The sequence below is a fragment of the Mobula birostris genome, chromosome 8, assembly GCF_030028105.1.
Source record: "Mobula birostris isolate sMobBir1 chromosome 8, sMobBir1.hap1, whole genome shotgun sequence".
Classification (NCBI taxonomy): domain Eukaryota; kingdom Metazoa; phylum Chordata; class Chondrichthyes; order Myliobatiformes; family Myliobatidae; genus Mobula; species Mobula birostris.
Window position 1 is genome coordinate 92,797,294 of NC_092377.1, and position 70,545 is coordinate 92,867,838.

The 70,545-nt window shown below is 44.1% G+C and overlaps 1 protein-coding gene across 1 annotated transcript; it reads right to left on the reverse strand.

The window, feature by feature from the left end:
- Positions 1-452: 452 nt before the first annotated feature.
- Positions 453-18,300, reverse strand: vsx1 (visual system homeobox 1 homolog, chx10-like). Its single transcript, XM_072266884.1, has 6 exons — positions 17,910-18,300; positions 14,464-14,545; positions 9,638-9,761; positions 4,781-4,961; positions 2,789-2,983; positions 453-601 (listed from the first exon to the last, which is right to left on the reverse strand). The coding sequence occupies exons 1-6, from the start codon at positions 18,298-18,300 to the stop codon at positions 453-455; spliced, it is 1,122 nt and encodes a 373-aa protein (XP_072122985.1).
- Between the last annotated feature and the right edge of the window lie 52,245 nt (positions 18,301-70,545).

Below are 70,545 nucleotides of genomic sequence, written 5' to 3' on the forward strand. Positions count from 1 at the left end.
TATTCGGATGGGAAACTGCTTCTTTCTCCAGGCCGTAAGACTACTGAACTCTCTGCTACCATCCAGGTCTCATCACGTATGAAGCGCCAGTAGTGTTATACCGTTTATTTTTTACTTGTGTTGTAAATGCATCTTACAGTAAATGTCAATCTTCTGGAGTATGTTCTGTTAATGGTAAATGTGTTTGTGGTAATATTACTTTATGTGGTGGGTTATATGCCTGTGTTGTGCATCTTGACCTGGAGAGCATTGTTTCATTTGGCAGTATACTCGTTGAATGACAATGAACTTGAACTTGTACTTGATAAAGGTCCTCTACCAACCTAGCTGTACTCGAGAACACCACCCCACTTCCCCATCAATAAAGTCCACAACAAGATCCTGGAAGAAGTGGACTGCTTCCCATATATTAGGAGTCACCTCTTGGCAAAGACAGACATGAGTGTTGCAATTCACACCATATTCACATGCACCACCATGTCCTTCACCACACCTGGAAAAGATTCTTTGAAGATCAGGACCTCAAACCTGGCATGAAGCTTGAGGTCTTCCAGACAACGGTGATCCTTGCTGTCCTGAGTGCCTCTGAGACACGGTCTATCTGCAGCGGGTGCCTGTAGCATTTTGAAAGGTACCATCAGCACTTTGCCACAACATAGTTCAAATCCATTGGCAGCAGAAGCAAATCAAGATCAGTGTCCTTTCCCCATCCAACTTCAACAACAACTGCACAGTTAGCTCTGATGGGCAGAAGGCATCATTCATATGCCCAACACCAAACAGAAACTACATCAAGATCTTACCAGATGGACAGAGGCGCATTTCAAAAATGCTCCCCTAGGAAAGGTGCAATATGGTCACTGACTTTTAGGAATTCATAGCCCATAACCATTCAAGGTGGAGAACAAGCATTTGAGTCGCCATTGAGACCCCCCCCCCCCACAAGTATTTTCATCAGGACCATAGGGACCAAGAGAAAATGGCAGAAGTATGCACCAGCCCCAAAACTACACTTTGCCACCTCTAGCAGGACTTGTGGTCCCACACTGGCCTCTTTGGCTATTTCAGAACTGGAGAGGAAGCGGATCACCCTGCATCAATCTAAGAACGTCCTGGTTTGGCAGGAATCCATTAACCTCTGTTATTAAATGTCCAACAGGTCCAACAATGGCAGTTGCCTTAAGAAGAGGGAAATCTCAGGTTTCCACCAGCCTTAGTGTAAAGTAAAGATTTCTGACCCCACCTCTGGAAACCCTGGTACTAATTTTACTGGAGGAAATGGTTTCTCATTCATCTACCTTACCAACTTCTTCAAATATCTGAAGAACATTCAAGTTCAGACATACCACATGATACACCACAGCCAATAGGATTCCATCAGCAAAAGACATTACCCTCTGTATACACCCACTCTCCTTACATCCTGCCCTTTGTTCATGTCTTACTCTATGTTACCTTGTGCAATCATCTGTTGCCTTTGATTTAGTTATATTGTTTTCTACTTCATTCATCAAAAGAATGAGCACTGAGAAGCAATGTGCTTTGTCGACTCCACCAGTACAGTCAACAAAAGGAATTATTGAAGGAAAAATTGGTAAAGCCATCTTCCATCAATAAGTACTTTTCAACTATATTTATATTACCTCACCCATGCAGTGGTGACTGGGTATCTTATATGGGTCTTGGTATCACTTCACAAAAAGTGCTGGAGGAACTCAGCAGATCAGACATCTATCGAGAGGAATAAACAGTTGACATTTCGGGCCAAAGTCCTCGGACATATTCCTCCAGCTCAGACATATTCCTCCAGTCTCCAGCTTAAACATCATCTGTCTATTCCCCTCCGGCGACGGGCGCCACTGTAGTGTGCAGCGGATAATGAAACGCTATTCTAGTTCGGGGCATCGGAGTTTGGAGCTCAGGTCCAGTGGCACCTGTAAGGGGTTTGTACCCTCTCCCTGTCACCACATGGGTTTTCCTGGCAGGTCCAGTTTCCTCCCACAGTCCAAAGATATACCGGTTAGCAGGTTAAATCGATCATTGTAAAGCGTCTTGTGATTAGGCTAGGATTAAATAGATGGGCCTGTCCCACAATGTATCTCTAAATAAATAGCTGCTGTCTGATTTGCTGAGTTCCTCCAGAATTTTGCATGCATTGGTCTGGATTTCCAGTGCCTGCAGAATTTCTTGTGTCCATGTTTGGCCTCACCTGCCATCACGTGAATGGACAGCCTGAATGCATATTCGCATTATCACTGGACAGCTTTGGTTATCGCGTTACCCAATGGGTACAATCTTCCATTTGAGTTTCTCCCATTGGTGTAGGCGCCTCCCAGGATTTATATTCAAGTTTACATCTTCCTAGGCCTTTGATTTCCATAAGGAGAATGTTCATTCCCCCCTCCACCCCCATTCATAGTGGGTAAGGACAGGGAAGGCAGCACAAAGGGAGGAGGAGACAGAATTTTGCTATGATGTTTTTCTATCATCCATGTGTTACATTAAAATGTCCTGCACTTATTAGGTGTAGATGAAAATACCATACATAGACCATTGATTTAGGAAGGGCAGAGGGCAGTCAGTTGTTGATGTGATTACTTTCACCACTGTAAGAATCAGATGGAAGTGGAGTATGCTCATTTCCTCTGAGAGGAAGACTGCTCCCGTGCACTGGGTCCAATTGCTCAGGCAATGCCAGTGTGATGCTTTTAATGTTTTTTCTGTTCTCTGTGTCTGCTATCTATGTCAGATGGCATGCAAGTGCCTTGCTTTGGACTGTCAATCTTGCCTGATGGTTTCTCTGTGCTGGAAAGATCCAAGGCCATGTTGCCTTCCTCGATTACATCAGTGCAGTCAGCTACAGGCTCCCGAACTGTGCCCACTTCCATTTGTGACGACTCTACACTGCTCTCCGCCTTATCCTCTCGCACAGATTCCACACCTTTGCCTCTCATTGTTGGGTCCATAGACTTTTTATGCATTCCTAAATGTTAATTAAAGGCTGGTTAGTGATGGTTTGGTCAGAGGTTTCTCTCTCCGTAGATATAACACTCTACAGAATCATACCTCTCTCACTAGCTATGGATTCACAAAACATAGAGTATAGAGGAGCACATAAAGAGTATAAAGGACCATATAGTCTTACAAAGAGTTAGCTAACTAGTCATAATCTTCCTGTACTTAGACCAAACCCCACCTCCTCAATTACATATCCAATGAAAATATACATTGCTCGAGGAAGTGCAGCATTGAAAACCAAACCATCCTTGCGGGAATCCATAATCTGTTCAAAGGCAGCATCCGATTAAGTGTGCCACGTAGAGGTGCTATCCTGGCACCGGATGTGTGCCGACACTTACGGGCTGCACCCTTTGGCTGTGTTCGATGTTAAAGGAAGTAATGCATTTCTCTGAATTGTACACTGTACATGTGATAATCAAATCTGAATCTGAAACATGAAATCATGTAATCTCAGGGTTTAACAGCTATTTACTTCTTAACTTACTTGTTTTCTGGACAAAAGGACTGGGATCAGATCATCTTAAACGTGTAAATTACAATCTCAAAACAATTTAAGTCCATTCCTACTCAGCCCAAAATTTTAATTAAAATTCATCTTTTATCAGATCATATAGTTACTCTGAAATGGAGGTGGATAGGTGAGGAAGGAGGATCTGAAAACTAAATTTATACTCTAGTCTCAATAAACATCAGCAAGGACTTTCAATTGATAATATTACTGAGATGGTCCACAATGCAGACAACGATTGTTGTCTGAAGACCAAATCTTTTTAGTTTCCATTTTGAAAAGCAACAGAAAGAGTATTTGTCTCAGCCTGTAATATAAAGGAGATACCAGATGTACCGTGGAGAGCATTCTAACTGGTTGCATGATCGTCTGGTATGGAGGGGTCACGACACAGGATCAGGAAAAGCTGCAGAAAGTTGTAAACTCAGCCAGCCCCATCATGGGCACCAGCCTCCCCAGCATCGAGGACATCTTCTAAGGGCAATGCCTCCAAACGGTGCCATCCATCATTAAAGACCCCCATCACCCAGGACATGCCTTCTTCTCATTGCCAGCATCGGAGGGGAGATACAGGAGCCTGAAGACATAAACTCAGTGTTTTAGCACAGCTTCTTGCCCTCTGCCATCAGATTTCTGAATGGACAATGAACACTACCTCACTATATTTACCTCACTATTTTTGCTCTCTTTTTGCACTACGTGTTTAATTTAATTTTTAATAGATGTATTTCTTGTTGTAATTAATAGTGCTTTTGTATTGCGCTGCACTGCTGACTCACAAAACAACAAATTTCATGACATGGGTGGTATTGTAGCGTAGTGGCTTGCACAACACCTTCCTATACCCGTGACCCAAGTTCAATTCCCGCCACAGTCTGTAAGGAGCTTGCACATTCTCCCCGTGACCGTGTGGGTTTCCTTCGGGTGCTCCGGTTTCCTCCCACAGCTCAAAGACGTACTAGTTGGTAGGTTACTTGGTCATTGTAAATCATTCTATAATCAGGCTAGGGTTAAATTGAGGGTCGCTGTGCCTGTCCTCAATAAAAAAGTATAAGTATGTCAGTGATTTGAAATCTGATTTCAATACCAGCAAACCAACTATCTGCTTTAAGTTCTGCCACCTCTCCTGTTCCTGAGAGAGGTTTACGATTTACTTTCAGCCGTAGACTCAATGCCCCAAGATGAACTTTGCAAACCTCTCCATCCCGGCACCCCACCCCTCACACAGCCCAGTAACTTGCAGTTGCTTACCAAGCAGCCAGGGGGCGCAAGACCCCACCAAACCGTTCTTGCCGGAATTGAGTATGGATTCAGGTAGTGGGATGGAATGCCTGACCATGGCCCCATACAGTCCATATTCTGCCATCACACTGCTCCTGCCCCAACACTTCTCCCTCTTCCTCCACTTCGCTCTTCGGTTCTGAAACCACACCTGAGGGGAACACAGTGTCAACCAACGTTATTAAACTTTAAACTCTAAAGTGAAGGAGAAGATGGCGGTGCGACGGCAGCGCACGCGGCCACTCCGGTGATGAATACCTGTTATCTGTCAAGTAGGAGACCGTGCACAATCCTGATTTGATGGAGACGGACGTGAGAGTACAGAGGAACATCTGGAGAAACTTCTGAAATGCCTGCTTCGCTGCCACTGCTACTGTGTGGTAACAGGAATCTCTGGAGCAGAAGGCCCCGAAATCCTCGGCTTTGCTTGTTTCAGCGGCCGGGGCGAGGTCGAAGGTGCTCGGGAGGCTGTATCGGAGGGGCTGGTCGGAGGCTCGAGTTTTCGGACGGATGGACTCAGTGTCGGCTGTGGTCGGCTGCTTCCAAGGCATCGACAAGTTGACGGTGCCTGGAGTTTTATGGCAGGGAGTTTCTCCCTTTTGACGCCTGCTATCGGGGACTCGGGAGTCGATCGACTCGGGGACTTTGAGACTTTTTTTTACCGTGCCCATGGTTTGTTCTTCATCAAATTATGGTATTGCTTTGCACTGCTGTAACTATATGTTATAATTATGTGGTTCTGTCAGTGTTAGTCTTTGGTTTGTCCTGTTTTCTGTGATATCACTCTGGAGAAATATTGTATCATTCCTTAATGCATGTATGCATTTCTAAATGACAATAAAAGAGGACTGACTGTTCTCATAATCTAATCTAATCTAAAACTTTTGCCGTGACCGCAGCCCAGTGGCAGCTGTCGGTGGTGGATGCCTGCGCCTTGCTGTGGCACCCAGCTTGATGATTTCACTTGGCTTCCTGCTAAGCCCTTCCTCACATCACAGTTACAAGTACTGTGCCTTTATTCCACACAACGTTAAGCAACAGCAACGTGTGGTAAAATGGTGCAGCAGGCAGAGCTGCACCATCAGGGTCAGTCCTGACGTCGGGTGCTGTCTGGGTGGTCTACGTGTTCTCCCTGTGACTGGCTGGGTGACCCCTAGGTCCTCTGAGTTTTCCTCCCACATCTTAAAGGCGTACTAGAGAAACATAAGAAACTGCAGATGCCGCACTCTCCATACTGCTATATTCTCTGGTTACTCTAACATGCTGGTAAACTGTTCGGTTGATTGGTTACTCAATAACCTCTCACTCAACATCAGCAAAACCAAAGCTGATTAGCAACTACAGGAGTAGTTCCTTCTTACAGGGATCAGAAGTAGAGAGGGTCGGTAACTTTAAGTTCCTTGCATTGTTATATCAAAGGATCTGTCCTGGGACCAGCACGTAAATCCCATCACAAAGAAGGCATGACAGCATCTCTTCTTTCTTAGAAGTTTGCGTAAATTCAGCAGTCATTTAAAACTTTGACAAACTTCTATAGATGCACAGTGGAGAGTATCCTAACTTGTTGCATCAGGGCCTGGTATGGAAACACCAATGCTCAGGAACAGAAAAGTCTACCCAAAGTGATGGATGCAGCTCAGTCCAATATAGGCAAAACCCTCCCACCACTGAGTATACTTTCATGAAGCACTGCCACAAGAAGGCGGCATCCATCACCAAAGACCCCCACTATCCAGGCTGTGCTCTCTTCTTGCTACCACTCAGGCGGGAGGTACAGAAGCCTTAGGTCCCACATGACCAAGTCTCAGGAACAGTTACAGTACTAGGCTACAACCATCAGGGTTCCTGATCCGGCACGGATAACTTCACTCTCCACAAATATGAACTGATTCTACAAACTATAGCAACACACATCAAAGTTGCTGGTGAACGCAGCAGGCCAGGCAGCATCTCTAGGAAGAGGTACAGTCGACGTTTCAGGCCGAGACCCTTCGTCAGGAATGCTGCCTGGCCTGCTGTGTTCACCAGCAACTTTGATGTGTGTTGCTTGAATTTCCAGCATCTGCAGAATTCCTGTTGTTTGTGCTACAAACTATAGGTTCACTTTTAAAGACCCTTTACAGCTCATATTCTCAGTATTTGTTTTGCACAATGTGTCTTCTTTCGTACATTTGTTGTTTTTTGTCAGTCTTTGTTCATAGTTTTTCATAAATTCTACTGTATTTCTTTACTTCCCTCTGAATGTCTGCAAGAAAATGAATCTCAAGGTAGTATATGGTAACATATACATACCTTAATAATAAATTTGACTTTGACTTTGACTTTGACTTACTCTAGGCTACTCCTCAGCACCAGTGAATGGAAGGAATTTAAGGTGGGAGCTGCAAAAGAGAACAAGTCACAGGGATGTCAGAGGAGAAACGGAACTGACAGAATTGTTCTTAAGAGCCTCACCTTGTCTCGTAGTATTGGCATTGGTTTATTATTCACGTGTATCAAGATTCATTATAGGAAGGATGAGGAAGCATTGGAAAGGGTACAGAGGAGATTTACCAGGATGCTGCCTGGTTTAGAGAGTATGGATAATGATCAGAGATTAAGGGAGCTAGGGCTTTACTCTTTGGAGAGAAGGAGGATGAGAGGAGACATGATAGAGGTGTACAAGATAATAAGAGGAATAGATAGAGTGGATAGCCAGCGCCTCTTCCCCAGGGCACCACTGCTCGATACAAGAGGACATGGCTTTAAGGTAAGGGGTGGGAAGTTCAAGGGGGATATTAGAGGAAGGTTTTTTTACTCAGAGAGCGGTTAGTGCGTGGAATGCACTGCCTGAGTCAGTGGTGGAGGCAGATACACTAGTGAAGTTTAAGAAACCACTAGACAGGTATATGGAGGAATTTAAGGTGGGGGTTATATGGGAGGCAAGATTTGAGGGTCGGCACAACATTGTGGGCTGAAGGGCCTGTACTGTGCTGTACTACTCTATACAGTAAAAAGCTTGTCTTGCATACCATTTATACAGATCAAATCTTTACACCGTGCAGTGTGCCAAATAAGGTAAAACAATAACAATGCAGAGTAAAGTGTAACAGCCACCAAACAGTCAGTGCAGATAAACAATAAGGCGCAAGATAATAACAAGGTGGATTGTGAGGCCAAGAGCCCATCTTATCATACTAGGGAACCATTCAATAATCTTGTAACAGTGGGGTAGAAGCTGTCCTTCAGCCTGGTGGTGCGGGCTTTCAGGCTTTTGGGTCTTATACCCTGTAGGAAGGAGGAGAAGAGGTGATGTCAGGGTGGGTGGGATCTCCCATTATGCTAGTTGCTTTACTGAGGCAGCAAGAAGTAGGCACAAAGTCCATAGAGGAGTGGTTGGTTTCCATTGATGTGCTGAGCTGCGTCCACAACTCTCTGCAATTTCTTGCGCTCACGTGCAGAGGAGTTGCCATACTGAGCCATTTATGCATCCATACAGAATGTTTTCTATGGCGCATCATTAAAAATTGGCAGGAGTCAACGGGGACATGTAGAATTTCTTTAACCTCCCGAGGAAATTGGTGAACTTTCTTGGCCGTAACTTCAATGAGGGTGGACCAGGATGGACTGTTGGTGATGTTCACATCTATGTATTCGCAAATGTGTAAAAAGTGTTCACAGCCAGTGCAGCGTGGTTACTGTTGTCATGTGGGAGTGCAGTGGCAAAGTGTGCACCACAGAGTTACACCAACAGCAGTTATAGAGACCATTCACTGTCAGATAAAGTTTATCCCCTGCTTCTCTTTGAGGCGGTGCCTTTATATTTATATAGGCATCCGTAAGTCTCGTGAGACCATGGATTTGTGCCTTGGAAGGTTTGCAGGGCGCAGGCCTGGGCAAGGTTGTATGGAAGACCGGCAGTTGCCCATGCTGCAAGTCTCCCCTCTCCACACCACCGATGTTGTCCAAGGGAAGGGCACTATGACCCATACAGCTTGGCACTGGTGTCATCGCAGAGCTATGTGTGGTTGTGCCTTGCTCAAGGACACAACACGCTGCCTCAGCCAAGGCTCGAACTAGCGACCTTCAGATCACTAGACGAATGTCTTATCCACTTGGCCATGCACCAACATGGCGGTGCCTTAAGGAGCTTTATAACCACTGCGAGAGCCTCACGCCTGATACCTCATCCTGAATTCTGCACCTACACCCCCCACAACGAATTCATGAAGAGGAAGCCTGGATATTTTTGCACAGGTTTCTGCGTGGTACCTTGAGCCCACAATGTTGAAGTACGAGCTCAGAAGCGGGAGTGGCAACAAATGAGCCTCAGCTAACCCAGCAGACTCAATCTTGTATTCACATGTAACAGCACCGAGAAGGCCATTCAGCCGTCAGGTCCATGCTGCCTTCCGGTTGAGTAAACCCCTCAACTCCATTCCCCCCTCTCCTTATTTCCATGTATTTCTGCCACATTCCCTCACATGTCCATCAACACCACTTTTTAATTCTTTTTGCCACCAATCCATACCAAGTGACCATTTACGTAAGGCAAACAGTTTACATGGGAATCGAGAGCACCCCGAGGAGGTCCATGGTGTCACACAGGGAGTGTGCAAACTCCACACAAATAGTTCCCGAGGTCAGACCTGAACCCAGTTCCCTGGAGCTGTGAAACGGAGGCCTCAACCATTGCACTGCTACTGCTATGCCACCCCTCCTTATCGACAAGCAGAAGAGTTTACATCATTCTAATTCTCACCAATCTCATCTGGTTGATGTCCAATTAGATTGTAACCAAAATGTGAAGACCCTGTACACCCATTTCAGGATAGAGCAGCGGTTTACCTGTATTCGGTCTTCAGCCAGCTCTGTCTTCACAGCTAACATTTCTCTGGCATAGACATCAGGATAATGAGCCTCATTAAAAGATTTCTCTAGTTCCTCCAACTGGTGAGCTGTAAACACAGTCCTGCGCAAATCAGAAAATCAAAAACATCAGTCTTGTGCAATGTTCCCTCTAGAGTGTGTGTGTGTGTGTGTGTGTGTGTGTGTGTGTGTGTGTGTGTGTATGTGTGTGTGTGTGCACACATGTCTTTTGCTACTAGCGCACAAGGGAATTTAAACTGCGCACAAAAGGGTGTCACTCGCTACCTCATTGGCATGTTAAGTATATTTCACAATCATACACAATCACATTTCATTTTCTGGTTTCTGATGCAGACGATTATGTGAAGTTTGCAATGATTTGTCTGCAAATTTTAGAACTGGCTTATTTATTCTGTTATTATTGAAGAAATGATTGATTCACCATGTTGAATACCAAAGAAGCACGAAAGAATTGCTAGTTCATTTAAAGCAGAATGGCTTAATGAAACAGTAGAAACTGCTACACTAAAAGCTCATGAGGTCAGGAATGTGCAGCTACAAGAAACATATATGTACAATACAGAGACCACTGCATTTATTGTCACGATGCAAAAGTTGCTGGAGAATTTGCAAGTGGGAGAAGGTGGAGTGATATTTGGAAACTTGACTTTTTAAAGTGTCATTTAGCAAGCAAATCACATATGGATGGTTTGCAAAACCTCTGGCAAGAAAATTCTTCATTACCCACTACAGGCCTGCTACGTGTATTTTGTGAGAATGCGGATGAACAAGAGCACAAATAATCTAACCCAGAGGAGATCAAAGTTATCGATGGTGTTTTGCTCGATGTCAAAATGAATACCCCTATATATGAAATTCAGTGCACAAATGTTGTTGTCACTGGGAAAAAAATTGCACAGCACAAGAATTTTGGACACGCTAGTCATATCAAATTGGAGGGAACAGTAGTCTTGTGCAGTAAGGGAAGAAGGAAATCTTGCATTTACATCAGGTCCTTCATAATCTTCGAAGATCAAGGGATCAACTTTATTCAACTTTATGGTGTGTTGGTGCAACATGCAAACAAAAACAATGTTCAACAATTATACAGAATAAATAATTATATAACAGTAAAGTTAGAAATATAGACATGGAAAAAAAATGTGCTTAAATGCATAAATGTCAGCATGTACAGTATTTACAATGTAGACTGTATTGTAAAAAAAGTGGTTTGAAGTACAGTGACTGAGGTAATAAATAAAGGGGGTGGGGGTGGGTATCTAGGATGGCTGATCAGGTTAACCTCCTGGGGAATGAAACTATTATTTATTTATTTAGAGATACAGTGAGGATTAGAGCCCTTCCAGCCACACTGACCAGTAACTCCTGATTTAACCCTAACTTAATCATGGGACCCTTTACAATGACCAATTAACCTACTAACCAGCACATCTTTGGACTGCGGGAGGAAACCAGGGCATTTGACAGGGAGGACGTGCAGACTCCTTACCAAAGACACTGGGAGTGAACTCCAGACTCTGATAGCCTGTGTGTAACAGCACGGTGAAGGTCTCAGCCTGAAACATCAACTGTTCATTGATTTCCATAGATACTGCCTGACAGATCATTTTTGTGTATTTTCCAACTTTGCAGACAAAATTGACTTATGGATGTTTGTATTCCCACCTTCTTCAAAAGGGTGTCAATCATACAATTGCCCAGTAAGAGCAGGGTGGGTTGCCTCTATGACAATCGCACAGTTGCACTCACATCTACTGTGACGAAGTCCTCTTCCCATTGCCACCATCAGAGAGGAGATACAGGAGCCTGAGGACACACACTCAATTATTCAGGAACCACTTCATCTCCTCCACCATCAGATTTCTTGAACAAGCAGTCAACCCTACTATGGGCACTGCCCAACTTATTTCGTTCACTTTTTTCATTACTTATTTAATTATTAATTATATTTATTTCTTATTATAATTTATAGTTTTTTATGTATTGCACTGTACTGCTGCCATGAAGCAATGGGTTTCACAACATATGCCAGTGATAATAAACCTGCTTCTGATTCTAAAAATGAAAATATGTTCTTTTCTCTAAAATTATAAAGGGTGTAGAGGGTAAACTGCAGGAAACGTCTCCCCATATCAGAGGTAAATAAAACTAGAGGATGTAGTTTAGGGCAAGGAAAGAGGGGATATGAGAGAGGCCTTCTACACCCAGAGAGTGGAGAGTGCATGAAAACGCACAGCGTGGGAGAGTGGTGAAGCCGGGTCACTGACAGCATTCAGGAAGCATCGAGATTAAGCCAAATAGACTAAGCACAAAAGGCTAAGGACTATGCACTGGCCAGTGGGGTTAGTACAGGAGGGTGCCCATCAGTCAATGTTGGGCTGAATGGCCTGCCTCCGTATTGTAAGATTCATTTGATAATAAAAAACAAACCAAATACTGGAGAACAGCATAAATTACATCGTACTGCTGTTAAACAGCAGCAGATGGGCACACCCTTCACATTCTGCAGTTCTCCTGCTTTTGTCACTGAAAAGTACCATATAAACTTTAAATGTTCATGCTGCTTCATATAAAAAGAGGCTTTGCTGAGACACTTGCTATACATACCACATATTATTTACTGTATATACATACATATACATATACATACACACACACACACACGCACACACGCTCGTGGCCACTTTATTAGGTACACCTGTTCACCTGCTCATAAATGCAAATATTGAATCAGCCAATCGTGTGGCAGCAACTCAATGCAGACATGGTCAGGAGGTTCAGTTGTTGTTCAGACCAAACACCAGAATGGGAAAGAAATGTGATCTAAGTGACTTTGACCGTGGAATGATTCTTGGTGCCAGACAGGGGGGTTTGAGTATCTCAGAAACTAGTGACTTCCCGGGATTTTCACACACACACCAGTCTCTAAAGTTTACAGAAAATGGTGCAAAAACAAAAAAATAAAATCCAGTGAGCAGCAATCCTGTGGGCAAAAATGCCTTGTTAATGAGAGAGGTCAGAGGAGAATAGCCAGACTGGTTCAAGCTGACAGGAAAGCAATAATCACAGTGGTGTGCAGAAGAGCATTTCTGAATGCACAAGGTATTGAACCCTGAAGTGGATAGGCCACAGCAGCAGAAGGCCACGAACACACACTCAGTGCCTACTTTATTGGGTACAGGAGGTACCGAACAAATTGTCCACCAAGAGCATAGTAAAATGCAATAAATATCTACTCTTCATGTTTCACATGTAAAAACTGCTTTGGTATGTATCATAAAAAGTTACTCTCCACAAATACTTCAAAAAGGTATAGCTTCCATTAGCTTGTAAGAGAGGAGACCAGAGATTAAATGTTGTCCTTTGAAACAAGGGGCTTTATTATCTGCTTCCTCCATTTATCTTCTGTTCATCACCAACAGATCTATTCTCTAGAAAGTTTAAAAGGGGTGTTCTGTGCCACCCCGCCCCCTTTAAAAGGGGGGCATCACAGGAGTGTGGTGGTTAGTGGGATGCTATTACAGCACCAGAAACCCAGGATCAATTCCCCCACTATCTGAAAGGAATCGGTACGTTCTCCCTGCGATTGTGTGGGCGCTCCAGTTTCCTTCCACATTCCCAATGCATGCAGGTTGGCGGGTGAATGGGTTACATGGGAGTAATTGGATGGCGCAGGCTCATTGGGCCAGATGGGTCTGTTACTGCTCTGCATCTCTAACTAAAACAAAAATAAACTGAAATAATGAACCTCCACCAGATATAATTGGCCTCTGAGCACAATGTGTCACAGCGTATCAAGGATCTGATCGCTGATGGATTTGGAGTGATCAGTACAGCCAGAGCTGATGAAAGGACTGAGCCACGGCTGCCCTTGCTCACATGGGGCTTGATCAACCGTTGCAAGCAATGGCGGCCATTGCCTCCAAGTGCTGAGCAAACTTCTCTGCAAAGCATCTTCCAGTATATTTTACTTACATCTAGGATCTACCAACCCTGCCTCAGCCCCTCAGCCATTTACACTAAGCAACAGTTGATTTGGACCAGTCACAAGTAACATTGACTATGTTCATTAGAATAGTGGGTTAGAATCAATGGGCAGTATGTAGGGTCATTGATAAGGCTGCTTTTTGTTATACTGAATCTCTTTAATGGCCTTACTTAAAATGAGAAAAGTTTAAAACTGTTCTTTATGCAACAATCAGAATGTGGGAACCTATCGAATATTGAAAGGCCTAGATAGAGTGAATGTGGAGAGGATGCTTCCTATAGTGAGGGATCTAGGACCAGAGGGCACAGCCTCAACACAGAAGGAAATCCCTTTAGAACAGAGATAAGGAGGAATTTCTTTAGCCAGAGGGTGGTGAATCTATGGAATTCATTGCCACAGACGGTTGTGGAGGCCAAGCCACTGGGGATATTTAAAGCAGAGGTTGATAGGCTCTGCATTAGTAAGGATGTGAAGTTTATGAGGGGAAGGCAGGAGAATGGGGTTGAGGTGGTTGATCGATGGAGCAGGTTGGACGGGAAAAGTGGTCGAATTTGCTCCTATGTCCTATGGTCTTTGGAACTGGTAACCGAGCAGTTATCAGAGGCTAGTGAATCAATCCCGGACTCTCCTTCCATCTGCCACCGGAAGTTCAGACATAGGATCACGTGACACATGAAGAAGCCATTCAGACCATCACAACGGTGCCAGCTCTTTGACCCAGGTGAAACATGATTCAACAACATGCCAGTGGAAGCTCCTTTCTACAGTCTCTGCTCAGTCCAGGTTCTCCTCATACCTGTGTCGCCTCTTCTTCCTTTTCACCGGGGGTGCTGCTGAGCTCTTTGGGCCGCTGTGATCACGTGACATCTCCTCATCATCTGAGGTGAGGCAAGGAGAGACCACAGTTACTGATAAATCCACCCAGTCCAAAACACCCAGCAAATTCACTGTTAAATCTTGTAGCATCCTACTTTGTTGCGGTTTGCAGATGGCTGCCAAAGTGACATTAAATTACTGGATCACTAAGTCAAAGCATACTAATTCTAATGCCATAATAGAAAGCTTTTATCTGTAAAGGTAACTACAGATCAGTGAGTACAATACAGTGAGGAACCATCTGATTTATAAATTGCACATTACACATTTAGACAGAGACACAACGTAAAGATTTTTACTCCTCGTGTATATATGAGGGGTGTAAGAAATAAAGTTAATTCAATTCAATTCATTCCCTTCAGGGAAGAAAACCTAGCATTTTCATCCTCTCTAGCGGTAAATATACAGCACGTGACTTCACCACAGTGGTTGTCTCTGGGGTGAAAAATCCTATCATTGACAATTAAAAGTTAGGTAGAAATGCCTTGTGAACATGCTGACAAATTAATAGAAATATTCAAAATATTACATCTTATCTATTAACATCCTTATTTACTCAATATACTTTCAATTGTTGAATTACTTGAGGACCTTGTAGAATAATTTATCTTTTTAGAATAAAACGTCAGATTTATTAGCGGGAGTGTAGCGGCTAGACAGGGATGGCAGATTTCTCTCCCTGACGGATATTGAAAAAGCAGCTGGATTTTTGCATAAATACCGTCATTTTACTTTCATTTCAGGTGTGGGCACGTGGCCAAGTGGTTAAGGCATTCGACTAGCGACCTGAAGGTTGTGAGTTCGAGCCCCAGCCAAGGGAATGTGTTGTGTCCTTGAGCAAGGCACTTAATCACACATTGCTCTGCGACGACACCGGTGCCAAGCTGTATGGGTCCTAATGCCCTTCCCTTGGACAACATAGGTGTCGTGGAGAGGGGAGACTTGCAGCATGGGCAACTGCTGGTCTTCCATACAACCTTGTCCAGGCCTGCGCCCTGGAGAGTGAAGGCTTTCCAGGCACAGATCCACGGTCTCGCAAGACTAACGGATGCCTTTACATTGATTATTACTGACGCAAGACTGGAGATTCCCTATGCAACTTAATTTCCAAAGCTGCCTTGGTAAGGTTCAAACTCAGAATCAGCATAGATCTTTGCATAGGAGTTTGATCACGTAACACTGTAAACCTGTTCCTGTTCCACTGCACAGGGTAATTCATTACCGCACCCTTAACGAGTTGTGGTGCTGATGAAGCGTTTTGAGAGTATTTGGCAGATCATTACGGTTCGCAGAATATCCATTATTATGCTTTGGGGTTAGTTATCTGAGCTACCATTTTTATAGTCACTAATTAGCATATTCCATGTATTCCTTGGTAAGTGGGACAGTGGCAGGTAGCCTAGCGGAGAGGGCGGGGTTGGGGCAGTGGTTAACGTGACACTTGTGTGCCAGGTTCACTTCCCACCGCTGTCTGTAAGGAGTTTGTAAGTTTTCTCCGCGACCACCCGGGCTTCCTCTGTGCAGGTTAGTAAATTCATTGGTCACATGGGCGTAATTTGGCAGTGCAGCTCGTTTAGCCGGAAGGATCTGTTACCTGTATCTCTAAATCAGAAACGGCGCTGCATCTCTAGCTGAAAAATAAAATAACAATCTAATTTCAAAAACCGAACGAACTATTTCCAAGGCTCAATTAGTCCCCGCCCTCTCTGCTACTGAAAACTAACTTGTTTTCGCTCCTTCCCATCTCAGGATTGTTCATTCTGTTTCCCTTCCCGCAGACGCTGCCTGATCTGCTAAGTGATCCCAGCATTTCCTGCCTTGATTCCTGCGCTATTGAGATGACAGGCAAGGCGTAATCCAAGCGAAAGGACATCAGGCACGCACCCCCATGTGCTGAACCGGACACAATCATCAAAAGAAGGAAGGGCGTACAAAGGAAAGCTACCATATTATATGGAGCAATAGATCAGACATCCGCAACAAGCTCACTTGCATTGTAAACAGGGGCCTTGATGAAACACCACGCCTCATCTACAAATTCCCACCTTACTATTACACCTCATATTGGAGTCATAGAAAAATACACCTTGGGCCCATGGCGAAACCATTTAAAACTGCCTGCTCCCATCGACCTGCACCAGGACCACAGCCCTCCACACCCCTGCCTTCCATCTGCCTATCTAAACTTCTCTGAGACGTTGAAATCGAGCTCGCATGTTATTGCTTTAACTTTCGCAACGATACTTCAAAGCCTGGAAACGAATCGAATTTGATCGCCAGATCAATGAAAAAAAAATACAAAGAAAATATTGCAAAGAAAAGTACACCAAGTGACATTGTAACAGAAGAGGTGGATTGGAATAAAGACTGACGGGGGATTGATACTGTGGGCCGGTGTTCGTCGTGACAGGTCCCTTAGCCTCGTGCCCGATTTCTCCCTCTGTTTAAAGTCACTTTAGTTTCCAAGAGACCCTGCTTTGAGGGTTTTTTTGCCATTAGTAGCTCCGAAACAATGGGCGGAATATTCCACATACGCCTCAGGTTAACCTCCTAGCCCTAAGCAGATACCCAGCGCTGGGAGAGCGCGATAACCCCTCCTGCCTGTACTCCAGCGTTAGCCTAATTATTGACACTGGGGCAAATCTGTGCCACAATAATGACGCGAGCAAAGCCCAGCACAATTCTTCCACAAGTTCTAAACTGACCATTTGATGACGGAAGTCCAGTTCTCCCCTGCTTTAACGAAATGGGACTGTGGAGTCCCCGCAGCGCCGAGAACAGGGGCGACAAAGGAAGAAAATACAACGGGGAATCGGAAAATGAAAAGATGATTAGAGAACTGGTCATCTGACAAATAGACTTGATCAGCAAGTTTTAAATTTGTGTCGATCTAGAACAATATATGGAAAGCCATATACTGGCCTGTTCTGCCTCGGCTGAATACTTCACTTTACTCAGAGGAAACCTCAACACAGCAAGAATAAGACTAGTGTCACTTAAAAGAGTCTGGCAATAAAATGAGCGCGATTTACGCAACGGGACAACTGGCCCTATCATCTATCGAATCTTGTCAGACAAGGTGTACCTCTATCTCATTGCCTGGAGCACAGGCAGCCCAGCCCATTTTAGATATGCTCTCCAGAGTTAGCCTGGGTGTTGTCTGAGGCAAAGTTCCGCCACAAGGGCTTGACAAGCGGCAAGGGCAGTGTCCAGTCAGTCAACCCCGACCCGAGTTGCAGGCAAATTGGGTAGTTCGAATCGACACACATAGGAGGGAGGGGGGAGGATGGTGGGCTAAGGAAGGTAAATGGGAAGGGGTAGGGAGAGTGGGACCGGAAGATAGGCGGAGACCGCGGCCGGCTTTACCGGAGTTGTGCGGCGGCTGCTGGCTGTCGTGGAGAGCCACCCTGCGGATTAGCGGCAGGTGACCATGCAGGCCGGATGGTCTGGCGTGCAGCTCGGACAGCACGTCGAGAAATGCGGGTCGGGGCGGGCGGAAGGCGCTGAGGGAGCGGCTACACAGCAGCCCCAGTCCCAGCCCGGCCGGCAGCAGCCGCGGCGCCCCTGGCGGCGGCGGCGGAGGAGCAGGTGGCGCGACTCCCGCCTGTTCCGACTCGACGGCGCTATCCAGTCCCAGCAGGTCGGTGATGGCAAAGCCCCTGGAGCGGCTGCTTTTCTCGGGCTCCTTGGTGGCGTACGGAAAATCCCCCACAAGTGGTTTGCCCACGGCTTCACTGCTCTCTTCCCTGCCGGTCATGACGCCGGGTTGTCCTCTCCCGGCTTCCCCGGGCCGCCCTCTCTTTCCCAACGGCACCATTCAGGATCCCGGAGTTGCGATCGGCAATGGAGCTTTTCTACCTGCCCCCCAGCCCGTGGGACGCTGCCCGGGTCCAATCAGCGGCCGGACAGCCTCTTCCTGGCCAACCACCAACCCTACCCCACCCGACACGGCCCAAATCCGAGCAAAGATTGAAAGACTGAACGACCACCTTTACATTCAGTATCCGTTAGACCCCGCTTTGCAGCCAGACCCTCGGCAATGTCAATGTTTTAAAAAGGCTTCTCAATAATCACTGCTTTGCAGTCGGTTTGACTTTCCCAGAGCCCGGCTCCAATTAACCCTCCAGGAGGCAAAAGCGATCTTCTGTCAGTACCTTCCACAGGGCCATCCCTGGTACCGTGTTCATTCGCCTCTCACTGACTGTTTAATCTCAATATTCAGGTCGGCCGGCCAAGAATCTGGACATAAATCAAATTCAAGGCACTGTATCTATTAAACGCGGCAGGGTCCAAATTGAAAAGTCCTTTACATGCCTTCATATCATCAGATTTTAACATTCTTTACCGTAGGAATTAACCTGGGATCTCCTAATTCGGGAAAGTGAATAAACTTTATTTAAGCCTCCTTGAATATAAGGCGGGACGAATCTCTGTGAGGAATCCCGCCCTGACAGAAAACTCAGGGCTTCAAGCTTGGAGGTGACCCAGTAACTAATGTCTGTACTCTGCAGACCAGACCGAGCGTTTCGACTAATATTCCCTAATATCCGAGGGCAAAAGATGACCAGTCCGGAGAAGGTCCATACGAAGGCACCAAGGTAACTGGTTATTTGCTGAGCGTTTGGGGGCAAGAACCCCGATAGTGTACTGCCGACTCCTTTGGAGAGATGACTTCCCCTGTTAGTTCTGCAGAGGGTCGATAATTGTGTATCTGGCGACATTATCTATCTACCAGTAACAGGCAAACTCCTGTCTTCAAAAGAATCGTCAGTACACTGTCGTTCCCCTTTTAATTTCAATGTCCGCAGTTTTGAATTTCTGGGACAGCGTCTGACTCGAGGCGAATGAGTGTCCCCTTCCGCGCGATTACACAACTTGCCCTTGCATGCACGTTGACTGGCGACCTGCTTCTAGGCTAAGGGGGTTGTCTACCTTTCTTCTTAATTTACACGCCTTAAACCCAGATAATTACATTGTTCTTTTACCGGTCCCTGGCAGATTTCCGCTCTGTTCTCCCCGGGTGAACGAATGGAAATTTCTTCGTACAAATAAAAGTGACCTGATCATCTCGATTAATGAACTAATTGTATTTCGGTCGGTATCGAACGCTCAAATTGTAAAAAAGCATAAAGTCGGGAGGTCGGCAACATCTATGGAAATGGGACTGTTCACTTTTCAGGGTTCTGGGCACTTGATCAGAACGGATAGACCATAAGACATGGGAGCAGAATTAAGCCATTGGGCCTGTCGAGTCTCCTCCGCCATTGCACCGAGGCTCAATGGAACTACTGAAGGTAAACCTATCAAAGTTCAAAGTAAATTTATTATCAAAATACGCATGTGGCACCTGAGATTCATTTTCTTGCAGACATTCACAGTAGAACAGAGAAATACAATAGAAATGAAAGGCTATACACAAAGACAACCAATGTGCAAAAAGAAGACAACCTGTACAAATAAAAAATAAGTAAATAAGTAATACTGGGAACATGAGATGTAGAGTGCTTGAAAGTGAGTCCGTGGGTTGTGGAATAACTTCAGAGTTGAGGTGAGTGAAGTCATCCACGCTGGTTCAGGAGCTGATGGTTGAGGGGTAATAACTGTCCCTGAATTTGGTGGAGTGGGGCCAAGGCTCATTTACCTTCCGCCCGATGGTAGAGAGCACGGCCTGGATGGTGGGGGTCCTTGATGATGGGATACTGCCTTTTGTGGCGGCGCTCCTTCTACAGGTCTTCAGTGGTGGAGAGGGCTTAGCCTGTGGCATCAAGCTTTATCAAAGGGGCCAACATCCCATTTAAAACTAGAGTAAGTAATGTGATAATTTCTGGTCTTCCGGTACGGCGTCTGTTTCAGTACAAGCTCAAGCATTTTGAACCGATGCATTACACATGATTTCATCCTTGGCGTTGCTAATCAATTTTGATTACTTTTTGTCTAATTGTCTCAAATAATCCTTCATATATAACATGCAGAATATGGGATTGCGTGTTCGAAACAGCAATTGTAGTTTTCTATTCCTGGAAGCTATTTACTTCGGTTAAGAGGTCCCCGGCATTTTGAGTAATGCTGGAGGAACTCAGCAGGTCAGGCAGCATCTATGCAAATGAATAAACAGTCGGCGTTTCGCGCCGAGACCCTTCATCAGGGCTCTTGAGGAAAGATGAACGTCATGAAAGCAAAACGCTTCCCCAAGTTTGTTTTCAGCTCCGAGCGCCTGACCGTTATGAATCTAATCAGCCTGTGGAGTCGGCGGGGGATGGGTGAGAGGGAAACAGACTGAGAAAGTTAGAAACCGATACAGTATCTCCACTGGAGTATTTCGTGTGCAGAGACAAGAGACAACAGATGCTGGAATCTGGAGCGGGAAAAATACCCGAATCAAACTGCTGGAAGAACTCAGTGGAACAGGCGGCATCTGTGGAAGGAAATGGGCAGTACTGTACATTTACAGAACCTTCCTCTCTGGACTGAGAGATAGAGGAGAGATAGTCACTATGAGGAGGTGAGGGGAAGGGGTGGAGTAAATCTGGCAAGCGACAGATGAATGAATGCAAGTGAAGAGGATGAGAGGCAGATGGAGAAGAGGGAGTTGAAATGGTTACAGACGCTGGGAAGTGATAAAGTTAAGCCAACAAGGGCGGTAGACTATGGACTCTGATAGGAACTATATCTGAACAGCGTATGAGCTGTGGTTGATAGCTCTGGGCCTGTACTCGCGGGAGTTTAGAAGAATGATACATATCGAAGTTTGAAAGGCCTAGATAGAGTGGACGTGGACAGGATGTTTCCTATAAGAGTCTAGAACCAGAGGGCACAACCTCAGAACACAAAGACATCCCTTTAGAACAGAGATGAAGAGGAATTTCTTCAGCAAGAGGGTTGTAAATCTATGGAATTCATCGCCACAGACAGCTGTGGAGGACAAGTAAGAGATATTTAAAGCGGAGGTTGGAGATTCTTGATTGGTCAGGGCGTCGAATGTTGCGGGGTGAAGGCGGGAGAATGGGGTTGAGAGGGAAAATAAATTGGCCAAGGTGGAATGGCGGAGCAGACTCGATGGGCCGAATTGCCTAATTCTGCTTCTATGTATCATGGAAAACCTGACAGATACTTTGAATATCGAGTCTATTTATTTCGGCAGTGCGACTGACACTGATATTAAAAGGGAAATTCTGCACAACACCGTTGAAACGGAGATGCCTTCTGAACGTTAAGGAGTGAGATCCCCGCTCCCTGTTCCACTCTCCGTTTACACCTGTTGGGAAAATGATATTACGAATGTGAACGCACAATTCTCACTCTCTTCAGCAGAAGCGCCGTGTTGTGCGGCCAGGTGAAACACAGTGTGTATATATCTAGTCGTTTTTTAAAGAAACTTATAAAATGTGAAAGATAGAGGAGTGTTGTCTGATGGTAGTATTTAAATCACCAAACGGATTTGATGGGATGAACAGGGTTTTTTTATCTGGATAGGGCGACCCAGAATTTGGGACCTTGAAGTGAAAGACGGAGCGCTCTGAGATGTAAACCCAGGGGTGCAGCCCCCACGCAAAGATGGGTGCTGACCGACGACCGAATTACTTAAGAAAGAGCGGGAAAATAAATCGCGGGCGTCAATTATACGTCAGCTAATTAAACGGTGCGCTGAAAAGGCCGGCTCCCAGTTTAAGTGTTAGCGGGCGGGTGCCGTTGGCCAGTCGTTATTGCTGGTAAACGACAATTTTCCAGCGAGGTGATTTGGAACTAAGATTCACGGACCGCGTAGAACGGATCGCTTTTGATTTGGTCCATTTCGGCTAAACATGCGGATTAAAGAGAAGGTCCCTCAGATAAAGATTACCAGAAGAGGAGCGCACATCGATCTATTATTAAAGGAGAGACCTCAATCTCTCTTTACAAGCTGTTCCCCGGGATTAACGAAATAATAACTTTCATTTAGGATAATTGTCATTTGAATGTCCGGAGCATTTGTGGTTTGTTAGCGATGATTAAACTTCATCCGTCTATCAAGTCATTCAGGATGGATTTAACCGTCAGATTGTCAGAGTAAAAAATACTCATGCTTATTAAAGCATCTTTTAACAGTTAACTCGTTAATAATCGTAGCCTTACGAAAAACTGTCTTTTCGCTCACTGGAAAAAAAGGTGAAATTGGTCGGTTACCCAAAGATTCCCAATTTTATTGTAGCTAATTGCCCATTTGTACACCGTTACTACTTTCAAATTATCATCTTGAAGATTTATTAAACGCGTGTTGTATTCAGTCCGTACGTATTAAATGCGTGTTATACTTAGTTCGTTAAATTCAATAGCAGACGGTTACTAACGAACCCGGCTTTTTTTAAATATCTCAACCCCACTTTTCCTTTCTATTTTCCAGCTCAACTATTATCACATCCACACAAAAAAACATTTTGTAGGGGTGGGTTTATTTTCCAATACACTGAAAAGAGAAATGAACAGACTTTCACCGTGGATCTGGACAGATAGCAAGAGCCCTGCAGTACATACAGTGGATAATTCCAGCAAATTTCCTGCTGAACACACCACTGCCGGATAAACCCCTAATTTTTGACGTTGCCACAAAAATCATCTTAATTCCTTCAGTTTATGTCTAAGGTTGGGGTCCGGGCTGATTGGTTCTTCAATTGTGGATCTGTGTATAAATCTGTTGCGGAAAAAAAAATTCAAATACAAAGCGGCTGATTTTTAAAAAAAAGTAAAACCCATCTCGTTCCGAGATACTTCTCTTTCCATAAGGATTGTTAATGAGAAAAGCGGGGGGGGGGGGGGACTTAATTTAAACACAAGCTGGTGTTTTCATCTCAACCTTTCTGAGTGGAACTGATTGAGAGACTATCCTGAAGCATGGTCCATCTGATAAAGATTTTCAGGATTAAACTAATCAGCAAACGTTTCTCACTTTACTACCCCTGGAACGTCGCCTGCCATTTCCAATTTCCAGATTATTAATCCCTGAGAGCATAATGTCAAAAAATCGCTCCTCGCCCTAGTTTTCTTCACCGAAACCGTCCTTCCTTAGCCCATGATGTCCCTCCGAAACGTCAATAAATCCTCTCAACAGCCCCCCAAACTGTTCGAACCGATTGTTCGTTCCCTCAGAATTCAACAATTGCAGTCACTCGTCTGACATGAACAAACCTACCCGACTTTAGCAATGGGCACCACAGACCGCCATTTGCACTATTATGGGCTTCTCTTTGATTGCGTCTTTGTTTTCGGACTAAGGATTAATTTTTGCACCCTTCTTTCTCTCTCTTCGCTGTATTGTATAATTGGAATTGAAATCGGTTTATTATTGTGACATGCAGCCAGATACAATGAAATATTTGTTTTACATACTGCTCATACAGATTAAATCATTACACAATACGATGAGTTGAAAAGGGGTAAACTAATAACAGACTGTAGAATAACGGCAACAGGTACAGAGGGAGTGCACTGTAGGTGAACAATGAAGTGAAAGATAATAATGAGTTGAAGTCAACAATCCATCGTAACCAATCAATATTCTTATAACAGCAGGATAGAAGCAGCCCTTGTACTTTGTCACAACCACGGATATTTCCGCGGAGTCGGGGCGCTTCCGCAGGCGGGCAGCCGAAAGAGACGACAATCACGCACGTGAGGATGCACACATCCCAGCCAAATTTTCTTTTTGATTGTACTTAATTTTCTTCCTTGTGTTTCAGTCTTGTCAAGTCTTGATCGAAGCACAGCGATGACAACGCTCCCTGTTTACCTTAGCTCATGTTTCGGGAAAGTTGATTGGTGATTTAGATAGAATCGGTATTAATTTAGTTTCAAGACACTGCTTTCGAGCCGCAATGATGGCATTAGTTTTTAGCTAGTTTGAGAGTTTTTAGTTAGCGGCCCTATTGGCCTTGCGTTTATTGTTTTCCTTCGTTCTGTACAGTTCTTATTAAAACTCGGTTCATTCCTTGCCTGTCTCTTTTCCTCTGCACTTGGCCATCACTAAACTCCCGTCAGCAAGACTTGACTTTCAAAGTGTACGCAGGGGAGAGACAGCGGCTGAGATCGGCCCTGAATTTCATTGGTCACGTTGGGGGGAGGGGATTAAATTTGGTCGAGGCTGGGTTGGCAGAAATGGCTCTCGGAGGGGCATGCCCATTCCGAGCTGGGAGATACTCACAACAACGCCTCGGGGACTTACAACAGACAGTCAGAATCTGGCGGCAGCCATTACTGTTCCCACTGCTGCTATTTGGCAGCCAGGACAACGCCGTGTCCGGCACCGGCACCTCCCCCTCCCCGATTGCAGTCTATCAGCCTCAGCCACAAATGCCCAAATTCCCTTGGCTGCTTCTGGACCAGAACCGAGCATTCCTCCACCAGGCAACTACTCCAGTGACCCCGACAGCTGCAGAAACGTTATTACCCAGTGTGAGCTGACTTTCTGAGCCCAGTCAGGTCGTTTCAGTAATAAGGGATATTACGTGCATTACATTGTAGATCTCAGATGGACCCCCCACCCCCGACTCAGCCTGTTCAACGCCCTACGAGAACAAGGCTCTCCTGCGGCCCAGTCTTCCCAGCATTTTGTAGTCCAGTTCAACAGGGTGTTTGGCCTACCATTACGAGGAATTGTGTACTCTCCTGCAGTGTCAGTGAGAGACTAGCATAAAGTCCTGCATACTTGCGATTGGGACGGGGTGGAACAAGAAACCTCTCATCACTGCTTTCCAGCGTGGGTTGAGCACAGAGGTCCGGCATGAGATCGCAGTGCGTGATGAACAGGACAGCTTAGATGACCTGATAAATCCGGCCATCCGCACAGACAACCAGGTAACTGAGTGGTGCCAGGAGAGAATGCCCCGACCCTCTCTCTCATCACCCAGTACACAGTCCGCGGAGGAGTCCTCGCTGTTGGGGGTGGGGGGAGGGAAGGCTGCACCTATCTCGGGAGGAGTGAGATCGGCGCAGAAGAATAGGTTACCGCCTCGACCGCGGTTTTCCAGGACACACCCGGGCACCGTGTCCCAAGCGCACAGTAAGAGGAGCCCCGTCAGTAGAAGGAGAATTCTGACGGGTCGATTTTCCCTGAAGGCACCTTCCCCTGATTTCCCAATGTCCCTCTCGTGGGAATCCCAGACCCACGAGCTTCTGCTATTTACTGACTCCGGGGTAGCTGGGAGCCTCATTGATATCCCTCAGGCTCAAATATGGGGAGTCCCGACTCTGCAGTTGAGAGAAAAATATCGATGTCAACGCACTGGATGGTCGGTCTCTGGGCACCGGCAGGATTCATCTTTCTACAGCACCCCTCCAATTGTGTTAGAGGGTAACCATAGGGAACAGCTCTCCTTGTTGAGTCACCCGAACCGCCACTAGTGCTTAGCTATCCCCGGCTATCTCAACGTAACCCATGGATGGATTGGTCTCTAAAGGGTGGGGACCTATCTCAAGCCCCTGTTACCATACCCCTCCTGAGCCACCAGTTAGTGTGGACCTGTCTGGTGTTCTTGCTGAATATGCTGACCTTATTGAGGTCTTCAGTAAGAAGGCGGCCACGTCTCTGCCTCCAAATGACACCGCAGCTTTGACGTCTTAACTGGTTCTAGCCCTCCTCGGGGCCGACTCTTTTCCCACTGGCTGCTTCATAGTGCCGTTTGGTCTGGCACGCCCCTGATGTTTTTCAGTCCCTGGTCATCGATGTGCTCAGGGATATGTTGAATCGGTTTGTATTTGTGTATTTAGATGCCATCCTTATCCCTTCCCGCTCTGGCCAAGAACACGCCTGGCATGTCCAGAAGGTTCTCAGACCGTCCCTCCAGAAACCAGAGAAGGGCGAGTTCCACAAAGAATAAGTGTTCTTGGGCTACATCCTCACCCCTTCCTGTAAGTTCAGGCATTTACAGACTGGCCCAGACCGTCTTCAGCCAAACAATTGAGGTGCCTCGTGGAGTTTGCAAACTTTTATCGCCGTTTCACTCGAAACTTCAGTTCCATTGTGACTCCCATAAGTACACTCACCAAGAAGACCTCTGCAGGATTCTAGTGGACAAGTGAAGCGGACCAAGCATTCTGAGAGCTGAAGCCACGCTTCACACTGCCCCAGTGCTGCAGCATCCAGACACATCCCGTCAACTCATTGAGATTAATGCATCTGATGTCAGCGTTGGAACCGTACTCTCTCGGCACCCTTCAGTAGATAATTGGTTGCACCCATTTGCTTTTTTTCCGTCGATTGACTCCTGCAGAGGGTAAATATGATATCAGAAACCGAGAACTTCTGGTCCTGAAGGCATTGTGACACTGACTGGAGGGAGCAGAGCACCCTGTTTTGATATGGACTGATCATAATAACCTTTCCTACATTTGTGACAACAACACTCAACTTCCATCAGCTTTCTTCTTCACCTGGTGTAATTTCACCCTCACCTACTGTCCTAGCAGCAAGAAAACAAAGGCCAATGCTCTCTCCTGCGAGTTTGACAACGCTGAGGACAAAGCCAATCCAGAGCCCATCCTTCTTCATACGTGCACAGCTGCTCCAGCAGTTTGGGGGATAGAAACAAGGGTGAAGGCTGCCCAACAGTCAGATCCAGGTCAAATGGCTGTTTCTTCTTGCCACTGTGCATTCCAGACTCTTCCTATCTGTTTGGCCACCTGGGGATTCAACAAACCCTGCAATTTACAAAGAGATGCCTTTGGTGTTTTCTATGTCCCGAGATGTCCACAACTTTGTCTCCAGCTGTCCCACGTGCCCAGAACAAGACATCACATCAGTGCCCTGCTGATCTTGTCTGCCTGTTGCCTGTGCCACATCTCCCCTGGTCCCATCTCTGTGGATCTTATCACCAGTCTGCGTCCAACGACGGTAACACTACCATTCTGGTAGTTGTGGATCGGTTTGCTAAAGCAACTGGACCTCTAGGTTTCCAAGGACTATTCCAGGCTTCTGAGGAATATTCCATGTTTCTGAGTCTGATGCTATGTTTCCAAGCTATATGCAAAGTTCCTGAGTTTTCCAGCCCTGTCTCGAGAGGATCAGGTCTATCTCAAATTTACCAGCTCTGTTTCGAGTTCCCCATGACTCTGTGAGCCATTGGGTCAACTAGGAAGTGAGGTACTGTCATGAGTCCTGTGGGCCTAAGTACCTGTATTTGTTAATTGTTGTCTTATCTAGAGTCATTAAGCCCTTGTGCTTTCTGTGTAATCTCGTCAGGTTTATTGTGACTGGCATGGTTTTTCAGCGTGCTGCGATTATTTAAAGCAGCCTCCTAATTAGCACTCCTCACAGGGTCCTTGCGTGTGTTTCGAGAATGATTTGGCTCGCGGTGTCGCTTGATCAAACTACCAATCTTCCGCTTGGAATTCCTATGAATAAACCTTTGTTACTGTCTCAACATGGGAGTATGTCATTCCTTTTCACCTCTGGTCAGTCATCTGTCAGTGCACACCGTGACAGCAGCCCACTTCATTGCTCTCCCCAAGTTCTCATCGGCTCGTGACAACGCCACCCTTATGGTTCAACATGTGTTCAGGCTACCCAGCTTCCCTCAGGACGTAGCTTCTGATCGAGGACCACAGTTTAAGTCCTGTTTTTGGAAGGCTTTCTGTTCTCTTTTTGGAAGGCACAGCAAACCTCTCATCCCTAATCTAATTACCAGACTGACAGAGTGAATGAGGAGCTGGAGACAATCCTGCACTGTCTTGTCTCTTCGAACCCCACAACCTGGAGCTCCCAATTGGTTTAGGCAGAGATTGCCCACAATAACCTCCAGTTATCCTCCACTGCCATGTCCCCCTTTGGACATTAAAGGGATTCCAGTCACAATATTTCCCTGACCAAGAGGTTGATGTGGGAGTCCCTGCTGCTGAACAGTTGGCCCAGAGCTACAAGCACACATGAAGATGGGCCAGGGTTTCTCCGCTGTGCACCCAGAAATAATATGCCCCACAGGCTGATAGGTTCCGCTGACAGGTAAGGCCTCTCGAGCCAGGGGAGAAAGTCTGGGTGGTGTTTAGAGATTTTCCATTGGGAGTAGAGAGCCGCAGGTTGTCCCCACACTACATGAGACCAATTGTAGTAGAGATTGCTATCATCAAAGCCTCCTATAGTCTGCACTCTGCACCTACCATCACCCATAAGATTCATGTTTCCCAGCTCAAGCCGGTAAATTCCTCCTCCCTTGCTCCTGATTAGGATCCTACCCACCCTCTTCACTCCTTCCCACTTGGTGGATGGGTCCTTGGCCTATTCCATGCAGAGTGTCCTGGCAATTTGCCAGGTGTGGGCAGTGTTCAGTACCTCATTGATTGCGAGGGGTATGGCCCAGAGGAACATTCTTGTGTTCCAGCTTGACAAGACTCTCATGTGGGATTTCTACTGGGAACAGGCCTCGGGAGCTGCGCCTAAGGAGGTCGGGGAACGGGGCCTGTCACAAACGCAGACACTGCTGCAGAGTATGGCTGTTCTTGCAGGCAGGCAGTTGAAAGAAGACGGCAATCACACACGTGAGAATGTACACATTCCAGCTAATTCTTTGTAATTGTATTTAACTCTCTTCCCTTTGTCTCTGTCTTGTCAAGTCCTGCTCAAAGCACAGTGATGACAATGTTCCCTGCTTACCTTAGTCCATGTTTCGGGAAAGTAGATTAGTGATTCAGATAGACGTTGTTAATGGATTGGTATTAACTTAGTTCTAGATCACTGCTTTCGAGCCGTAGTGACAGCATTAGTTTTTAGCTAGTTTGAGAGCTTTTAGTTAGCGGCCCGGTTGGCCTAATGTTTATTATTTTCCTTCGTTCTGTACAGTTCTTATTAAGACTCAGTGAGCTGTTCCTTCCATGTCTGTGTCTTTCACTCTGCACTTCGGCCATCACTGAACTCCTGTCAGACTTTTGTATCTTCTGCCTGATGGGAGAGAAGAGAAGAGAGAATGTTTGGGGTGGGTGGGGTTGTTGGCTGCTTTACTGAGGCAGCGAGAAGTGTAGACAAAGTCTGTGGAGAGGGGGCTAGTTTCCGTGATGTGTCCCCAAACTCACTGTAGTTTCATGCACTCATGGGCAAAACAGTTGGCATAACAAGCCATTATGCATCTGGATGGGATCGTTTCTGTAGTTCATCTATGAAAATTGTAATTTATGTATAATTTACTTTCTGTGTGTTGTCTGTATCTATGTGGCTGTAATGCTGCGTTAAGCAGGTTTTCCAATGTACCTGTAGCTCACCGTGCTTGTGCACATGACAATAAAGTCATCTTGACTTGATATTTCAACCAATAGATATTCAGCACAAGCATTTGTTGAGGGAATGAAGTAAGTGTATGTGAGCCTTCAGTGCAGGGCAAATCAGCCTACCTAATAGGTTTCATTTTGAATTGGACCACAGATAGTCTGTACCTTAATCTGTGACACTCTGCCACACAAGAAATTAAGAATTTCAGATCTGAAATCATCAATTGGGCCACCTCAATGGAGCATTAGGGAGCAAGCATTCCTGATTCACAATAAGAAGCAACTTCTCAAATCAGGACCAGAAGAGCTTAGCTCCAGTTTTAAGGTGAGAATTTAATAAGACCATAACACATTGGGGTGGAATCAGGCCATTTAACCCATCAAGTCTGCTCGGCCATTCCATCATGGCTGATTTATTATCCCTCTCAACCCCATTGTCCTGCCTTCTCCCCGTAACCTTTGAAGCCCTTACTAATCAAGAATCTATCTAACTCTTTTTTAAATATACCCAAAGACTTGGCTTCCACAGCCTTGTGTGGCAATGAATTCCACAGTCTGGAGCATGCACACGCCTCACCGACGTCTTCGACACTTCACTCATCCAGGTTGTTGCCCCACATGGTTCAAATTAGCCACCATCATCCTCGTACCAAAGGACTCTAGACCTTCAGAACTACACGACTACCACCCAGTGGCACTGACGCCAATCTACATGAAGTGTTTTGAGCAGCTGATAATGACTCTAACACACTTAGAAACCAAGGACACTTATGTCAGAATGTTGTTTCTGGATTTCTTTTTGGCATTCAACACTATTCTCCCACAAACCCTGGTGAACAAACTCCTACTCCTCTGTCTAAGTACAATTGGTGGGGCTCATCACCAAAAACAATAAGATGGCCTACAGAGAGCAGGTGAAAGAGCTCGAGGCCTTTTTCCATTAAAGTAACCTCCTCCTCATTGTCAACAAGACAAAAGATATGGTTATCGACTTCAGGAGAACTCCCACCACTCACACCCCTCTTTGCATCAGCAGCTCAACAGTGGAAACTGCAGGCAGTTTCAAACTCCTGGGCACACAATCCCTCATGATCCCAGAATGCATCCTACACAATTAGGAAAACTCACCTACGCCTCTGCTTTCTGAGGCTGAAGAGAGCTGGACTATGCACGTCCTTCTTCAGATGTGCAGTAGAGAGCATCCTGATGTCCTGCCTCACCGCATGGTACGGAATCCGTACAGCGGCAGAGAGGAAGGATCTGCAAGGGATGGTGAAAACTGCACAACTCATCACCGGCAGCAGCCTACCCGCTATCCAGGACATAGAAAGATGCTGGAAAAGTGCCAGTAACATCATGAAGGATCTCGCCCACCCTGCTCATGGACTATTTGTCCCACCCCCATCAGAGAGTAGACTATATAGTATCCACACTAGGACTACCAGGCTCAAAAATAGTTATTTTCCCCAAGCAATAAGGCTGATCAACACCTCTACCCACTAACTCACCCCCACTACCACTACTTTATGATTTCCTGTCAGCACGTAAGACACTCCTGTGGCTAGTGTCATTTTATAGACATACCAATCAATGTATATAAACTATTTTATGTATTTATATTGATAATGGTTTTTATCATTGGGTTCTTTATCTAACTGTATTATTTTTGTGCTGTACTGGATCCAGAGTAACAATTATTTAATTTCCCATTACATTCAATACTCAAAATGAAATTAAACAATCTTGAATCTCTGGTTAAAGAAATTCCTTCTCATCTCTGTTCTAAATTGATGTCCTTATATTCTGAGGCCTTGCCCTCTGGTCCTAGACTCTCCCATAGTTGGAAACACCCTCTCCACATCCACTCCATCCAGGCCAGGGGTTCCTAACCTGGGATCCATGGACTCCTCAGTTAATGGTAGGGGTCCATGGTGTTAAAAAGGTTGGAAACCACTGATCTAGGCCTTTCAATATTCAATATGTTTCCCTCATTCTCATAAACTCAAAGTTGATAAGCTCTTAATTAGTAAGGTTGTCAAAGGTTACAGGGAGAAGATAGGAGAATGGGTGCAGAGGGATAATAAATCAGCCATGGAGAATGGCAGAGTAGACTCGATGGGCTGAATGGTCCAATTCTGCTCCTGTGTTTTATGGCCTTATTGAAATGAGTTTATGAGCGGTTCTCAGGAACGGAGCCCGGGAGCCAGCTCTGCCTACAGATTCCAGTCCGTCACCAGGAGCTCCATCATGATATCATGAGGGATACAGCATTAACAGTTCATTGTTGTGCTGAGGTAGCACTGAGAGGTGCCTTTTCTGAGAAGCAGCTTTCAATAAAGACTGCCTTTGTCCTCCCAGGCGAACAAATGATCTGGAAGCATTACACAACTGAATAAATACCTATGATGTTCTGGCCAATATTTATATCACAAACTGGATTGTCATTATCATAGCTATCTGTTTCCATGTGCAAACTGACTAATTATTCTAACTCAAACGACAGGAATTCTGTAGATGCTGGAAATTCAAGCAACACACATCAAAGTTGCTGGTGAACGCAGCAGGCCGGGCAGCATCTCTAGGAAGAGGTGCAGTCAACGTTTCAGGCCGAGACCCTTCGTCAGGACTAACTGAAGGAAGAATCACTTCCTTCAGTTAGTCCTGACGAAGGGTCTCGGCCTGAAACGTTGACTGCACCTCTTCCTAGAGATGCTGCCCGGGCTGCTGCGTTCACCAGCAACTTTGATGAGAATTGTTCTAACTACCTTGGAACAGCAATTCAATATCAGATGTGCTTTGGGATGAAATCCACTGCATAAATGCAAGTATTTTTGAGGGTCCTGTGTGGATGGTTGCAACCCATGCCAACCTGCCATCTTGGCAATTGTAGATGATTTGAAAACTACAACAAAGTATGCTGGCCCTCGAGTCATAGAGAGTACATATGGCAATGGTCAATGTCACTGGTGTGCGTGTTAACCTAATATATAAACTCCTTGATGACCTATATGAGCAACGGAAATTCCCGCCTTTCCACAGGCAAAACTATACCTGATAATTGTACCATATCAGATTGCATAGGAGAATGTGGCAAGTGCGTGTGCACCACGAATCTATTGCCCCTCCTAACTGCGGAGAAAGGCACAGGTTTTTGAGCGCACATCTTTTGTCTCGGTTGTCTAGCTTGCCGCTCCCACACTGCGAGTTGCCCAATGTGTATCGTTACTAATGTGCCTGGGTAAAAATGCTTAATCATATTACTCCATTGCTGCTCTTGCTCCACACAATAGGCAACAAGAATGAAGTGTCTTTATCAGCGTTAACAGCGTTAAGAAAAAGCTTCGTTTTCAAAATTATCTGGTGTAGTGTGGACATAGCCTATGTAAAGTAGACCACTGTTTTACCTCGACTACTTCTGTTGTAAAGACTGGCAATGCTAGCAATTATCATGCATCATAACAGTCTGAGCAATTAATAAGAAATGTGCTACTGACTTTTCTCAAAGTTACTTTTCTGAAATTGCATCCCAGATACAGAAAATGAGAAAGAAAGATTGGCTTCCTGTCACGTGTACATCAAAACATATTGTAAAATGTGCTGTTTGCGTCAAGGACCAATACAGACCATTGATGTGCTGAGGGCGGCCCCCATATGTTGTCAAGGTTCCAGAGCCAACATAGCATGCCTGCAAACTCACTAACTCCTACTAATTTACCTCCTTGGAATGTGGGAGGAAACCTAGGCGGTCACGAGGAGAACATACAATACAAACTCCTTACAGACAGCTGTGGAATTGAACCCTAATCACTAACAGGTGGTGGGGTGGAGATAAGTCTCTACCTAAGGAGGTATAAGGTGCTCCTTCCTTCCCGCTAGCCTGCAGGTCTCCCTTGGACAAGGTGTAGCACCTGCTTAGGCCCCTTTCAGGGTCATGTGAAGCCACAGGAGCGGGTGGCGGATGGTTGTATGATCAGACCTGGTTATGAAACCACTGACACCAAGTAGACAATCTCTGAAGAGCATTGATGATAGCTGGGGTCACCTGTCTTGTAGTGACACTGCCCTGAAGAAGACAATGGCAAACCACTCCCGAAGAAAAAATTTGCCAAGAACAATCATGGTCAAAGACCATGATCGCCCACGTCATAGTACACGACTCATAATGGTGGTGCTACATCACTGGCGCTGTAAAGCATTACGCTAACTGCTATGCCACTATGCTGCCCAACTTCATGGTAGAAAACAGTAAGGTCACCCTGATTAAAGAACTCTTCAGCACTTTAAATACATTATCCAAAGCCTGTTGACCATCTGCCTGGTATCTAACCCAAGCACACCCTGTGATCAGCCAAGAAGTTGACGACTACCACGGCAAATGTTCTCCTTGCCAAGCAACTCCCAGAGATGTTTATCATTCGTGGTTGCTGACACCTCCTAGGCACACACGCAAACTGAGCATGGCAGTGTGGAAGTGAATGTTTCCAGGCCTTGCTGACAAAGCAGCCATTGTGTTCATTGTTCCCTCATTCACTGCCCTGTGATCTGCATGACTAATATTTAATAGTCGGTAATGAGATGAACAATTCACAGCTAATTCAGAAAAGACAGTGCACCATTTTCCTGAAAACCCCCGCGGACTTGTTTGTCAAACTATTTCACATCAAAGAGGTGCATAATTGTCAACTCATGAGGTGAATTCAGAAAAGAATTATCACTGGTTGTTAGAACCTTCAACCCTGTTATGTTATATGAATTCAGAGAATTACCTTAGATTCAGAGAAGAATCTTATTACACCTATCACCTCACAGCTTATTTCATCCACTCTTCCCTATGCGCCTACCTTCCTCCTCACCGAGCTTTACCTACCATCTCCCAACTTGTACTCCTTCCCTTCCCTCCGCCTTCTTACTCTGCCTTCTGCCCCTTCCTTTCCAGTCCTGACAAACGCTCTTGGCTCAAAACACTGGCTGTAAATTCCTCAGCATTTTGTGTGTGTTGTTTTGGATTTCCAACATCTGCAGAATTTCTTGTGTTTATCTTACTTGTATATGTTTTTTAGCACAATTTACGGTGTATATAAGAAGTATTCAGTCTTCCCCCTTGGATGTGTTCATGTTTTATTGTTTTACAACATTGAATCACAGTTGATTTAATTTGGCTTTTTAGACACTGATCAACAGAAAAGACTTTTGTGTCAAAGAGAAAACAGGTATCTACAAAGTGATCTAAATTAATTACAAATATAAAACACAAAATAACTAATTTCATAAAAATTCACCCCCTTTAAGTCAGTATTTAATAGATGCACCTTTATCAACAATTACAGCCTTGGCTCTGTGTGGATAGGTCTCTATCAGCTTTGCACATCTGGACACTACAATTTTCCCCATTCTTCTTTGCAAAACTGCTCAAGTCCAGCCACAAATTCTCAATTGGATTGAGGTCTGGACTCTGACTTGGCTACTGCAGGACATTAACTTTGTTGTTTTTAACCCATTCCTGTTAGCTTTGGCTTTATGCTTAGGGTCATTGTCTTACTGGAAAACCAATCTCCCAAGTTGCAGTTCTCTTGCAGACTGCATTTGGTTTTCCTCCAGGATTTCCCTGTATTTTGCTGCATTCATTTTACCCTCTACCTTCACAAGTCTTCCAGGGCCTGCTGCAGTGAAACATCCCCATATCATGGTGTGTTTTTGATTATGTGCAGTGTTTGGCTTATGCCAAACATATCACTGAGTCTAATTTCAAAACACAGGCATGGGAAAATCTGCAGATGCTGGAAATTCAAGCAACACACACAAAAAATGCTGGTGAATGCAGCGGGCCAGGCAGCATCTATAAGAAGAGGTATAGTCGACGTTTCGGGCCAGGACCCACAAAGGGTCTCGGCCCGAAACGTCGACTGTACTTCTTCCTACAGATGCTGCCTGGCCCGCTGCATTCACCAGCATTTTTTGTGTAAATCACTTAGTCTTATGGCCAAGAAGCTCTATTTTGGTTTCATTAGACCATAGAATCTTCTTCCAGCTGACTTCAACATCTTCTACATGCCTTCAGGCAAACTCTAGCTGAGAGTTCATGTGAATTTGTTTTAAACAGTGGCTTTCTCTTTGCCACTCTCCCATAAAACTGTGACTGGAGAAACACCCGGGCAACAGTTGTTGTATGCACAGTCTCTCCCATCTCAGTCACTGAAGATTGTAACTCCTCCAGAGAAGTCATGGGCCTCCCTCACTAGTCCCTTTCTTGCACAACCTAGTTTTTGCGAGCAACCTGCTCTGGGCAGATTTACAGCTGTGCCATATTCTTTCCATGTCTTGTTGATTGACTTAACTATAGTCCAAGGGATATTCAGTGACTTGGAAATGTTCTTGTATCCAGCTCCTGACATGTCCTTGGGGTGTTCTTTTGCCTTCATGGTGTAGTTTTTGCCATAATCCTGGCTCATCAGCAGTTTGACCTTCCAGATTCGGGTGTGTTTTTACTACGATCAATTAAAACACTGTGACTACACACAGGTGATCTCCACTTAACTAATTATTTGACTTCTGAAACCAATTGGCTGCAGCAGTGACGATTTGGTGGGTCATATTAAAGGAGGTGAAATGTACTTTGTGTTTTATATTTGTAATTAATTTAGATTACTTTGTAGAGATCTGTTTTCACTTTGACACAAAAGAGTCTTTTTCTGTTCATCGTATCAAAAAAGCCAAATTAAATCTGCTGTGATTCAATGTTGTAAAACAATAAAACATGAAAACTTCTGGGGGAGGGGGTGAGTATTTTTATAGGCACTGTATATATTTAGAGGCGAATTAAGAGCCAAGAGCATGGGATGGGTCTGAAGCCACATAGGGACCAGACAAGAACAGAGGATCATTAATGGGTGATCTGTGTTTCAATGACATTCCCGTCCTGAATAAGGGTCCTGACCCAACTCTTCCATCTCCATTTCCCTCCATAGATGCTGCCTGACCTGCTGAGTTCCTTCAACGTTTTTTTTTCCTTCCCCCGAGTTCAGCATCTACAGCCTCTCATGTCCTCGATAACAGCCTGGTTATTTTATGGTCATCATATTTCCATGTTCTCATTTCATATTTTTACAGCATAATTGAGGCCAATCAGCCTAAACAACCAATATTACACCACGGAGCAATACAGTCAATCCCATAACTCCAATTTATTTCCAAATAACTTATTCTCTCTCTTCTATTCATTAATTCCTCCCTAATCCTCCCACCCACTCGGACCAGCGCAGTGACTACATCACCTACCAACAAGCCCATTTTTGGGGTGTGGGAGGAAGGAGGAACACTCAGGAGAGACCACACACTCCACACAGACAGAACAGGGGGCCAGGGTTGTCCGTGGGTGGCTGGAGCCGGTGTGTGAACTATATCGGATCAATTGCGAGAGATTCTTGAGGGTGCAGCCGCCCAGTTGACCGCCACCAAGCAGGATAGACATTTCAACACTTTTTCTCAGTTCACCTCACATATCCATACCTCCGCGGTTCCCATCTCTGGTGGGGGGGGGGGGGTGAGCTGCCTTGGACTGATTAAGAGAATTGGCAAATGTGCATATGGCTGATCAATCGTGTGGTGAATCGATGCCGTGTGCGAGGCACCCTATTGCGCGGGCTTTCGAATGCGCATGTTTTTGTCTCAGCGCACCTGGCTCGTAGCTTTCAAACTGTAAGTTACCAAGTGTGTACAATTACTAACAATAACATGACTCGTAAAAATCCAACTACTCCGTCGTCATTCTTGCCCTGCGGATACGTAATGGGGTGCAACATCAGTGAGTACCACAGTGCCTCCCCTAATCACGCTGCAGTGATGTTCACAGCCTTTTAGGTCTGGTTAATTCAGCAGGTCTCTGCATGTTCAATCAGTGGCCAATTTATTGGATGCCTACTGCACCTAATAAAGTGGCCACTGGGTGTATGTTCGTGGTCTTCTGCTGCTGTAGAACATTCACTTCAAGGTTTGACGTATTGTGCATCCTGAGATGCTCTTCCACGTATCACTGTTGTAACGTATAATTATTTGATTTTACAGTCACCTTCCTGTCAGCTTGAAGCACTCTGACCATTCTCCTTTGACCTCTCTCGTTATTAAGGTGTTTTCACCCACGGAACTGCTGCACACTGGATGTTTGTTGATTTTTCACACCATCCTCTGTAAACTAGAGACTGAAAATCCCATGGTTTCAGCAGTTTCTGAGATGCTCAAACCATCCCTTCTGGCATCGATAATCATTCCACAGTTACAGTCACTTAGATCATATTTCTTCCCTATCCCGATGTTTGGCCGGAACAATAACTGAACCTCTTGACAATATCCACCTGCTTTTATGCATTGAGTTGCTGCCAGATTCATTATTTATTACACACACATGGGAACATAAAGTGAAATGCATTGTTTGTATTAACAAAAAACACAACCTAAGAATGTGCTGGGGGCAGCCCACAGAGAGACCTCACAGTCCTTTGATTGAATGATGATCTGGAACGTAGTTATAACATTTAGTGAGAAAAATGAATTCCTCAAGGTGATCTTCAAGTACCTCTACACTCATCCTAATCCTGACTGTAGAGGAAGAATTGTAGGACATGATTATATAAGTATTGTATCTTTATACTGCTGTCATCGTCGTCATGGCTATCCCTCAAGGTCAAGGATGATGGTCTTCATTCTGAAGAAGTGGCCCACAGAGTGAAGACGCCTGTGCATGTATTTGTTTAACGTGTACTTGATGTTGCACTCCAAGAAGCACACGATACTTCACAAATCAACCAACTGATTCCAATGGCACGGAAACCATGATGATTGGAGCTGATGGATTTGTTGCAGCCTTCATCCGCCTTCACAGCCGTTGAGTTCGAAGTAACTTCGTTCGCCTGTTCCACGTTGAGGTCTTGGTTGGATTGTTCTTTGTCAGGGACCTCACCCTCGACCTTACCGCCATGGGTGACCCTACCAGGAGCATAGCTCCAGACGGCATTGCTCTCAGGATCACAGGACCACACAAGCTTCTCCACCACGACAAGGTGACAATCCACGGAGAAGCTTTATACTGCACCAAAACATTTAAAACACCAAATCACATTATAATAATTTAATGTCATGTTTGCTAACCTTACAGGAAGAGATCCAGCTAATCTATAATTATGAACTCTGGCTTCTACTCCCTTCCTTTCCGGTCCTGACGAAAAGTCTTTGCCCAAAACATTGACTGTTTATTCCTCTCCATAGATGCTGCCTGACCCGCCGAGTTCCTCCTGCATTTTGTATGCATTACCCATAATTAAAACAACTTTGATTACAAGTATGCCCTATTTTGTTCACTTAAACTAATGTTGCGGATACTGATTTGTTGAAATTGATCAATTACATTAGGGAAATTCATTTCAAGATTTACTGAATGAGCAGCCCAGAACGTAAACTCTTTGCATCATTCTTCTGTAATATGCTAATTGTATTTAGTATTACCACGTGCACTGTTGAGTCTGAGAGCTTCATGTGAGCAAGGAGTTCTATTACACTCTGGTGTATGTCATCGGAGTTTGAACCTGGATAAGTGTGGCACGGTTTGAATGGACATTGGAAATTGGAGTGTTGTTCTGCAGCTCTCCTTTGAAAGTGTGATTGAAGCAGATTCAATAGAAACTACCAAGATGGAAACAGGTTATCATCATCATGTGCCGTGTTGTATGACATGGGCAATCATGGTCTTTCCATGATCATGACTGTTCTTGGCAAATTTTTCTACAGAAGTGGTTTGCCATTGCCTTCATCTGGGCAGTGTCGTTAGGAGATGGGTGGCTCCAGCCATTATCAATACCCTTCAGAGATTGTCTGCCTGGCATCAATGGTTGCCTAATCAGGACTTATGACATGCACTGGCTGCTCATACAACCATCCACTCTTATGGCTTCACGTGACCCCGATCAGCGGGCTGAGAAGGTGCTATACCATGCCCAAGGATGATCTGCAGGCCGGTGGAGGGAAGGAGTGATTTATGCATCCTTTGGTAGAGACGTATCTCCACCCCGCCACCCACACAGGGCTGGAAAGAGGGAAAAAATAAGGTAGGGCTTTGGTGAATGGAGAGAGGGACTACTGAAGGCACATATCTGATGGAATAAGTGAACCTCCTTGTGGGCTGTAGGATTCTGTGAAAAGAGGATCCATGTTTCTACTGGTAGATTTAAAGAAAAGAAATTCTGAAGCCTCTAAGATCCAGGGTAACACACACAAAGTGCCAGAAAAACTCAGCAGGTCGAGCAGCATCTGTGGAGGAGAATAAACAGTCGAAGTTTTGAGCCAAGACCCTTCATCAGGACTAGAAAGAAAGGAGGCAGAAGCCAGAATAAGAAGCTGGGGGGAGGGGAAGGAGTACAAGCTGGAAGGTGATGGGTTAAGCCAGGTGAGGGGGAGGTAGGTGGATGGGAAAGGGGGGGGTGGAAGGTGGAAGAGGTAAAGAGCTGAAGAGGAAGGAATCTGATAGGAAAGGACAGTGGGCCATGGGAGAAAGAGGGGAGGAAGGTCAGCAGAAGGAGGTGATGGGTAGGTGAGGAGAAGAGAAGGTGTAAGTGGCTGCCCATTTTAATTCAACTTTCCATTCCAACATGTCGGCCTATGGCCTCCTCTTCTGTCACAATGAGGCCACACTCAGGTGGAGGAGCAACACCTCATGTTCCATCTGAGTAGCCTAAAACATGACAGCTTGAATATTGATTTCTCTAACCAGGTATTTTCTTCCCCCCTTCCCCTTCTTTCTTTTTCCATTCACCATTCTAACTTCCCTCCTACCAAGCAACACACATCAAAGTTGCTGGTGAATGCAGCAGGCCAGGCAGCATCTCTAGGAAGAGGTACAGTCGACGTTTCGGGCTGAGACCCTTCATCAGGACTAACTGAAAGAAGATGAAGGGTCTCGGCCCAAAACGTCAACTGTTCCTCTTCCTAGAGATGCTGCCTGGCCTGCTGCGTTCACCAGCAACTTTTATGTGTGTTGCTTGAAATTCCAGCACCTGCAGATTTCCTCGTGTTCCCTCTTATCACTCGTCTTTTCCTCATCTGCCCACCTCCCTCTGGTGCCCCCCTCCTTTCCTTTCTCCCATGGTCCTCTGTTCTCCTCTTTCAGTTTCCTTTTTCTCCAACCCTTCACCTCTTCCATCTGTTACCTCCAAGCTTCTCAGTTCAACCCCTCCCCCCACCAACCTACCTTCCACCTCACCTGGGTTCACCTATTACTTTCTAGCTTGTAGTCCATCTTCTTATACTGTCTTCTGCTCCCTTCCTTCCCAGTCCTGATGAAGGGCTTCAGCCTGAAAAGGCGACTGCTAATTCATTTCCTCCAGCAAGTTGCTTGTGTCTGCTCATAGATTTCTGTCTCAGTGGTTCAGAAATAGATTCTCTACTGGAAGCAGCTAAGAGGCACCAGTATCAGTGCACGTACCCACTAACTGTTGGGTAGATTGAAGAATTTAGCCAATTGCATGTTATTCCATCTTGCAACATCTTTCACCCCATCTTGCTAAAAAGATTTGCATTAATATAGCTCCTTTTGTGACTAGGATCATATATGAATACCTTAAAGGTTTGCAATAAATATATAGAAAGTACAAAAAAAGACTTACAGATGCTGGGAATCTGAAACAAGAGCAGAAAATGGTGGAAAAACTCAGCAGGCAGGTAGCATCAGTGGTAAGAGAAACAATTTCAGTCTGTGACAATTTACCACAGTCCATTTCTCTTTCCACAGGTGCTTCCTGACCTGTTAAATTTTCCCCAATTTTTCTGTTTTTGTCTTAAGTAAATGGAATGCTGTTTCTCAAAGCTAAAGCCAATTAAGTTCTTTTAAATATTGTGACAGCTGTCAGGTAGGAATTGGGCTAGTTTACCCACAGTAAGGCTATTTTACCCAGTGCAATGGGATAAGTGACTTGATTCTAGTAGGGGGATAAGCACTGGGCTATGACTCCCCTGCTCATTCTGTGATAATTCCATCTACCTTAGCAGACGGAGCCTCGCTTAATGTCTCATCTGAATAATGTCTCATCTGAAAGTCCGGAGAGGGACGAGTCTATGTCTGTCTGAAGCAGAGCCATAAGCCCAGCTGACATGTAAGCAGACCCTGTTGATTTACTGTGACTGTAAGTCAGATTCTATTTTAATCATGGGTGATTCTAGGATATTTAATTGTGATTTGGGGATTGCAATTGTAATTCCTTAATTTCCATGAAAACTATAAACTGAAGGCGTTTTGGGCAGTAAATGTGGGTTAATCACCTGTGCTTAACCCTTCTGTTAATGCACTTACAAATGTTAATTTTTTCACAGACAAAATGAGGGCACATTAACAGTAATTGCTTTAAACTGCTTAATGAGCAATAAATTAGGCCACCAGCACCTATAATTACTGTGAGATATACTGTTTGTGGTTATGTTGGATGTGGCGACGTCACTGGCTAAAATATTTATCTCTGAAGAATGTCAGAATAAGAGGCTGAACTGATTACTTCTTCATCGGGCCAAGAATACACCGATCTCGAGAAACCACATGAGAAATCACCAGAAGGTTCATGACAAACTGGGAGGAGAAAGCAAAGGAGAAAACAGATTAACCTGGGTTGTCCTCCCTTTGTTTAGCCAACAGAGCATGTAAACAGGGCTGTCTGCGGGACTTCACTCCTTGTAAATTAATTAAAAGCATCTTCAGATAAGTGTGTTTCATTAACTAGGTAGCCTTTAGAGAAGTGGGTTTTGAATCAATCTACTAGAAATCCTACTGCAAAGTGTTAATGTACATGATGACAGATGAATTTGTTCTGAGGAGGACATCATGCTATCCAATTGAAATATAAATATTTCTTTAACTTAGATTTTCTTGACTGCCTTATTTGGTTTGCAAGATACATTTTTAATTTTGTTTTCCAGCCAATCTCCCAAAGCTGAAAAGTGGCCTATTTCTGCTAGAGGATGAAAATGATAGGCAGAAGTGATCTTTGAAGACTTTCAAAGTAACAAGAGTTTTGACAAAAATGCAGTATGTTTCAGGACCTTCCAAAGCACTCTACAGTGAATGAAGTTTCTTTGAATCGAGTTCACCATGCAACCCAAGAAGCAGTTTAGTAAAGTTGATTAAGGGATAAACATGAGGCAGCGTATCTTCTACTGAAAAGGCAGAATGATAACACCCAGGTTCAGCACGGACACCAAATATCAACCATCACCGCAGGACTTGTATGTCTCCATGACAAAGAAGCAGGCAGGAAAAGTCATTGTGGACACTACCCACCCTGCAAACTACCTTTTCCAAAAGCTCCCTCTTGAAAATGTTATAGGGTTATTAAAACAAAAACTTCATGCCATTATAAAAGTTTCTTCCCTCAGGCAGTTAATCTGATCAACCATTTGAATGAGCCTCTCCTACCCCCTCCATCTATTACCCCGATCACTGCATTGCACAGTAAACACTTTTTATAATGCTGTTTACCCTGTAAATAATGCTGGTATTTATGCAGATTTTACTCCTCTTCAGTACTTTAACCTCTAACTTTATTGTTATATATTTCTTTATTCTTTATAATTGTTGTATGTTCTTTTTATTGCATGTTGTGCCCTGACAGCAAATTCCTAATACATTTAAACATATCTTGCAAATAAAGTTGATCCTTGATCCTTCTTATCAAACCAACAAAAGCCTACTAACATTCTGCTAATGTGGTTATAATATTGCAGTTGGGAGCGGGGAAGAGAACAACAGCAGACCAGTTGATAAAAGGTACTGTAATTAAGTTGAACTAAAGGACAAGATGCGCTGGACACCTTCAAATTAGTTAATGCGTTTCTGTGCATTAGCTCCACCTTCCCAGGGACTTCCAACGATTACAGGCCTCATCCCGTGCATCTTCTAAGATGTTCCACTCATTGACATCTCCATGGACGGAAACGCTCTGAGTTCCCACTTACTTCAACAGTAGGTGAGAATCCTTCACCTCACTATTTAACAAACAAATTTATATCCAGAGAAGTTCTAAAAATGCTGATCATTGCTCAGCAATTTGCTCCCCTGCCTTTAACAACGTTCACATCTTTCATCTGGGCATGGCAATTTGTCCACTTTAAAACGTGTTAAGCCTCTTGATACTTAGAGTTGTAGAATCAAGGGCAATACAGCACCAGTTATACTGTTGTTACAAAGTTATACCAGTGTGGATAACTTCACTCACCACAACTCTGTTGTATCTGAACAGACATCCATTTCTCACTCCTTGGCCCACATCCCTAACTGATTGGAATCCCCCTACAATCTATGATATCATTCTTCACTATCCTAATTTTGTGTCATCTGAAACCTACCGACCAAGCAACAAGGTTTCCAACACCAAATCTTGCGGTACATCAGTCATCACCAATGTTGCCTCTAATTTGTAATGACCAGCGTGCACAAAAATCTTGTGCTGTGCATTTTTTTGCCCAGCAACAACAACATGTGTGCACTGAATAATTTCTTCAATGCAAACAGTATAAGTAAGCCAGCTCTAAAACGTGCAGACAAATCATTGCAAACTCCATGTTGTCAACACTGTCTGCATCAGAAACCAGAAAAGGAAATGTGATTGTGTACAATCGTGAAGTATACTTAACATACCAATGAGGTAGAGCGTGACAACCTTTTGTGCGCAGTTTAAATTCCTTTATGCACTAATAGCAAAAGATGTGTGTGCGCGTGCACACATGCACACCTTAGAGGGAACACTGGTTGTCACAGGCCTCCATCCTGAGAAACAACCTTCAACCACCACCCTCTGCTTCCTACCTCTGAGAAAGTTTTGAATCAAACTAACTAGCTGTCCCTGGATTCCATGGGACCTAACCTTTCAGACTATACTTCCTCCATAGTGTTGATTCCATCCAATATCTAACTACAATACTATCAGCCTTAAACCATTCATTACGAATCTCACTCAACAGGTCACCATTTTGATCCCTAATAAAACTATGGCTTTCCTTACTCATTCTCGTGATTTTTGTTTACTCATGAAGTTCTTTTTAACTTTTTGAAATATTACCTGCCAGTAATAATTTCCTCTCTCATCATAGATAATTTCACTTTTAATTTCATCCTCATACCTCTTTGGGCTTTCTGTTGCATTAAACTCAGAATCTGACATAAGCTTCTCCTTTTTTTACCCTACCTTCCATGCACACGATGAATTCTGCTACTCAGATCCTCTGCGATAGTTGATTCGAGGATTGATAACTGAATAATCAAATTGCTGTAACACTTTGTAGAGTTTTACAGTACAGGGCAACACTACTATTTATTCTTCACATAAACCTCCTATGTAACTTCATCCTACCCACCTCTTCTGTGTCCTTTCCGCTCATCTTCTTACCTACTTCACCCTTGAATGTGTCCTGGCCATTCACTGCAATCATGCCATTCAATCTTAATTCCGTTAGACACAACACAAGTTGAAACATCTTGTGCCTCCACCACGGCTGCATTGCCCAGCATCCAGTTTTTGTTCCAAAGTCCAGCGTTTGCAATCTCTTTCGTCTTCGGTTGAAATGTCTTCTCTACTGATAACCTATTAAATTTCTTCATCGTCTTAAAGATCTCTTTAAGTCCACATCTCAAAAACATATTGGACATAAGTATATTCACAAAACAGTGGATTCTGGTCAACTGGGTCAAGGGTTAATTGGGGCTGCTGCTCAATTAGCTTGAAAGAGTGCAGAAAAAAATTACAAGGATGTTGCCGGGACTTGAGGACTTGAGTGATAGGGAAAGGTTGAACAGGTTAGGACTTTATTCCCTGTGTCACAGAAGAATGAAGGGAGATTTGATAGGGGTATACAAAAGTCCCTCCAGCGTGTTGTATGAGCTTATTAGAAGCAATGCTATTTACAAGGGCATGTATGTGTGTGCTTACAGTGCTTCATTTTGGAGGGTTTAGTGCAACACCAAAGAAATGTTTAGTTTCAGATTATTTTTCATAGAATAATGCTGTTGTCGTCTTCAAGCACTTTGTATCACTGGTGTACAATGGAATGCCAAGCTAATCATCTACATTTACATAAAGAAAAGAACCAGCCACCACAACAAGGAGGTGCTGCAAGTCTATGGAGTAAGATGAGGAGAGAATAATTGAGTCTTTCAAAGGGATATCACAAATATATTGGTCCAAATGGCTCCCTTCAACACTCAAAGGTTGTACGAAGTGCCTCAGCTCTAGAAAGTTGTTATTAGAGGTGATATAAGTCACTTTTTGAAGGAGTGTGCTCCTTGTACGCAAGCTTTGTTTTCTGTACATTTAGTGGACTTAATGCGGACAACTTAGGTTGCCTTGCTTTGAAACCTCTAAGTAGTCCTGGGGACATGGATGGACCAGCTTGGGATGTGTTTGACTGTAAGCAAGCACAGAGCTGCTGAGGGATTATCCACACCAATTAAGACCACGGAAAGCCCATTATTCCACCACAGCGTGCTTGTCTGCTTCACTCTGCTTGTTGGTTTGGAATAGCCCCGCCACAAGCGTGCTAATTAAACTGGAATCATCCGGTCAATTAGATGAACACTCATTAGGGAAGACACAAGCACAGGGGAAGCTATGTTTCCATATTTTAAAATCCAGCAGAGGGGATTTTGACAAATTAAAATAATGCAAAACATTTTTCTGTTTCTTTGTATAAAAGTGGCCAATTTGGTATTTACATACTGGAGTGATTCCCAAGTCAATTAAGTGCCACAAATCTGGTTCTCTCCCAACTAAATGAAAAAAAGTCAAAAATTTGACATTAACCTGAAGAACTTTGGAACCATTTATAACTGTGGTCGGCAAATATTATTTTAAATAAAATTGCTGAAGAACATACTGTCAACATTTTATGGCGTCACTTCAGATGTTAAATGAAGCAGACTTTGAAAGATAAGCACAAGAGATTCTGCAGATGCTGGAAACGCTGGAGGAACTCAGCAAGCCAGGCAGCATCCATGGAAAGTAATAAACGGTTGACGTTTCAGGCTGAGACCCTTCTTCAGGACTAGAAAGGAAGAAGAGGAGGAACATGGGAACAAGCTAGAACATAGGAGTACAAGCTAGAAAGAGATCGCTGAAGCCAGATGGATGGCGGAAGGAGAAATGAAGTGAGAAGTACCACAGATAGACTCTAGGAAATCCAGAGTAACACACACAAATCCCAGAGGAACTCGGCAAGCCAGGCAGCATCTATAGGGAGGATGGATGTTGCATGGAAGATTAGAACCAATAAGCCTCAATACCTCCTTGTGCAATTAGAATGTCCTCACTTGTAAACCCTAGTCAGTTTGGACTGGCAACAACATCTCCTCCACAATCTCCATTTCCATCAGTACAGGCTTGTATGCTCACCTCACACCCCCCCCCCCCCACTCTACTCTCTTTATGACTGTGCAGCTAAGCACAGCTCCAATGCCATATTCAAGTTTGCTGGTGACACCACTCTTGTGGGCTGAATCAAATCAAAGGTGGTGATGAATCTGCATTCAGAAGGGAGATTGAAAATTTGGCTGAGGGGTGCCATAACAACATCCCTCTCATCAATGTCAGCAAGACCAGGAAACTGATTGTAAACTTCAGGAGAGGGAAACCAGAGGTCCATGAGCCAGTTCTCACCGGAGGATCAGAGGTGGAGGTGGTTAGCATCTTAAATTCCTGGGTGTTACTACTTCAGGGGATCTGTCCTGGAGACTGGCCAGATTGGATCAAGCTGGCAGGAAGGTGACAGTAACTCAAATAACCATGCGTTACAACACTGGTGTACAGAGGGGCATCTCTGAGTGCACAACACGTCAAACTTTGAAGTGGATGGGTTACAGCAGAAGACCATGAGCATACACCCAGTGGCAACTTTATTAGGTACAAGAGATACCTAATAAAGCAGCCACTGCATCTAACTGTTCCATGGCAATAAATAGCCTCAACAGATGGTCTAAATGTTAGAAAAAGCCTACTTTGTGGATATTCTGTTAGATTGTACTTTAGCAGCATAAATTGCTTTATTCTCAGCTTACTGCCATTGGTGTTGTCATGTGTGATTTAAATAAAGGACCTTAGTTTAAAATCCTCTTACTTGCATCCAGAGCTTGGCCACATTAATACTGATCCAACTTTCCAGTGCTCTCTAGAGGTCACATATTTGCACCTTGATCCACAAAAAGGCTTTAACTACTGTAGCATTTCTCATCTTTCCACACCACTTGCTGATACATTAAGATCTTGGGCATCACCCTCCTCCCCTGCCAATCTGTCATTATAGAACCTCTTTATAAGTAGCACCATCAACCCTCTAGAGTCTAGCCCTTACATTCCACATACAATCACCATCTTCCTTTTGCTTTCCAAAGTCCTCCCATGGTCCACTGTCCTCTTCCATCAGATTCCTTCTTCTCCAGCACTTTGCCTTCTCCACTTATCACCTCCCAGCTTCTCACTTCATTCCCCCCTCCCCCACCCACCTGGTTTCACCTATCACCTTCTAGCTTGTCCTTCTCCTCCCGCCAGCTTCTTATTCCGACATCTACCCCATTCCTTTCCAGTCCTGATGAAGAACCTCAACCTGAAATGTCGACTGTTTACAGTATTCATTTCTGTAGATGCTGCCTGACTTGCTGAGTTCCTTCAGCATTTTGCACGCGTTGCTTTGTTTCTCTTTCCACAGACGCTGACTGACCTGCTGTGTGTTTCAACATTTTCGGATTTCCGGCATCTGTGTTTTGTTGACTTTAACTTACAGCTTGTGCATATCGAACCTGACACTGTATTTTCAGATAATGTCAAGGAAATGAAGAAGAGGGAAGTGCGAGGGGAAAGAATTCCCAGAAGTTGGAGAAATCGATATTCATGCCAGCAGGTTGGAGGCTACCTAGATGGAATATGAGGTGTTGCTCCGCCATCCAGAGAGTGGCCTCATTGTGGCAGAAGAGGAGGCCATGACCGACATTTCAGAACAGGAATGGGGATAAGAATTGAAATAGCTGGCCATTGGGAAATTCTGTGTTTTACGGATGGAGTGAAGGTGCTCAACAAAGAGGTCCTCCGATCTCTGTCAGGTCTCACCAATGTAGAGCAAGCCGCATCGAGAGCACTAGGTACAGTAGACAACCCCAACAGATTTGTAGGTGAAATGTTGCCTCACTGGGAAGGCCTACTTGGGGCCCTAAACGGAGGTGGGGGAGGAGGTAAATGGGCAGATGGAGCACTTCCACTGCTTGCAGGGTAAAATGCCAGGAGGGAGATTAGTGGGGAAGGATAAGTAGAGAAGCAGTCATATAGAGCGCGATCCCTGCAGGAAGCAGAGTGTTGGGGGGTGGGAAGGTAAAGATGTGTTCAGTGGTAAGATTCCATTGAACATGACGGAAGTTGTGGAGGAGGAGAAGATGGTGGCGCGACAGCAGTGCGCGCGGCCTCTCCTGTGATGAATATCTGTTATCTGTCAAGTAGGGGACCGTGCACAATTCTGATTTAATGGAGATGGACGTGAGAGTACGGAGGAACATCTGGAAAACTGCTGAAATGCCCACTTCGCTGCCGCTGCTACTGTGTGGTAACCAGAATCTCCGGAGCAGAAGGCCCTGAAATCCTCAGCTTTGCTTGTTTCAGCGGCCGGGGCGAGGTCAAAGCCGCTCGACAGAGGATGGCGCTCGGGAGGCTGTATCAGAGGGGCTGGTCGAAGGCTCGAAGTTTTCGGACGGATGGACTCAGTGTCGGCTGTGGTCGGCTGCTTCCAAGGCATCGGCAAGTTGACGGTGCCTGGAGGTTTACAGCAAGGAGTTTCTCCCTTTTGCCGCCTGCTACTGGGGACTCGGGAGTCGATCGACTCTGGGACTTTTGAGACTTTTTTTTACCGTGCCCATGGTTTGTTCTTCATCAAATTATGGTATTGCTTTGCACTGCTGTAACTATATGTTATAGTTATGTGGTCCTGTCAGTGTTAGTCTTTGTTTTGTCCTGTTTTTTGTGATATCACTCCGGAGAAACATTGTATCATTTCTTAATGCATATGTGCGTTTCTAAATGACAATAAAAGAGGGCTGAGTGTTCTCATAATCTAAAAAAAATGTGTTGGATGCAGAGGCACACGGGGTGGTAGGTGAGTACAAGAGGAACTCTTATCTCTGTTAAGGTGGCAGGAAAATGTGGTGAGTTAACTTTCCTTCCATAAACTTCAATGTTCTTCTCCCCTTCTCACCTTCTTTAACCAGCTCATCATTAAACCTAATTCTTTGTTCAAAACTTTGGTCACCTCTTTAGAACATAAAACATCAGAGCAGAATTAGGAGATTTGGCCCATGAAGTCTGCTCCATCATTTCATCATAGCTAACTTATTGTTCATCTCAACAGCATGCTCCTGCCTTCTCCCTGTAATCTTTGACACCCTTACTAATCAAGAATACATCAACCTCTATTTTAAATATACCCAATGGCTTAGCCTCCACAGCTGTCTGTAGCAATGAATTCCACAAGTTCACCACCCTCTGGCTAAATAAATTCCTACTCATCCTTCCTTCTAGTTTTGGACCACTCTGGGGGACGGGGGGGAGAAAAACACCTTATTTCTGGCCTTATACTTTTATGAACACTTTGGATCTCCTCCACAGGATCTCCAATGCCACATATGGACACTTGTGGTCCCTGTGCCATCCAGCAGTGCATTGTCTGGAGTTAGCTCTATACCTGGAGATAGGTGAGAGGAACCAACGTGAGAGACCGAGTGCAGTTGTATGCAGAGCTTGGCCATTTCTGATGGCTCCTGATGTTCTGGTGAGCAGCCATTAGCTTCAAACCTAGAACAAGAACCTCGACTTCCAACAGGCCCAATGGATGACATCGTTTGCTCTTAGTGGCAGTCTTTGCACTCTTGACAAAATAATGGCCAAGGGGTAATGCCTAGCAGGAAAGCAATGTAAGTTATGAAGATAGTGCCTCAGAAAGTGAGGGAATGCTGTGTTCAGTGGAACAGTGATCCAAAGTAGCTATGCGTTGCTCCTTTTTGCCCTGCACATGGTCAACTCTAGTCATCATCTGAGACTTCTTCTCTCTTTAGCCTTTCATGGACATTACTTAGAAACTCGATTACCATCCTGGGATTCAAATGGCTTACAATTGCACCATAATCTACTTTTCAATCCCAGTATTCACTAATTGCGGGGCCCAAAATATGTTATTTTTCTTTTGGAAGATACATTTCATTCTTAATCAGTGGCTTGGACAGTGGCAGATGTCTCATGTTAACAATGGATAATTAATGTGTATCCTGCAAGCCACTCCTTCAAATGTGCTCCTCCATACAATCTGTTCCTGCTCAAACCAGGCTGCGGTAACTTGACAAATCTGTAACCCTCCTGACCAACTGTCCAACACACGGCAACTTCCGAAAGAACCAGAGGGACACTTTTATACTCCACGCATGGTTTCCTTCATATTGGTTGCAAAGGAAGCCTTAACTTGCTTTTGTTTCATGAAGTAATGGTTGTGTCTGTGAAAGGATTTTAGAGATGTGTTAAGATGTTAAATGTAATGTCTTGTCACATGTGATGCTGCTTAATGTGTAATATGGGGTGTCCACTGAGGGGCAGCACCTCTGGTGAAGGGGTTTGTCAAGTCTGTTCTGGGGCAGCTCCCTTACCTCTGGTTGTCACCAGACCCTCAGCTGTTTGCATGTACCAGCAGCCACGCCCTAGTACCCAGCTTTGACAACTGGGCTAAACCAGGTAAGGGTAGCCGTAGGGCCTCATATCCCGGAGAGGTAAGAGCATGCCTGTCCCTATATGTGAAGTCAGCATTGGTGGACTGGGTGGATGAGATAGACAATTTCAATGAAATCCCTCACTCATTCTCCTAAACTCCAGCGAGTACAGGCCCTGAGCCATCAAACACTCCTCGTACACTCAGTGGCCACTTTATTAGGTACAGGAGGTACCTAATAAAGTGGCCTCTGAATGTATGTTAACCCTTTCATTCCTGGCATCATTCTCATGAACCTCCTCTAGACCCTCACCAATGCCAGCACATCCTTAGATAAGGGGCACAAAACTGCTCACAGTACTCCAAATGTGGTCTGACCAATGCACTATAAAGCTTCAGCATTATATCCTTGCTTTTATATTCTAGTCCTCTCAAAATAAATGCTAACATTACATTTGCCTCTCCTTCTACCGACTCAACCTGCAAGATAACTTTTAGAGAATTCTGCACTAGGTTTCTGAACTTGCTCTCTGTTTAGAAAACACTGTATTCCCATACTGTATTCCAGCTGCCACTTCTTTGCCCATTATCCTAATCTGTTCATGCCTTTCTGCAGACTCCCTGCTTGTCCCTCCACCGATCTTTGTATCATCCTGGATACAAAGTCTCAAAGTCTTTCAAGAGACTTACAGACTTTTACCGTGCCCATGGTCTGTTCTTTTCAAACTATGGTATTGCTTTGCACTGTTGTAACTATATGTTATAATTATGTGGTTTTTGTTAATTTTTAAGTCGGTTTGTCATATGTTTCTGTGATATCATTCTGGAAAAACATTGTATCATTTCTTAATGCGTGCATTACTAAATGACAATAAAAGAGGACTGCGTGTCCTCATAATCTAATCTAATCTAATCTAACCTAATCCATAATTGGCGTTTCCACAGTAGGGGCACAGACAGGCATTTCAGGTAAGACAGGTGGATATGTTTCTTCTTTGGTGCCACGGTCAAGCATGTTACTGAGCACCTTCAAAGCATCCTGAAAGGGGAAGGTGAGCAGCCAAAGGGCATGGTCCACATTGGTACCAGTGACGCAAGTAGAGAAACAAGGTCATGCAAGCAGATGTTGGGGAGGTAGGAAGTAGATTAAAAAGCAACACCTTGAAGGTAGCAATTTACAGAGTGTTTCTGGTGCCACATGCTAGTGAGTGCAGTTACAGGAAGATGAGGCAGATGTACGAGTGGCTGAAGGGATGGTATAAGAAAGAGGCTTTGGGTGGCCTCTTGGAATGGAGAATAACTTAGTCATAGAGTACTACAGCATGGTAACAGGCCTTTCGTATCATCTAACCCATGCCAAACTATTATTCTGCCTTGTCCCATCAACCTGCACCTGGAACACAGCCCTCTTGTCCATGTACAAACAGTACTTACCCAAACTTCTCTTAAATGTTGAAATCAAACCCACATCCACCACTTCCACTGGCAGCTCATTCCGCACTCTCACCACCCTCTGAGAGAGGAAACACATCCTCATGTTCCCCTTCATCATTTCACCTTTTACCCACCCAACTTCAGTGGAACAAAGCCTGCTTGTATTTGCCCTGTCTATACCCCTTATAATTTTGTATACCTCAATCAATCTCTCCTCATTCTCTTACATCCCAGGGAATAAAGTCCCACCTTTTTCAGCCTTTCCCTATAACTCAGGTCCTCAAGTCACAACAACATCCTTGTAAATTTTCTCTGTACTCTTAATCTTAGTATCTTCCCTGCAGGTGACTTGGTTCCACTTCGGATCTCACCAAATTGGCCCCTTCAGAACCCACAATATTGGAACTGCATTCTACAGATGAGGCAACAAGTGCCCATAGGGTCAGGCAGGTGGGCACCAAATCCAGTACACGAGGAGGGGGGCCTAGGCACCCCCACCTGACCTTGCAGCACGTCCTTGACTTCCCCAAATCAGTGCAAGGGCTCATAACTCCAAGCACACTGCAACTCTCCACAACTCTGCATGGTCCACCTAACAGCCCTTTTTACTGGGCATCTCTGGAAATGGGGCTCTTTAGTCCCTTGCTAACAGCCACTGGACTCCGCAGTGAGAAACCCACCTTTCTCAGGCTCTGTAGGTCTAGGGTGTATATGACTTTGGTCCTGCCAATCCACATGAGGTTGGGATGTCCTGCCCACCCAAACCCCGGTTTGTGTGAATGCTGTGTGATTTACTGCACCCCTGCAATCGCCTGTTGGCAAGAAATAACAGATCGTACACTGCATACAAGTATAAAGGAAATATATTTATGAACAATAACTTAACCAAAGAGATATTAAAGAAAAGAAAGGAAAAAAAACGGAGGGGGCCCATTATAGTTAAACTGTATAAATGTGCACGTAAGTTGTTCATCTTGAAGTTGTCTTTAACAGACCCTCAGTCTGCGTGAAAGTACACACCATCTTCCGAATATCACTCAAAATCCATCTCGAACAAACAGGCTCTCCCACAGGAGTATTGGTCCTTCCTCCTTGAAGCCATTCATCTGCACAAACACCTTCTGCAACAAGGTGACACCCTGAGCCATCTTCCCTCCTGTCTTCTCCCAGCTCCTGGCACAAAAAAAGACCTCAACCCACATCAGTGTCTCTCACAAAACCTCTCCGCCCAGTGTTCTCTCGAACCTTCTCCCAATTCCACCATCCCGATTGGCTGACACCACATTCCTAAGTTGAACAACAAAGCCCGTTATATCAGCTCAAACCCAAACAGGCTGAAATCAGAACAGACTGCTCTTACAGAACTGCTAAAATGAAATACCTAAGGCACAACAGTGAAAATCGTAACCAGGGTACTACAAGTACGATCTGGACTATGAGGCAGGAAGTAAGCCACTTGGTCTTTGAGTGTTTCCAGCATTTTTTGCATTTTTATTGTATTAAAAGAATACATGTATAATTTTCCGAGAAACCTCAAAAAAGGAAAATCTTATCCAGCAGGCTTTTGGCGCATTGTGATCAGAGGAACCTTTTACTTGTTATTGGCAAATTACCCATAATTTCAACCACAGAACCACGCAACTCCAAGCACAGTCAATTTTAAGCCCTAATTCTTGATTGTTCCTGCTGATATTGCAGGCAGTGGCCCAGTCATGTGCATACTTGGCTTTTTGTAATCAGCTTTACCCCACTTTCATTCTAAGCTGATCGAAATAGATTTCCAACAAAATCTTATTATTATTTTGATGAACCATAGCAAATTCAAGATAATAAACACATCAGTGGCAGAATGCCAAGCTGCAGACGTCAAGGTGATGGGGCGGAGGGGGAACGCACCAGTGGCCATACCCTGCCAAAATTATGCTGAGTATTGTAATGGGAGGTGACAGGTAGGAAGATTGTTTTTCAACCTGTCATGAGTTGCAATGATGTGCAAGGTATTGTCTGAGAAAGTGGAGAAAGATTTACTAATAAATCACTCAAAGCAGTGGAAGCTATTCAGCTCCCAATGAGCAAACCATTCATTTATTAGCAATCCACGGCTACTTCCCAGAGCATTGTAACTGTAAATTTCTCTTTTAAATGGTATGTTCATTTCCTGTTGAAACTTAACCAGAAAATCACCAGCTGGTGCGACAGATCATAACCTGGATAGGCTGGGTGTGTCTTTTACGGAACTGAGAGAGGACCTGATGGAGGTACATGAATTCATGACAGGCATGGAGAAGTAAAGTAGGGGGGCATTCTTATTGAAAGCTCTCAAACATTGGAAGGCCTAGATAGAGTGGATGTGGACAAGATGTTTCCTATAGTGGGAGAGTCTCATACCAGAGGGCACAGCCTCAGAATAGAAGGAAGTCCCTTTAGAAAAGAGATGAAGAGGAATTTCTTCAGCCAGTGGGTGGTGAATTTGTGGAATTCATTACCACAGGCAGCTCTGGAGGCCTAGTCATTTGATATATTTAAAGCGGAGGTTGATAGGTTCTTGATTGGTAAGGGTGTCAAAGGTTATGGGAAGGAGGCAGGAGAATAGGGTTGCCAGAGATGTTACTTCTGCCATGTTGGAATGACGGAGCAGACCCAGTGGGCTGAATGGCTTAATTCTTCCCCTGTCTTTTGGTCTTCTGGTTATCTGATTGACCTGAAATGATATGAGATCAAATGGCTGATGGGTTTGCACAAACTTCCTCCGGGAAAACTGGGAGCTGGTCAGAAGCAGGTGAGTGCTGTAAAAAGCTGGTACCACTCACCCCAAACATCCTGCGCCAATCATAAAGTGACTATAGCTTTACAAAAAAGAACAACAAATGTGAAAGGCAGGAAGACACTCGCAAACTGCAGGAGGACCTCAGCAGGTCAGGCAGCATTCATGGAGAGGAATAAAGGAAGGGAGGAGCCAGAAGAAGAAGGAAAGGGGTAAAAACTGTAAGGTGATGGATGAAGCCAGCAGAGGGGAAGGTAGGTGGGTGGGGGAGCGGAGACGTTGAGAAGCTGGGAGGTGATTGGTGGAAAAGGTAAAGGCTGAAGAAGAAGGATAGGAGAGGAGAGTGGACAATGGGAAAAAGGGAAAGAGGGTCACCAGGGGGAGGTGATAACCAAGTGAGGGTAAGGGGGTAGCTAGAATGGGGGATGGAAAAGAAGAGAAGGGGGAAGGGGGAGAAATTACCGGAGGTTGGAGAAATTGATGTTCATGCCTTCAGTTTGGAGACTGCCCAAACATAATATGAAGTGTTGCTCCTCCAACCTGAGAATGCCATCATCATGGCGGTAGAGAAGGCGATGAACCAACATGTCAGAATGGGAATGGGGACTGGAATTAATATGGTTGGCCACCATTACCAGATTTATGTAGCAACAACTTCAGGGAGATTTACATAAAGAAGGAATTTATGTTTACAGAGTGTCTTTCACATCTCAGGAGCTCCTAACGTCCTCAGCCTGCGATGCGAATGTGAAGTGTGGTCACGTTGGTTACATCGGGACAATAATGTGTGAGAGTACACATTACTGTGAATGGTTTACCTGGTTTTATTTGTTACACTAGACCAATGAAGGAATATTAAGTCATCCTACACTTTATGGTAGCTCCTGCAACAACCCCCTGCCATTACTACTCATGCCTGTAGCATGCCTTATATATTCATATCAATCCAACAAGTAAAATATTGTAAACACAAGAGATTCTGCAGGTCTGAAAACCCACAGCCATACACATACAAAACACGGGAGGAACTCAGCAGGCCAGGCAGCACCTGTGGAGAGGAATAAACATTCAACGTTTCAGGACTGGTATTGTAATACTAATATTATAATCAATATTGTAACAAAGTACTCTATGTTGAATTTTCAAAAACACGAGGAGAGGGAAATGAAGGCTAAAGCTTCTCATACCTCACCAACTACACCTTTATATATCCTGGCCCCCTCACATAAATATTGCACATTTAGCTCGTTAATCACGTCCGTGCCATTAAATTTGATCATGACACATATGGACCATGTTCCTTTAAGTCTCTCAGCAGAGGCATTGAAACATCTGTGTTCCTTGGCACTAGTCTGAGGAAGAGCAGGGAAATTCTCTCTGGTGCTATGACTGATTGGCTATCTGTCATATCCGCCAATGATAGTTTTTGAAATCTGTCTGAGAGAGCTGAGACAGCTCCACTCTCCTGACTTTGGAAGTCCGGATCCAGTGGTATGAGTAGTCATCACAACTGGGATCTGCTTTGATTGCATTGTATAACCGTGACTTCTTCTGTGCTTTATCATGCCCTTCGCTCTCCACGAAGTGTTGCAAAAACCATCTTCCTGGTTGTTGCATCTCATCTTCCCAGTCCACTGGTGCTGACTGCAGTATGATATGCCAGTATCTCACTGCGGTATGAGGCCCGCCAGCTAACCTCACCTGATTTCCCCCACCTGTGTGGCCACTGTCTCAGACAAACAGTTACTTTGAGCCACAGGTGGCAGCTGAGTGTCTGGTGGGGACAAAAGGTGAGTGAGCTGCCCCAGAATAGACACAATATGTCTCTTCAGCAGAGCTTCTAACCCTCCATGGACATCCCATACCTCCCTCCAGTGCTATACTACCAATATTTATCTTCCAATAGTCATCACTGAAATCAGATTATTAAAGCATTATCCCATTGCTCCTTGTGGGATCTTGCTATGCATTAAACTGAAAAATATTTCAAAATTCCTTAATTAGTCGTAAAGTGCTTTGGGATTTCCTGAACCCAAGAAGGTGCTTGAATAAGACTCCTGATTAATTTCCCGAGTACTTTCAGATGATTATAATTACTTTAACTAACAATTCTTCAGTTCCTTACAGAGCTCCTTAAACATATTAAACAAGACTTTGCCCATGTTATCACTCCAACTGTAAAAGATGTCATTCCATCTGGGGGAATGCCCTCTGGATATTTTAATACTTTGAGTTTCTTCTTCGTACATTGCCAGCTGACCTCGACATATGTCAGAGGCTCCTAAGCCAGCTCGGATGTATTGTGCAAGCAAAACTGGATCAGAATGCAAGATTGACATGGTACTATAGTGTTTGGCGCAATTTCTTTACAGCACCAGAGATTAGCAATCAGGGTTCGAATCCTGCCACTGTCTGTACGTTCTCCAGTGATCACGTGGGTTTCCTCGGGGTTCCCCAGTTTCCTCCCACATTCCAAAGACATACACGTTAGGGTACAAGTGCTACACATGCCCTTACACTTCCTCCCTCACCACCATTCAGGGCCCCAAACAGTCCTTCCAGGTGAGGCAACACTTCACCTGTGAGTCGACTGGGGTGATATGCTGCGTCCGGTGCTCCAGATGTGGCCTTTTATATATTGGCGAGACCCGACGCAGACTGGGAGACCGCTTTGCTGAACATCTACGCTCTGTCCGCCAGAGAAAGCAGGATCTCCCAGTGGCCACACATTTTAATTCCACATCTCATTCCCATTCTGACATGTCCATCCACGGCCTCCTCTACTGTAAAGATGAAGCCACACTCAGGTTGGAGGAACAACACCTTATATTCCGTCTGGGTAGCCTCCAACCTGATGGCATGAACATCGACTTCTCTAACTTCCGCTAGACCCCACCTCCCCCTCGTACCCCATCTGTTACTTATTTTTATACACACATTCTTTCTCTCACTCTCCTTTTTCTCCCTCTGTCCCTCTGAATATACCTCTTGCCCATCCTCTGGGTCCCCCCCCCCCCCGTCTTTCTTCCCGGACCTCCTGTCCCATGATCCTCTCGTATCCCCTTTTGCCTATCACCTGTCCAGCTCTTGGCTCCATCCCTCCCCCTCCTGTCTTCTCCTATCATTTTGGATCTCCCCCTCCCCCTCCAACTTTCAAATCCCTTACTCACTCTTCCTTCAGTTAGTCCTGACAAAGGGTCTCAGCCTGAAACGTCGACTGCACCTCTTCCTACAGATGCTGCTTGGCCTGCTGCGTTCACCAGCAACTTTGATGTGTGTTGCTTGAATTTCCAGCATCTGCAGAATTCCTGTTGTTCACGTTAGGGTTAGTGAGTTTTGGGCATACTATGTTGGCATCAGAGATGTGGCAAGACCTGCGAGCAATCCCCAGCACTATCCTGTAGAGCAGAGATGAAAAGGAATTTCTTTACCCAGAGGGTGGAGAACCTGTGGAATTAATTCCCACAGATGGTTCTGGAAGACAAGTCATTGGGTACATCTAAAGCAGAGGTTGATAGGTTCTTGATTAGTAAGGATGCCAGAAGTTACGGGGAGAAGGCTGGAGAGGGATAATAAGTTAATAAGTCTATCGTGATGGACTGGCGGAACAGACTCAAGGGACCGATTGGCCTAATTCTGCTCTTATATTTTATCATTTTATGGTCTAATCCTTGCTGATCTGATTTCATGCAAACATCACATTTCACTGTATTTTTGATGTACATGTGAGAAATAAAGCTGATCTTAAATCTTACTGTAAAAAAGGAGATTGAGCCTAAAAGGTTTAGAAGTGTCAGGAGTAATGGGGTTTGAAGAAGAAAGACAGAAAGAAATCAGTGCATGGCAGGGTAGCAGGGAAGAGAAGGCGAACATATATATCTGGGATTTGGTCTCCACTGCAGGGAGAATGGCATGCAAGTGGAATTCTTGCTGCAGCTATACAGGACTTTTTTGACAATGTATGTGGGGGATATATACAGGTTTAGCCTCCTTGCTTAACAATCTGGAGCCTTTGATTGACTGTTTGAACTACTAAAGGTTCGGAGTACCTGTATGTATTTTTAAAAGCTGAGTTTAATATTGCTGATCTAATATCAGGAGAAGTCATGAGTGCCAGCTTTCTACTTCTTAGTCAGTCTATTGGGATGCAGGGTAACTCGCTTCCACTCTAGGTTTGTGGGTTCTGAGGTGGCTAAAGAGGCCAATTGTGCAACCACAGATACTTGCCCAGATGGGGCACGGAGTGCCTGGCAGAGTGGGAGGATAGTTTGTGAGGTGGGACACTGCTTTTGTCACTCACACAGGGCCTGCATATACTCCCTGGACGTGGCCTTAAGGTCCTCAGTCCCGAATGTTCCTTCTCCACCTTGAGTTTTCATGGCACGCAGATTCCCAGGAGTCAGCGGGGAGATTCCACTTTTTCCAGGAAGCTTGAAGCACATCCTTAGTGTTTTCTTCTGGCTGCATATTCATCTCATCCAGAGCTCAGAATGGAGTGCCTGTGGTTTAGGAAAATAAGAGATATTCAAATTAGAAGAACTGGGTAGAGACTGAATGGTAGTGCTGGTGGTGGGAAGGAGGTTGGTTTCTCCAACTGCAGGATTTAAAAATGGTAAAAGCAATATAGATTAGGAGTCAACTGATAACGATGCAGTTGAAATTCCAAAGGTTTGTGAAATTTCAAAGGGTCTCTAGAGTTCCCCACCCTAGGGTAGCATACTGAAAAGCAATACATTTCTGGAAATCCACATTTTTTTAAAAAAACAGAAAATGCTGAAAATATTCAGCAGATCAGGAACTATCTGTAAAGAATGCAATGGAGCTTCAGGTCAATGGTTCTTCATTAGAACTGGTTAAGTATTCTCATGACTTGGATCAACAGAACATTAAGAGAATCAAAGGGAGTAGGGTCCAAGCAAGAATGTGGACAAGGTCTTGATTGTATTCAATGGTACAGGGACATGCAACCCACTTCTTCCCTGGCTTCTGATGTTCTTATTATTAATTTGAGGTCGGGATGAGAACATTTGATATTGTTCTCTAAATACAATTAATCCAAGACACTTGTATTAGGACGGAGGGTTTTTAATGAGGTACTTGCGAGACGATGAATAGATAAAATATCTTTATCATGTTGCATTTCTACTCTCTATTGACTCTCCAGGTCTGCCTCAACTCACACCCATCTTTCAGAGATACTGACAGCAGTCATCCCCATTCAGATGAAAAGAATAGAAACATTAGCAACTTTTTTCAGTCTGCCAATGTTGCTTGTTTTGGTGAGTACTCCCTGCATCTTCTATTTTGTCACCATTAAACCTTTTCTGATCTTCTGGTGTTAACTGGTGATAATAATTCCTAAGATCACTCTGTGGAAAGGTTGTAGACAAGTTTGGGTTTTTTTTTGGCCTTGCTGGATATGCCCAACTATCCAATTACTTGGCCTGCCTAAGTTTATATACCACATCAGGTTCAAGTTCAATTATCATTCGACTGTACATGAATACAGCTAAACGAAACAGTGTTCCTCCAGGGCCAAGGTACAACACATATTACCAACAACAGATAGTACATAGCTCAAACAGCACATATAGTTACAATTCCAGAAAATCATACAGTCATAAAGAAAGAAAATAATATAGCTCAAGTCCCTGAATGGCATGACTGCAGTCCTGGTCCGGTTTGTTCTTCCACCTAGTGAATACTGAAGGCAGCATTGATCGAACACCAGAGGGCAGCACTGAGTGACACTGGAGGGCAGCACCAACAGCAGGGGTCAGCAACTAACCCAATTCGATTCCACACGCCCCACAGAGGCTCTCCCACACAGGTTCGGCATCTCCTCTCCTGGAAAGCCCGCGGCTTTGGCCTAGTCCCTGCCACAACCAAGGCAGTGTAGCTCCCTGTTTAGACTCGCCAATGAACCAGTGAATGCAATTTGGAGTATACTACGTTACCAGTGTTCAACAGGGTCTTGCGATCCCAATAAAAATGTCCAAGACAATCACTCACAATGTGCACAATCCAGGCGACAACATAACAAGTCCAGCTCCTTCGCTATCAAGCAACTCGCGGATAGGATAGTCCTGTAGTACTTGATGTTCTTAGTATCCAGTAATGACTTGCAATTGTAAAATAGACATACAGAATGAACAAATACACCTTGAACTGGACCCAGAGTAGCCACTATGTCTATCTTCCCTTCAAATCCTGCCTTCTTACTTCCACATGGGGGACAGCGAATGGATCGGGAAAGATGCAAATGTTATAATTACATTATAGAATCGGTATTCTAAGTACCAGGACTTTTGTTTAGATCTCATCTTTGCAACTGACAGATTTGAATTATGTTAAATTGGCTCCTGCGAGAGAGAACTGGAAACCCATGAACAACGCCAATGAGGCAGATGTTTTGGAAATTGTTGGCTGTAGGACCAAAAGGAGCCTATTCATCTCCTCAAGCTTCGTCTTCTTTCATATGAGACCACAACTATCTCAGGTTTTAATTCAGTCGACTGATCTTTTATCCAATATCCCAAAATCTACTTGATTTGGTTTTTAAATTTTCAATAGAGCTATCCTTAAAAGCTTTTTGCAGATAGAACTTCCAGTTCTCCACAATTCTTTGTCTGAGATCCAGAAAAAGGCATTGAGATAGAGGATGGATCATAACCATATTAAATGGTATGGCCCGCTCCCATATCGCAACCCTGCAGGTGACCCGGGCTCAAACCAATGCCTCTTTGTTCTGCATTCCACCTTCATTAGATTTCTGTTTAATATCTGGAGATAACATGGAGGTATCAGGGACAATGTAAAATGTTGGACAAGAGACAGCTTTCAACAAAGGACCTTACCTGTTGTCATCTGTCTGTGACTTCAGTCTCACACCAAGGAGATGGACTTTTAAATGTCCTCTAGCAGCCAACAAAGCACTCATATTGAAGAAAAGGCTACAAAGAATTATTACATTAATTACAGTGGTTTCAGAATTAGATCTCCTAATGCATTTTAAGGCAAGTTAAAATGGCCAAACTTGCCAGTTATTCATGTATCCTGGGAAGAAAATAGAAAATGAATTGAGCTGGATTTTGATTTTTGGAATTGCACTCAGTGTCCTCTTTATTAGGTACACCTGTACATCTGCTTGTTAATACAAATATCTAATTAGCCAATCATGTGACAGTAACTCAATGCATAAAAGATTTTAGACATGGTCAAGAAGTTCAGTTGTTGTCCAGACCAGACGTCAGAATGGGGGTAAAATGTGACTGACCAGAGAATAATCGTTGGTGCCAGACGAGGTGGTTTGAGTATCTCAGAAACTGCTGACGTTCTGGGATTTTCACACACAACAGGCTCTAGAGTTTACAGAGAATGGTGCAAAAGGAAAAATTATCCAGTCAGCGGCAGCTCTGTGGATGAAAATGCCTTATTAATGGGAAGGGAATGGCCAGACTGGTTCAAACTGGCAGGAAGGTGACAGTAACTCAAAAACCACACGTTACAACAGTGGTTTGCAGAAGAACATCTCTGAACATACAATATGTTGAACCTTGAAGTGGATGAGCTGCAGCACCAGAGGTACAGTACCTAATAAAGTGGCCACTGAGCATATAGCTATTTTTAAACAAAGACTAAGCATTTTGTTGCAGGGATTAACCGTCCCATGACAGTAATTTGGAGGAAAATGTACTCTTGGGGAAGATAATAGTTAATGGCGAAATCTCCCTTATTTAGGCTAAAGGCCAGAAGGATACCTTTTACCAACAAACTCTATCGTTCAAATCCTCCCTAATGCCTTATAGTGGATTGAACAATATTACTTACCTTTAAGATGATTCTGCAGGGGTATTAATATAAATTATTTAATTTCTGAGGAATTAAATAATATTCATTATTAGCATAATATCCTATTATGGCAAGGGGATATCAACAAAAATCTTGTGATTAAAGAATTCTAATTTCAGCCAAAACAAAACCTAAAAATGGTGGAAAAACTCAACAAGTCAGGCAGTGCCTGTGGAAAGTGAAAGGGAATTCTGATACAGGGACTTCAACTTTAAATGTTCACTGTCGGAGAAGGGACTATAAGTTAGCAATTACATTAAATTGATGAACATTTAACAGCAAACTTGTGGGCCCAAAGATAGATAAGTCCCCTGGTCCTGATGGAATGCATCCCAGGGTACTGAAAGAAATAACGGAAGTTATAGTAGAGGCTTTGGTGATAATTTCCCAAAATTCTCTGGACTCTGGGAGGTCCCAGTGGATTGGAAGATGGCGAATGTCACACCACGGTCCAAAAAAGGATGTAGGCAAAAGGCAGGTACATGTAACTATAGGCCGGTTAGTTTAACATCTGTAGTTGAGAAAATGCTTGAAGCTATCATTAAAGAAGAAATAGTGAGGTATCTGGAAAGAAACATCCATCAGGCAGACACATCATGGATTCAGCAAAAGCAGGCCCTGTTGGACAAGCTTACTGGAGTTCTTTGACAACATAATGAGCGCAGTGGATAGAAGGGAACAGATGAACATTATTTACTTGGATTCCCAGAAGGTGTTCGATAAGGTGCCACATAAAAGACTTATCCATAAGATAAGGATGCATAGGAGTTAGGGTGGCCATTTCCAAATTTCCAAAAAGGAGGACATTGCATACGTGGTTATAGGTTACCATATATATATGGTGCGTTTCAAAAAAAATTATTTTTTTTAATAAAATTTAAACTGTATTGCAAAAACAAATGCAGACAGATGATCACTTTATTTTATTAAATAAAAATTCTAACATGATACTTTTTTGCCTATATAAATCCAGCAAAAACCTAGCTATTTCATCATTAATCAGTGATTTTCTGCCAGAGCCCTTTTTCATATTCAATAATTCATCATTCTGCATATTACATACATGCATTCATACAGTATAAATAAAGAACTGAAAGAAATGAATATTCATTTTTACTCCTGCTGAAGCAGATATGCTAACCAAATTAACTTATTTCACAAACTAAAGGAAGCAGCCTACTTAGGCCTACCATGGACTGCCAGGTATGGATGTCTATTTTTTGTATTTCTGCCCTTTACTTGCCATCTCCAGGAGTTTTCTGTTGGCCAGGAGTTTTTTGTGCATGGCTGGGCACTCTTCTGAGAAGTTGTTAAATATTTGGAGCTCTGCTTTGACTGAGTCCACTTGCAGATGGTTTCTCTCATTTCTCCAAGCTGAGGTCATCATTGAAAAAACTTGTTCTGTGTGAGTATTGCTGCATGGAATAGAGGAGGTTTGTAAGAGACCTCAGATTTACTGAACAGCTTGAGATAACATTCTTCACTATGGCTATCTACCACCTCAGGAGTATTGATAATTGCCTCCACAACCCCATACTCTTCATATATTTCATCCATATCAATATCTTGAAGGTTACAGGCCTTGACTGCATCACAGAATTCTCCAAAAGGTATGGCACTCGTTAGGCTCAGTTTTGACACTTGGTTATGAAAGCTGTTTTCAGAGAAGTCATACCTGTCACTTAAGTACTTTATGACTCTTTCATCGAAAACAATGAAGTCTGCTTCACGTTTCTTAGACACATCAGGGTAAGCTGGCTAAGCTTGGCGTTCACTGCAAAGCCATAAAAACAGTCCTTTCCTCTTCTCTCAAGTTCAAGTTTGCTTTTCAGTTCAGCCATTAGCTTAAATATTGAAATTATGCCGAATGACTTGGGTTCTAGTGCTTCAATAGTGTCTGAGAACAATTTAAGAGTGTGACTGAGGAAGAAGAAATAGATCTCTGATGATTCACAGGCATTTCCTTCATCTCCAAAGCACTTCCACGGTACCTTGGGGCACTCATCACCTAGTCTCTGAAAATAACTTTTTAGGACTTCCCAGCACTTAAGTATTCTGTCAATAGATGGCAAAAGAGAGAGCCATCTAGTCACAACATGCTGTAACAGATTACAATTATCAACATCCACGAATTCACAGAACTCCTTTAACTGTGCTGTTCTTTTAGCTGAAATGCTGAAATGGTTGTACACTTTGAGCACAGTATTTTCAACATCATTTTCCAGTTTTCCTGTAGCAAATCTTGTTGCATTGTACAAAATATGGGCCAGACAATTTGCAGCAATAATGTTCTTTTTAGCCATTTTCAGTTTTGATAAATACTGTTGTGTTTTCCATAGTTTACACTTGCATTGTTAGCAGTGTATGTAGACACTTTATTCAGATCCAGACCTGACGTCTCTAGTTTAATCAGTAGCTGATTTGTTATGCCCTCTGATGATTCATTATCCCTGTAAAAGTCAAGTTAACACATGTTGCACTCCCTTCTCAAGGTGAAAGTATCTCAGAAGTATTGGGAAACACTTTGTTGCACCTTTGTTTGAAGCATCAGTTGCTACTGAAAAGGGCAAGCCATGTTCTTTGATATACTCCACATGCTTTTGTACAGAATACGGTGCTAGAATATTTTCACACAGAGCTTTTGCTTTAGTTCTCTCACGTTACACCTTTCACTATCAATGAGTCACTGTATATTTCTTTGTCAACTTTTACTCCACAATCAACACTTCTGTATGACTGATGATGCTTCACAGCATGATACACTTTACACAGTTCTGCAGCCAAGATTTTGTCATCTTGAGTTGATCGAGCTGGGGAGAAAAATGATAACAATGATGACATACCAGCAGTACGAGTGTTAACTTTATGTTCATCTGTGGTAGCGTGTCGTTCAGCTACACTTGTTCCCTTTCTGCCAACCTCCACATCACAACGGCATAGTGTACAAAAAACATGAAAGCTATCTTTTCTGCTTTTAGCAAAAAATCAAAGTTCTTTGGCCCATTCATGGCTAAATATAGTCTTTCTTTTCAGCATTTCTTTAGGGGCTTGAAACAAGAACAAAAAAGTCAACCACGCTGCACTGCAGCCTTGGGCAGACTGACCCCTCAGACGTGTTGACGTCACGTGACTCGTACGCTGCGGCTCATCAGCAGTGTTGACAACAACAACTACATATAATAAAAATATGTTAACGCTTGTTACAGCTTTCAGTTCCCACTGTTTTAAGTATATCTGAGGTAATTTATGTAAGTTTTTTAGTCAGACCCAAAAAAAGATGACAAATTAACGTCCGGCTTGAGGTGGCGCGGGACGGAGGACAGAGTGTTCAAAAGCCGGACGTCTGGCCTCCCTGATAAGAGTGGGGGGGTGATGTATTAGCATGGATAAAGGAGTGGTTAACTAATAAAAAGCTGAGATTTGGGACAATGGGTGTTACTCTGGTTGGCAGTCAGTGGTGAGCGGTGTACCGCAGGGGTCAGTGCTGGGCCCGCAACTGTTCACGATGTACATTAACGATCTGGAAGACAGAACTGAGCGTAGTGTATCTAAGTTTGCTGATGACACTAAATTGAGTGGAAAAGCAAATTGTGCAGATGATATGGAGAATCTATGGAGAGATATAGATAGGCTAAGTGAAATGGCAAGGGTTTGGCAGATGGAATACAATGTTGGTAAATGCAAAGTCATCCATTTTGGAAGGAAAAATGAAAGAGCAGATTATTATTTAGATGATAAGAGATTGCAGCATGCTGTTATGCAGAGGAATTTGGGAGTGGTTGTGCATGAATCACGAAAGGTTGGTTTGCAGGTGCAGCAGACTATCAAAAAGGCAAATGGAATGTGGGCCTTCATTGCTAGAGGGATTGAAATTAAGAGCGGGGAGTTTATGCCACAACTATACAGGGTACTAGTGAGGCCACTCCTGGAGAACTGTGTGCAGTTCTGGTCTCCTTACTTGAGGAAGGATATGCTGGCTTTGGAGGTGGTACAGAGGAGGTTCACCAGGTTGATTCCAGAGATGAGGGGATTAGGCTATGAGGAGAGATTAAGTCGCCTGGACTGTACTCACTGGAATTCAGAAGAATGAGAGGAGATCTTATAGAAACATATAAAATTATGAAAGGGATAGATAAGATAGAGGCAGGAAAGTTGTTTCCACTGGTAGGTGAGATTAGAACTAGGGGGCATAGCCTCAATATCCGGGGGAGTAGATTTAGGACGGAGATGAGAAGGAACTGCTTTTCACAAAGAATGGTGAATCTGTGGAATTCTCTGCCCAATGAAGCAGTGGAGGCTACCTCAGTAAATATATTTAAGACAAGGTTGGATAGATTTTTGCATAGTAGGGGGATTAAGGGTTATGGGGAAAAGGCAGGTAGGTGGAGATGAGTCCATGGCCAGATCAGCCATGATCTTATTGAATGGTGGAGCAGGCTCATCGGGCCAGATGGCCTACTCCTGCTCCTCTTTCTTATGTCATGTTCTGATGTAACAGCATTATTTACTGGTCTAGAACTGAGGTTCTATTGTTGAGACATATTTGACTGCATTTTGTCCATTAACTACAGAGACAAAAAAAAGTGTGTTTTATATTTTGCACAAATGTCTTATTTTTGCACAGTCTTTTTGTCTCTTTTTACTGTACTGTATAATCCATGCAAAATTTACATATAATTTACGGGTGTATTCTGTATCTTGTCTGTACCTACACTCAGTGGCCATTTTATTGGGTACACATGTACATCTGCTCATTAATGTAAATGTCTAATCAGCCAATCATATGGCAGCAGACATTGTCAAGAGTTTTAGTTGTTGTTCAGACCAAACATCAGAATGGGGAAATAATGTGATCTAAGTGACTTTGACCGTGGAATAATTGTTGGTGCCAGACGGGAGTGGTTTGAGCATCACAGAAACTGCTGAACTTCTGAGATTTTGACACACAGCAGTCCCCAGAGTTTACAGAGAATGGTGTGAAAAACAAAAATCATCCAGTCAGCAGCAGTTCTGTGGATGAAAATGGCTTGTTAATGAGAAAAGGGTCAGAGGAGAATGGGCAGACTGGTTCAAACTGGCAGGAAGGCGACCGTAGCTCAAATAACCACACGTTAGAACAGTGTTGTGTAGAAGAGCATCTCTGAACACACAATACATCGAACCTTGAAGTGGATGGGCTACAGCAGCAGATAACCACACCAGATTCCACTCCTGTGGCCACTATATTAGGTGCAGAAGTGTATGATAATATACACTCAGTGAATATGCCAGTGATAAAGTTTTTTATTTCACCAATACTTCACCATACTTGTGCACATGATAATAAACTTGACTTGCCTTATCTTGAAGCTTTAATCATGACTTTTAATTTTCCCATTTGGGTTTTACACATGCTTCCCTCAATGGAAGCATTTACCCAATTGATTCATTATATTTGGAACAAATCCAGAGAATATGGGATGCACACAGGATCAGTGAAAAGAAACAGAGTTGACATTTCCAATCAAGATGTTTCGTCAGAAATGATTGTCCTCTGGAGGGCATAGCTTATTCCAGTCAAAAGCTGCTTTAATCATGCTAATTGGTCTGTTTAAAGTCTGCAATGCTCTTCTCCTGTTGGTTGGCTTACACGCCACAGAGCCTATTTCCAGTTCCAGGCACCCTGGGGGTATAAAAATAGCACCTGTAGAGGGTTCGCTCTCTTTCTTTCATGCCACCCGACTTCAGGCTGAATTCATGACCAGTCCTGAAGGACCACTGAGGGAGAGCATTGCAGACGTAGACGGGCCCCCCACCCCATGTGGTTTGTTTAGTTAAGTATCTGTTTATAGCATGCTTACTTTTTGGGTTTTCTAAATGGGGGTGGGGAGGTGTTTACCAGACTATCCATTCATTTAAAGAGTCACTGAGTGTACAGTGCAGTGGTCTTGGGTAGCTTAGACGAACATTTGTTTAGCTAGACATCCAATTTAGTGTTTCACTGTTCACTTCTGAAATAAATCTGTGTCACCTGTTTTACTCATTGAATCCTCGAACCTGCTCTCCCATGTTACAATGGTAAAGTGAGGGATATCATGATTTCATTCAAAGGGAATGGGAGGAGAAGAGAGCAAAGAAGAATGTCTGTGGTAACGTGGAGTACAAAATTTTCAAGGAAGCAATTATTTGCTAAAGTTTGGGCTCTATGTTATTACGGGCATTCTTTGCTCTCTTCTCCACTCTCTCTCTTCAACTGAAATCACGACATTTCTCACTTTAACATTTCTGATGAAGTATCTTGATTTGATCAAAATGATATAGAGACAAATTAAACCAGAATCAAAATCAGGTTTATTATCACTAACATATATCATGAAATTTGTTACTTTGTGGCAGCAGTACAGTGCAAGACATAAATAAAATTATTGCAACACACACAAAATGCTGGAGGAACTCAGCAGGCCAGGCTGCATCTATGGAACAGAGTACTGTCGACATTTCAGGCTGAGACCCTCTCACAGGACTGGAGAGAAAAAAAGATGAGGGGTAGAGTTAAAAGGTTGGGGGAGAGGAGGGAGAAACACAAGGTGAGGGGTGAAACTGGGAGGGGGAGGGATGAAGTAAAGAACAGGGAAGTTGATTGGTGAAAGAGATACAGGGCTGCAGAAGGGGGAATCTAATAGGATAGGACAGAATGCCATGGAAGAAAGAAAAGAGGGAAGGAAGAGCACCAGAGGGAGGCAATGAGCAGGTAAGGAGGTAAGGTGAGAGAGGGAAAAGGGGGTGAGGAATGGTGAGTGGAGAGGGGGAAGATTACCGGAAGTTCGAGAAATTGATGTTCATGCCATTGAGCTGCAGGCTACCCAGACTGAATACGAGGTATTATTCCTCCAAGCTGAGTGTGCCTCATCACAACAGTAGAGGAGGCCATGGATTGACATGTCGGAATGGGAATGGGAAGTGAAATTAAAATGGGAGGGCACTGGGAGATCCCATTTGTTC

Coding starts and splice junctions, on each gene's coding strand:
- vsx1 (XM_072266884.1), bottom strand. CDS start 18,300: ATGACCGGCAGGGAAGAGAGCAGTGAAGCCGTGGGCAAACCACTTGTG. Junction 9,762..14,463: donor AGGAAGAAGAGGCGACACAG/GTATGAGGAGAA, acceptor TGATTTGCGCAG/GACTGTGTTTACAGCTCACC. Junction 4,962..9,637: donor TGGCTGAAGACCGAATACAG/GTAAACCGCTGC, acceptor TGTTCCCCTCAG/GTGTGGTTTCAGAACCGAAG.